This window comes from Notamacropus eugenii, chromosome 2 (assembly GCF_028372415.1).
Source record: "Notamacropus eugenii isolate mMacEug1 chromosome 2, mMacEug1.pri_v2, whole genome shotgun sequence".
Taxonomy (NCBI): domain Eukaryota; kingdom Metazoa; phylum Chordata; class Mammalia; order Diprotodontia; family Macropodidae; genus Notamacropus; species Notamacropus eugenii.
The window spans coordinates 243,541,789-243,603,234 of NC_092873.1; the positions used below are offsets into that span (position 1 = coordinate 243,541,789).

The 61,446-nt window shown below is 36.5% G+C and overlaps 1 protein-coding gene and 1 long non-coding RNA gene across 7 annotated transcripts; one reads left to right on the top strand and one right to left on the bottom strand.

The window, feature by feature from the left end:
• Positions 1-3,887: 3,887 nt before the first annotated feature.
• Positions 3,888-15,575, bottom strand: LOC140527060 (uncharacterized). Of its 4 annotated transcripts, XR_011974655.1 has the most exons (5): positions 15,406-15,549; positions 12,203-12,346; positions 9,705-9,982; positions 8,807-8,853; positions 3,888-3,998 (listed from the first exon to the last, which is right to left on the bottom strand). It is a non-coding gene; the product is annotated as an uncharacterized lncRNA (long non-coding RNA). The 4 variants fall into 4 exon arrangements; XR_011974657.1 differs by lacking the exon at positions 12,203-12,346 and having other exon boundaries at positions 9,705-9,871; positions 15,406-15,575; XR_011974654.1 differs by lacking the exon at positions 12,203-12,346 and having other exon boundaries at positions 15,406-15,561.
• Positions 15,576-15,772: 197 nt separating this feature from the next.
• Positions 15,773-38,715, top strand: LOC140527059 (damage-control phosphatase ARMT1-like). Of its 3 annotated transcripts, none has more exons than XM_072643709.1 (5): positions 15,773-15,912; positions 23,656-23,761; positions 29,831-30,075; positions 34,024-34,189; positions 36,433-38,715. In XM_072643709.1, the coding sequence occupies exons 1-5, from the start codon at positions 15,821-15,823 to the stop codon at positions 37,198-37,200; spliced, it is 1,377 nt and encodes a 458-aa protein (XP_072499810.1). In that variant the 5' UTR covers positions 15,773-15,820; the 3' UTR covers positions 37,201-38,715. The 3 variants fall into 3 exon arrangements, with proteins under 3 accessions (XP_072499810.1, XP_072499812.1, XP_072499811.1); XM_072643710.1 differs by lacking the exon at positions 15,773-15,912 and adding an exon at positions 18,690-18,780; XM_072643711.1 differs by lacking the exon at positions 23,656-23,761 and having other exon boundaries at positions 15,794-15,912.
• The last annotated feature ends 22,731 nt before the right edge of the window (positions 38,716-61,446 follow it).

Here is a 61,446-nt window from a genome sequence, read left to right on the forward strand (position 1 = left end):
TATAGTTAAGAGAATATAGTTTCTTTCTAAGATTAATCCCATACCTATCATTTAACATCAAATGATCTTCTTCCATTCTTCTACCCTATGGACTCCTAATAGAAGTTAGGACTTCTCTCTGCCTTTTCAGAGACTGTTGCTTCCTTATTACTACTTACACATTGTGAATGCAGAGCTGTTATTTAACATTGGCAAATAGCAGCTTCTAAAAGGTTAAACACATAAGGTCACAGGTATAATACGAGGATGTACAAAGAACAGACAAATAAAATGTTTGGTGGGAGTGAAGTACAAAAGGCTTTATTCAGAGTATGTGATAATGTTTGTAAAGCAATCAGTACTGTGACTAGCATATAGTAGGCACTTAATAAATTCTTTATCCCTTCTCTCACTTCCCCATTCAATGGGAGTGTCCTGTATTTAATATCTTTCTCCTTATGATCTTGTAGGAATGAGAAGGCCTGGGTAAAACTAGGACATGTAGGCTCTAATTTTTGGTGCTAAGTAGATTTGAGGAATGTATCCTGTATCTTCTATAGCTAATGTCTCATTTACTCTGTACCTGCAATGGACTAGTAGTTTGAAGGGTCATTTCAGAACAAAACATTAACATAACTAGTCAGTTATCAACAGAAAATAAAGAGATTCCCAAAGTTTAAGTCCTACCTTCACAGGATAATTAAATTTGAGAAATACTTCCTAAGTATTACTATATTCAAGGTGTTGTTAAAACAAAGATCAATATTAAAGTCCCTACTCTAAAGGAGTTTATATTTGCCTGGGGTAATACAAAATTAATACAGATAAGCATTAAACAGGAAAAGTTATGAGGGTGGCAAAGAAAAGATCCAGTTCAGTAGCCACCATTATTAGAACTAGATGAGATATTCATTGTCCACCTAACAGTTAAATAATGGAGATTTACTTTACCATAGCAGGCAAAAGTTAATCAACCAGATTATTTAGCAAGGATGCTGTGTTGATGCAGCTGAGATGACCATAGTGGTCTTGCCAACAGGAAGAAGCTGCACCTCTTCATGGCTTTTTGTACTCAGAAGACCAGGAATTAATGTCAATGGTCTGGACCTTTGGGCCCCTTAGTCAATTAAGTTTTGAGGATGGTTTCAATACTTTTTAAGAAAAAAGAATTAACCCAGCTCATATAGTGGGAGATGCTTGTAAATATACCTCTTATCAGATCCTTTAGTGGCAAGGTCCTAAATACTGGTACTGGAGGAGGAAAAAATAACCTTAAAGACAGCAAAAAGGAAACAAAAACCAAGAAGAAATGTGATGCACTCTTGAGTAACTAAGAAGTGACAGACTTGGTTCAATTCTCCCATTCAGAAGGAATTAGTCCTAGATTTAAACAAAATAGTCCAGGTCGTAGGTGATGCCAACATTTGCAATACATAGTGACCTAAAGAAATGACATTAAGAAGAAGCAGCAACATTCAGGGCTACAATGTAGAGGGTAACACCTGCTCAGTCATTGGTTCTCATGAGTTAGGGTCATCTGTTGTCATTGAGGCCTGGAGTCTATGAATTTAAAAAATTTTTTTGATAACTTTCAATATAATTGTTTTCCTTGTAAATCTATATACTTTATTTTATGCATTTAAAATATAATTCTGAAAATGAGTCCATGACACGTGAAAAAAGGTTAAGATTAAGAATCCCTGGTCTAAGGAATTCTTAATGATAGCAGCAAAGATTCATGATAAATATAATGCATATTTTCCTATTTTAATAACTTGCATGATAATCACAAAGTCACTGAACAGTCAGTTATCAAGAAATTGTACATGATCTTAGTACACATTTGAGAAAGTCCTTGTTAGTGGAGAGTCTTAAAGGCTATAATTTGCTTTATTGAGAGAAATGCCTTACCTTTTTTGTGATTAATTAACAAGAATTCAACACATCAGGGTTAGGTACTCATTATATCTTTTAGTGAGTTATATAACTTTAAAGATGTGCTCTGTTGTATAAAGCTGTCTGTGAAGACTGCCTCTTCACTTCTCATACTTTCATCAAATATGCCCTTGATATGTCTGAAAATCATTCTCTGAAAGCTTCATTATACTGTCTAGCTGAATTCTGAATTGACAGCTATAGCCACCTCTTAAAAGTGACCAGTAATTCCATTTAAAATCTTGACAAAACTCCACTTACTTTCTCAACATCTTAACTTAAAACTGCTTTTCCAAATATCTATAGCCAAGATAGAACAATACCTTTCACTCCATGTTATGGCTTTTCTATTATGTATTAGCAAAGCATAAGCACAGACAAGTTGTACCATATTGGAAAAACACAGGAAAAGCAGCAAGTTACAGCACTAAATCTAGTCTCCTATCTGAGGACCAGTCTAGTTAAGTACAGAGATGCAATATCATAAAGTTGATCACAAGGTAAGGAATTCTGGGGACTTGGAAAGCCATGATACAAACAAAAATTTAAAAATGATCCAAGTCTTTGTGTGGCTTTTTTCCACTTCCTATAATTATAGATCTAAGTGCTAGAAAAACTGACAAGACAAAAGGTTTAAAAAAATCACCCAGTTTTTTTAGAATGCCTATAAGGACGTAGGTTAAGAAACATTTCTTTAAAAAAATATGTACATAATAGTTCAAAGTTTCTTGTTCTTGATAATTAAGTTCCCCAAAATAAAGAAAATTTAAAGAGAACTTTTAAAATCTACGAATCACAATGAACTTTTATAACTAGAATTTTCATATATCTAAAAAATCTAAATAACTAGATCTATTTCCCCTCAAAAAATGAGGTGTTATTTTTTACCCACACTGAAATTATATTATTTTTTTGAGATTTCTCAATATGTTATATTATTTAAACATTTTCATTATCTTTGTTTTCATAACAACTGAACATTTCTGAAAGTATCTTTCTTCCTTAGCAACAAAGAATTAAAAAAAAGAAAAAGATAATCAACATCATCTGATTATAACATCAGATGTACTACTCCCCACTCACCATCTCTCATCTCTTTAAAGAAAGGGTTGTAGTGCATTTTGTCATCTCTTTTCCATGGCCAAATTTGGTCATTATAATTACACAGAATTCAGTTTTGAGATTGTTGCTGTCATTGTATATACATTGTTTTATGGGTTTTGATTACTTCATTCTGCATCAGTTTACAAATTTTTCCATGCTTCTCTGAAGTCTTCTTATTCATCTTTCCTTATGGTATACATTTCTTATATTCATATACCATAATTTGTTTAGCTGTCCCCCAATCAAGGGGGATCTACTTTGTTTGAAGTTCTTTTCTACCACAAAAAAGTGTTGCTATGAATACTTTTTTTTAACATGAATATTTCTCTATGTCTTTGACTTCAATGGAGCATATAAAAATCAGTGAGCTCTCTGGGTCAAAAAATTACCATATTATTTTATCCATATTAATTAACAAATGAGAATGCCATAGCACCATATTCTTACTAGCCACACATTCATGAAGATGCTTGAAAAATAAGAATAAAATAAAAGTAAATCATATTAGGACCCAGAAATAGTGATACCAAACAGGTCTAAAAGCCTGCCAAAGCTTTAAGTCATGGATGAGGAAATATAGAGAGTAAAGAAGTCTTTAAAGTTCTGACAGTTGTCTTTGGGCAGCTAGGTGGCGTAGCGGATAAAGCACAGGGCCTGTAAACAGGAAGACCCGAGTTCAAATATGATGTTAGATACTAAGTAGCTGTGTGAAGCTGGGTAAATCACTTAACCCTGTTTACTTCAGTTTCCTCATCTGTAAAATGGGCTGGACAAGGAAATGGCAAACCACTCCAGAATCTTTGCAAAGAAAACCCCAAATGGGGCACCATGAAGAGCCAGACGTGACTGAAATGAATGAACAACAATAATAACATAAGAATTAATTTATTTGTTGGTACCCTCAGTGTGAGATCCTTTTCCGACTACCAGCAAGTTCACACGTCACTAGGAGAACTGACCTGTCATAATTAACATTCTCACTGTAAACACAATCAAAAAACATGAGAAAGTTGTTAGTTTACAGATTCTCCTTGGAGTGCCAAGTAAAGGAGTTGGTTATCAAATGCCCAAAGGTAACAAGAAACATTTCACATTTCACATCTGATCATCTTACCTTGCAGAGCCTGTGATCAGTATAAGCAAAAAAAAAAAAAAGTACTGATGTGGATAGAAACAGTACCCTAAGAGTTAAAAAAATATAGATTGAATATAAAATAATATAGATTGACTTTGTAAAGACCTTGGTGCCCTAAAGTCTCCCCTTACCACAACTTCCCCTTATCCTGGACCATAAGACTCCCTGTCCCCTCATCCTGAGTAATGGGATTTCCTTATGTTGTGACATTCATGGTCCTCAACCTGTACCTTTATGTTGCAAGACTTCTTTATCTTGCAAGACTAACCCTAGATTTCCAACCCCCATAAGAAAACCTTAAAATCATCCTACATAAACCTCATTCCTTTCCTATACCTTTGCCTTTTGTTTGGCTTCTTGCTAAACCTCAGGTCCATGTGCTTTTGTGTCAATAAAGTTCCCTTCGGCTACAGAGAAGGTGTGGGTGAATTCATTCACATTTTGAACCAGCTCTCCCATCTCTCTCTCTTCAACAGTACCATGAAGGAAAAGTACCATAGCTGTTGGTGATACAGAGAAAATAGGTTACACTACAAAAACTCAGAAGTGGCCAATCATGGAAAGTATGAGTAGGTAGCTACTATGGGTTTTGAAGTGTTCTGAAGGTACGAACAACTTGGCATCCCTACCACAGAGGAAAAAGGGAGGAGATGGTAGAGATGAAAGAGTAAAGAAATATATACTGATAATCATTCCAACTAGGGGTAAGAGATGAATTCTACTCCTTAAATTTGACCCTCTGGTTTTTCTGGCAAGAATGGCATACTTTTTGCTTAAAGAATGGAAAATATTTTTTCTTTTTAAAATCATATGAGTACACAATAGTATTAGGCAATGTTAGAGTTAGAAGGAAGCAGTTCTACTTTTTGTGTACTAAAGATTGTGATGTAACACACCCTCTTTGCCACGTAACTTTTATTTACTACTTAATATTTCTTTAGATTGCACTTATTCTTTAGCATAGATGACATTAATCTATGAGTTCTTTGAGAGAAGTTACTGGTTTCTGCCTTTCTTTGTATCTCCAGTGTTTAACACAGTGCCTGGCTCATAGCAGATGCTTAATAAATGCTTGCAGATTTGACTTGAGCACTCTCAATGAGGAACAAGGTGATGTTGATTTGATTTGCAATCTGAAGAAAGGGGGTTGGAGGAAAGAGGGTGATGGTGGGGTGTGGTGACAAAGCAAGCACACAGCAATAGGGGCAGATGTCCAGTCCCTGGTCCTGACAGTTAAGCAAAATTTCTATCAAGGTGAAGAATGTTGGGGTACTCCCTCCCAGCCAGGCTAGCTCTGCCTCAGGACTTACTGCAGTGATGAGGGTATTATCTCACCAGAGAAGTTCTCATAAGTTAGGCTTTTAAAAATGTCTCATTCCATGAAAAGGCATTTCCCTCTTTGCTTTTTTGGGGGGACATGCAGGTAGAGTGTTGGATATGGGTATGTACAGAACACTGCAGATAATAGCAGATTTTTAAAATATTGGCTAGTACTGCTAAATTTTTCCCCCTTTTAAATTTATTTTTTATTATAAATACTATTTCTCTGTGAGAGGAGAGAGGGATAAACTGGGAAATGCAGGTGTTGTAAAATATCAATAAAAAGCAATGTAAAAATAACAACACGGGGTTGGGAAGCTAGCAAGTAAGGTGGATAGAGAACCCGTCCTGGAGTCAGGAAGATCTGAGTTCAACTGTGATCTCAGATACTTAATAGCTGTGTGACCCTTGGCAGGTAACAACTCCAATTGCCTCCAAAAAACAAAACAAAAACATCTCTAGTTTTATTTAAGTAGGATCTTTATCTTTGAACTCTTTTGTCTTTGTGTAGTATTCCTCTACAGTTTCATGTAAGCTTTTATTGTAAATTTTTTATGGTGATTGACTTTTGTTAAAAACTGAAAGCAGAGATTAGATATAAGGATAGCTATTATGCATCACTATCTTGATGCAAAATGGATGTACCAAAGTCATTAAGGAATGGTATCAGATAAGTCAGACAAGGTCTATCAATAATATTTTCTGCAAAAGGCAAATTCCACAAGATTTTCTGGCTAAAGAAAACATGCTCCAGTAGGTGGCAATAGACAGCTAAGGAAAAAGTACACTTTTTAAGTCTACAAGATTTTTTGGTATAATAGAAGCATTACCTAAATGAAAACATAAAACTCTAAGAAGCAATGTTCTATTGTTGGAGAAAATAGAGTGAAATGTACTTCATTCCCCCTTTATAAAAACATTACCAGGATTTATCCTTTATTTTCTGCAATATATCACTGAAAGCTTTTACTCATAGGTACCTTGATGCTATTTATTTCATTTGCAACCTTACTACTTACTGAACTCTAATTTTTCCTAGCATTTTGTGGTATTTTGAAAGCAGAGAAAAATATAAGGTTAAAAAGGATGATAAGACATATCCTACGTAGCATTCATTGCCTTCTCTTCTCCACCCCCTGGTTTCCATGAAGTCCCAGTTAAAATCCCACCTTCAACAGGAAGTCTTTCCCAATTCCCCAGAATTATAATGCCTTCCTTCTGTTGATTATTTCCAACGATTCTGTACATATATAGTTTGTTTGCACATAGTTATTAGCATGTGGTTTCCTCCATTGGACTGTGAGATCTTTATTATCACCAGAGCAGAAGCTGTCTTTTACCTTTTTTTTTTTTTAATTTTTAATTCCCAGTACAGTGCATGGCAAATAGCAGGCACAGTGTTTATTGACTGACCACTTTCACAATAATCTTGTTAATACAAAATACACAAAAGCCACCATAGCACAGAAAATCTTGTGCAAAGATTATTTGGCCCATTTATCCCTTTTTAAAACCTCCTGTGGCACTAATGATATTTGAATTAACATTGTGGGTTTTTTCCTTTACTTTCTTTTCAGGTACAATAAAGTCTGTTTCATCCCACATAAAATGCAGAATGGTCATAAAGGATTTGGAGTATTCTATAAACAATTGACAAACTCTTCCCCCACACCCTTTTCTGTGAGTGGTCTTTCCCTCAGGGATTTATATAGTACTCCAGATTCATTACACCAACAATTCTAAGTTGCTGTGCTCTAAAGAGCCAAATTAATAACAGCAAACAGGGTAAGCCTATAGTTCGATTCATAAGTCCACAAGTGTTTATCATGAATGAGAAGTTTAGGTGTCTGTCATATTGCAGACTCATAATGGGCTTGTACACCTACATCATCTTTTTCACTTGGCCTTTTCTTTCACTCTACCTCTGAAGAGATCTTAGATATCAGTGAAACCTAAGCTTTAAGTAAATCTGGCCTGGCAATGCCAGAGTTGTGATATAAGGAGGCAAAGAGTATCAGAAAAGAAATTGGAACCTACATTTCTCCAAACTGCCTATAATTTAAATTTCATCCTTCCCTTTCCCCCTCCTCCTGCCCCAAACCTCCGTCTAAGATTATCACTAATTTATCCTGTATACATCTTGTTTGTACATCATTGTTTGCATGTTATCTCCCCCCATTAGATTATAAGCTTGGTGAGAATCTGAGTGTTCTTATCTTTCTTTCTATCCTCAGCAGTTAGCATAATGCCCAGTACATTGCAGGTACTTGATAAATGCTTGCTGATTTGATTTCCCCTGAATTTTCTATTTCTGTTAATGACCCTAGCACCCTACCTATCACTCCAGGTTCAAAACTTCAGAATTTTCTTTGACTTTCCCCTCTTCCTCACCCCCTCCCCTTTTCCCCCATCCATAATGCCTGGCACAGAGTAGGTGCTTAATAAAAGTTTACTGACTTGTCTGACTAGCAGAGTGCCAAGTATCAGGTACTTAATGTTGGTTTAATTGGTTGAGCAGAGGTTAGTTTTTTAAGTTAGTTACTTTTAAGAAGGGGAAACAGTGGTCAAAATTTTGCAGAGAAGCAAAAAAATGTGGACTAGTAGTTGATAAAGATTACATATAGAATTCCATATCATTAGTGTGGGGTAATAAAAGAACACTGATCATGACATCATAAGGGCTGAAGTGCAAATCTAAACTTTTTTACATAGCAGCCCTGAGTGTGACTCAGCCTGTTTTCTCACATATAAAATGAAGATATACCCTGTTCCATCGACCTCACAAGTCTATGCAAATCAAATATTAAATGTATGAGACAGTGTTTTATAAGCTGTAAAGCACTATGCAATTTTAAGTTATTAATTCAGAACTTTAATTAATTTTATTTTTATTATTAAATTATTAATTAATGAACAACTATTAATGCAATCAATAACCTTTTATAAATTTTTCCTCTGATTACTTAGGTCACTTGTTAAACAACAACAAACAGCTTGATTCTGTGGTGTTTATCTCAGAATAAAGACCAGCAGAAAAGAATAATGTAAGGATAACTACTTCTATACCTGAAGAAAAGAAAATGGAATGGTTATAGGTACCCCCAAGCATTGGAAGGCCCAAGAACTGAAAAAATAAAGAATTAAAATAGAGCTCTTAATAAAAAATTCCAAAGGAGAGCTGAGAACCTGGAAAACCACAACAAAGAATAGATACCCTGGGGAAAAAAAATGGATAAAAAAAGAGCTCAACAATTTAGTGATACAATAAATAGTATTAAAAAATACAGCAAAATTTTTAATACTTGAAACATATTCAATAAGTAAAAAACTGACCTGGATAACAGAGCTTAGGGAAAATCTAAGAATCTTTCACTGGCCTCCTAGAAAAACAAAATGAAATACAAAAACCCTGAATATTATAATTCAAGAAATGAATGATCATCCTATCACTTTCCCATTTTATATCGCCAGATCTTCCTCCTACTTCATATGGGTAAGAGAACAGTTATCTTTATGCATGGGATACTAAAATATAAAATATATATTTTGACAGTGAAATTCTAAAGTTAGATGAGTTGTTTTCATAAACCTGTAGGCAGACTGGATTTTGTCATACAAATACTGTCTAATGAAGTCATTTCTCCAAAATGTGTTCTACCTGATGTTCTACCTGACCAAAATGGGCTCTATGAGAACATTCTGATGTTATTAAATATTTTTCTATCCAAAATATTAAATATGAAGTTATGAAAATATCAAAAATATTACATGTAACATTGTGTTAGTGGGTAAATGGTCTTCATTTCCTCTCTATTGTATCAGAATTTCTTTGAATTTTGCCCTTTATATCTCTGGAGGCATGGAATACACTTACACCAGGATCACTGACTTAAAAAACTGTAGATTGAGAGCTGGAAGGAACCTCAGAGGCCATCAATGAAGAGTTCTATCAGTATGTTTCAAGCCCTGAAGTGTACTATGGCTAATATCTAAGAAATTAAAATCATTTATCCATGTGTACTTATATTGTGTTCTTATCTATTATTATAACAACAGTTAAAACATTAGGAATTGATTTCCTTTAGGCATGTCAGAGGTCTTACTAATGAAAATCAGTTAAATCAGTTTAACTTGCTGATTCTCACATGAAGTTTTACTGTGTGACATTTACAGCTATCAAGAATGAATGATTATTATTAAATAGAGAATTTAGCAACAATATGAACTTTACCTCATTCACAGGAGAAAGTGGAAACCGGATGGCGGTTTGGTCTTAGATGCTTTTAGTGGTCGCTTGATGGTTGAACGAGTTTTCCAGTTGGTATCGATGAATAATGCCTCTTTACTATTTTCATAGGCCACTTACTATACCATATATTTAGTTTGTGATTCATTTTCCTGGAAGTACCAAAAGATTTCAGGGACAGAACATTCATATTTTCAATTCTGCAGTACGCAGCCTTCCACCAAGATATTAAGTTTGCAGCTGACATTTTCCAGTTGATATGTCTAGGAAATGAACATTTCAAACCACCAGCTGCTGTTTCAGAACAGTAAAAACTCAAGTTTCTATTTATTGTCAGGGTCCTGCATGTTGTCTTTTCAAATTCCTTTAGTGGTTTTAGCGTTGGACAAAGAACTCTAGTGAGACTTTGGCATTTTCATATTTTTGCTAAAATGCAGGGAGATTTGGCCAGGTCTCGGAAGGAATTTAACTTACATTACAGCACTCAAAACATTCAAATAAGAAAAAAATTTCAGAGTCTAACATTTAACAGTCAACAAGCATTTATTGATAATGAAAGGCAAAAATACTCTCCCTGCACTCCAGAAGCTCAAATTCTAGTGGGGAGACACTTAATAGGGATATACAGTGTAACAAGATCCAAAGGAAATGTTCTTTTTTGATGTGTAAAATTCTGAAGGCATAACAGAGCACTTAAGTGGAATCCAAAAGATACATCTCTGAGCTCAAATGTATCACTTTCAGTCAGTCAATCAATCAACATTTATCAAATGCTAACTAAAAGTCAGCTACTGTGATAGGAACTGAGGATTTTCAATGTCCATCACTTTGTGACTCCATTTGGAGTTTTCTTGTCAAAGATACTGGAATGATTTGCCATTTCCTTTCTAGCACATTTTAACTTAGGCAAATAGGGTTAAGTGACTTGCTCAACAGTTCCTGCCCTCAAGAAGTTATTTTCTATCTTCACTTAAGATTGTAGGTCAAGCCTCAGTTAGGCTCCAGGTAAAAATACAATAAAGATTTTTGGAACATAAAACACAATTAAAGTCAGCTTTTTAAAATTATAAATTAAAAAATATCAATTGAAAAGGGCAAGAGGACATTACTTGACCTCTCCTGAACAATCAACACGGCAAACAATTCTTGGAAAGCTTTCCCCTGAAGGGCAGTTAGAGAAGTACAGGGATCAGACAATGACGGGGGAGAGGGACTGTGACATATTTACAGGAGCCACTGGGGGCAGTCCCCGTTGGCAAGCAGGCCTTACAGAGGATGATGGCACAACTCCCATCTCAGTAACCCATTTTCACTGTCCATTTCATTAGTTTTAAGGCTCAGATGTCTCATCTTATACAACTGTCTAAAACATCGCCTAATGTAGTCCTCTGGAGAACTCTCCTCTTAGGCAAGCTAGAACGGGGAGGGCTTCAAAGCAGCTTCTAGTAGACTGGCTTCCGTGGTTCAGGTCATTTGCAGAGATCTCTTATTTTGTTAAAATTTCTTGTAAAATAAGTCTTAACAGAATTTTAAGTTTGCCTTGCCAATAACCAGGTCAATAACCAATAATCTTATAGCTTCTAATAAGAACAACAAATTAGGAACGTTTCAGTAACTTTACTTTTTTGGGTTAGCAAATTATCATGTTGATATATTTAAGACATTCAAATAACTGAAAAATTAGAAAATTCTGAATTCAATTTTTATATTTGTCATGTATAATTATATAATCTTATCTTTATTAGTATTTTTTGACAAAATTTTTACTTTTGCCACTTATTTCATTATTTATTCTAGTTATTTTCTTTTAGCTATTCACACATAATCCTCTGGCTTCTATGTTAACCTTTTCATAATATATAAACCTTAAAGTAACTTGAAAAAAAACTCCTACATTATGCTTTGACAGGGAACAAAACTACAAATTTGCCTCTAAGACAACGTTTCCAAACACAGTCCTCAAGGTATGTAGCCATCTCAAGAAAGTCACAACCATTCTCTGTGGTAGAGAAGCCTACCACATTATCTGAGCAGTTACTGACTTGTTCAGATATCCTGTTCAAGCAACTGGCTAGTTTTCTATAACTCCTCTTTTGATCTGCCTTTTTAGACTGTCATGAGTCACTCTCTTGCCCAATTTTCAGAACCTGCAGCAACTCTGTTGTATATGCAGGCATAGACAAAAATTTGAGAGCAAGAAAGGCCCTTAGAGATAATCTGAAAATTATATCTTACCAAGAGTTATAAAACATTCTTTGTTTTATCACGTCAGAATGTTTTCAGCAAAATTTAAATACACAAACTGAAAATGGCAAAATAAAAATTCTTATCTGACCATCTCTATTCCTGTCTTTATACCTTTTCCCTTTAGTGATCTCATTAACAAAGAATTCAAATGTCTCTATGTAGATGATCCGAGTATATCAATTATACACAGACACACATACACACACACACATCCAGTTCTATACTGTTTTACTCACTCATATGACCTTTTCTTTCTTGGACTAAGGAAGAACTCCTTTAGCTTCAAATTCTGTGATCCTAATCTCTTCATTTTGAATTCCAGTCTTGAATCTCCAACAGCTTGCTAGATACTTCACAGGATATCCCACTAACATATCCACCTACACAGTACAGTGGAAAGTGTGCTAAAGTATAGTGACCCGAGTGTGAATCTTGACTCTCCTAATTCCCAAGTGACCTCTGGCAAATCACTTTCAAGGGTGGGGAACCTATAGCCTCAAGACCACATGTGGCCCTCTGGGTCTTCAAGTGTGGCTCCTTGACTGAATCCAAACTTTACAGAACAAATCCCCTTAATAAAAGGCCTGAACGCAAGGATCTTGAAGGTCAATGGCTTTGAAACCATAGGTTCCCCATCCTTGATTTAAACTCTCTTGGACTGAATTTCCCTACTATACAATATAAGAATGAAGTAAATGATCTCTGAGGTCCCTTTCAGCTCTACATCTATGATCATGTCTAAAACTAAACTCATTATCTTTCTTCCTTAAACCCACATCCCTTCCAAATTTGGTCATTTCTGTGATGGCAACATTATCCTTCAATCCACTCAAGTTTGAAATCTGAATTTATCCTAGACATTCTCTTACACACCTCCTCACCCTAGCCCCACCATCCAATTAGTTGGCAAGCCTTGTTGATTTCATCCCTACATCTCTACAAAACCTTTATCATGTTCTCTGTGCATACCACTACCCTGAAGTCCCCCCTCATCACTTATAAATTACTGCAACATTTTCCTTATCTCTTCCCCCGATGGTATTCTAACCACTGCTCCTAGCTAGAACAGCAGGTACGCCCAGGATCTCAACCACACCATCCATCTAATCTCAGATGGGACCACAATAGCCAATCAGAAAACAGCCCACTAAAGCACAGAAGGGGCCTTCCCTAAGTAGGTGCAAAGAACTGTCCTTAGGTGACCTTTTGATATGGAGAGACTTATTATACATCATTACCATACATTAATCTTCCCCCCACCAGGCTTTTCTGTATGCATCATGGGTAGCCACATGTGTAGTTCCACCAAGGCTAGGTTTCTCCCCAAATTAGCAAACTCCTCCTCTATTTTAATATTCATACATTCTATAATGATGTATTTGCATCTTTTGTTCTGTAAAAATCTGTCTTGCCATGCTAAGTTGCTAACTCCTCTAAGGAGTCTAGCCCACTGCTGAGAAGCGTAATTCTCAATAAAATACCTTTGCTTGGGGTGAAGATGGTCTGAGTCTGTGAATTCTTTGGAGATGCACACACCCTGAAACCACAACACTTCTCTAATCTACTCTCTACACAGATGTTAAATTAATATCTTTAAAATATAGCTCTTACCCTATCAACAGCTAGAAAACCTCGGTGGCTATTTCTCCCTTTCGGATTAAGAAAAACCCAAATATTTCATGATGACATTTAAGTCTTCCACAGTCTAGATCTTACCTACTTTTCTAGATATATTTCACTTCACACCTTCATTCAGTGTGTGTTTCAGCCTTCTAGCAGAGCTGTTTCCTAGGCTCAACTTACCATCTATCCTTTCTGTGCATTTGCTTAAGCTGTCCTCTTATGCTGAAAGTGACCCCCTTCCTCACCTCTATCTCTTAGAATCTTAGCTTTCATCAACTTCATCTCTGGTGCCACCTTTTACAGTAATTCTTTCCTCTTGCTCCGCCCCCTTCAACCACTTGCGGTTTACTTATCTGTGCATGTTATAACCTATCCATCAGCAGAAACAGAAGCTTGTTGAGGGCAAGGATTATTTGATTTTTTTTCTTCCTATAGAGCTTTCACATAAACAATGTGTGAGGAGCTGAAATATTAGTGCACTTGCTTTAGAACATTATTTGTTAAAATAAATTTAATGGTCTTTTTGAGCACCAGAGGGGTCCTTTTATAGAAGATATTATAAGCTTCATTCTTTAAGGTGATGTCACTTGTGCCCAGACTTTCTTGTATTATAAGTATTTCTTCATGTTGGAAAGAGTGATGGATTTGGTATCATAAAAAGAGCGCAGCACTTGGAATGAGAACCTTTGAGTTCAAATCTGTGTTTTGCTACTTAACCTTACAATCTTTGGGTTGGTTCCTTGGCTTCTCTGGGTCTCAAGTTTCCCTATTTGTAAATGGGATGTCAGGCTAGGTGACTCACAAAGGAGGGTTTCGTTACTGTTGGTGGGTCCATGGACGATGTCAAAGGGCTTGTGAACTTCCATAAAAACAAATCTTTATTTTCACTAACCTTTAAATGAAACTGAACATTTCTTTCAATTATAAGTTTTTCAAAAACATTATTCTGAGAATAGGTCTGAAGCTTTCATGGCTGCCAAAGGGGGTCCCTTACATAACAACTTTGCATTTATATAGTGCTGTAAGTGTGCAAAATATTTTACAGATATTATCTCATTTTATCCTCACAACAACCTCTGAAGGTAGGTGCTATTATTATCCTCATTTTACAGATGAGGAAACTGAGGCAGAGAAATTAAGTGACTTGCTCAGGGTCATACACTCAAATATCTGGGACCAGCTTTGAACTCTGGATCCAGGGCTCTATCCAGTGGGACACCTAGGTGACTTTAACATAAAAAAGATGCTCCTATTCTAAGGTGAGGGGCAGCTAGGTAGAGAAGTACAGAGCTTGGAGTCAGGAAGACTCATCTTTCTGGGTACCAATCCGGCCTCAGACACTGTGTGTCTCTGGGAAAGTCCTTTCATCTCTGCCTCAGTTTCCCCACCTGTCAAACGAGCTGGAGAAGGCAAGGACAGATGCCTACAGCATCTCTGCCAAGAAAACCCCAAATGGGGTCCCGGGGAGCCGGACACGACTGAAAAGACTGACCAGCACTCTAAGGTGGGGGTCCTGCCACCCCAGTCTGAATCTACTGGAGGGCCCTGGACAAGTCCCTTCACTTCTCAGAACCTCGGTTCCGCCCGCGATGACCTTCCAGCTCTCCCCCGAGCCCCGTCTCTTACCTCCCCAGGCAGATCTATCGGATCTGCGAAGGGACGTTTTGGATCTGTCTCCGCCCGGGGCCTTCACCTAGGAGAAGCCGGCGGGTCAGCGGGGGGTGGGGGTGGGGGCCGGATGGAGAGGCGGCCACGCCCACCGAGCGGTCAGGGCCCCGGGGAAGGAAGGGGTAGGCCGGGCTCGGCGGTTACTGACCTGGTCTACAGGGAGAGGAGACGGCGAGGCCGGCGGCTACAAACGTCCCTCCTCTGCCAAGTGAGCGTTAACCCAGAACCTCCCACCCCCAAAACAGAGACGCCACCCAACCCTTCTCCGGGCTCAGACCGCCAGCCTTGAAGTAGGCGCACGCGCAAACGTTTAGTACTGATCACGTGACAGCTCCTCATTTTGCCCCCTCCGCGGTCTCTGATGGGTACCCGGAGCCTGAACCTTGCAGGTGTCTGACTGTCTAGAAGGAGTGGTAGAATAAAGTTTGTTTATTCAAAACAAAACTTGCTCCATATTTGGGGGCGGGGAGGGGGCGGGGTTTGAGGGCACGGCTGTGTGACGTATTTCCTAGTCCCTGACTTCTACTCCTCCCCTTTCCTTCGGGAGACTCCCCTTACTTCCTATGGCTGCGGGAGCGGTATTAGGAGCCGAGGTCGGATCACTAGGAATTGCGATGAAGGAGCTTCCGCCTCGGATGACGCCTTCAGAGGAAGGGTTCGTTTAGCTTTCCTCTCCCTTTACGCCCCCTCCTCTCCCCTCCACTATACTACATAGGGTCAGGGGCTTGGACCCGAAGCAGAGCCGGGCCCGTAACGGAGGGAAGGCGGCGCGCTGTGGAGCGGGGTCGGGGCTTGGTGAGGTGTGGAGGCCTGTCCCCTCTGGGAAGGGAAGGGAAGGGCGTGCTGGTTCCCTGCCCTTCCCCTCCCCTCCCTCGTGTTCGCGTCGTGTCGTGGGCGCTGCTCAATCGCCTCTGGAGAGTAACACCGGGACGTGTCCGCTCCACCCAGGGAGGAGACCCTGGTCGCGAGCGGGAGATGCTTTGGGAGCGTGGCTGGAATTTACCGTTGCTTAACGTCGTCCTCCTCTCCCCCTTCCTCAAATGATTTTTTTCACCCATCATGAAATAACTGTCAATGTACCGGTTAAGGGTGAATTAAGAAACCTTTTTTAAAATAACTTTTTAAAAAAAAGTTTTCATTTTTCCCTCTCCTTTCCCGTCCAAACCTCTCCGTCAGTATGCAGTTCTTAAGTCCCGGTGCACTTTACTCCAGACCTCTATCTTATTCTTTTTAGGAGGCTGCTTCTCTGAAGTCATTCACCCTAGATGACCATTTCACAGCTGATCATAAATGCCATGAACTAAAATTCAGGAGACCTAGTCCTATTTCTGACACTCCAGGAATATGCTGATAAATGTTTAACCGCTCGCTGGCTGAATAAAAGAAAAAAGTGCCCACGACAGGTTTTTAAATTTAATCTGCATGATTAATAGTTTTCCCTAAGTCTAGATAAGAAACAAAACATCAAACCAAGCCCTGATCTGTACCGTGCTCACCCTGAAAATTTATCCAAATTTAGCTGTTTTGAGCTGATTCCAACATGCCATTGTCTCACTTTTTGTGATTTTAGGCAAGTCACGACCTCTCTGGACCTCCATTTGAAGTGCCTTTTTTGAAAAGTTCTTTTCCTCCCCCTCTCCTCCCTAGAGTTCTTATGTTATACTGTTTTAGAACTCTTGTTATTTAGACCTCTTTTCTGAAGTTATTCCCCTTAGTAGAAATTTCTAAGTTTCCAAGGTAAAATTTAGAGGGAAAATTAGGAGACCTGGGTTCTAGTTCTGGCTCTACTGCTCACATAACTCTGTGACCTTGGGCAAGTCACAGCCTAATCAACCCAAGCTTGGATTGTTGCAATAATCTGCTGATGGGTCTGCCTTCTCAGGTTTCCCTGACTACGGTCCATTCTCCATACAGATGATGGAATCCTAATAAAGCCCTAATGTTCTAATTTCCTTCAGCAGGTTTGTCCATGAACTCCTATTTCCCACAGAAACAGCAGGTGTGTCCATTCACTCAACCAAAACCACATCCCTGTAATCTCAGACAGAACCGCAATAGCCAGTCAGTAAGAAAGCTGCACCACTAGGATTCCCGAGCAAGTTGCGCACCCCAAAATAATAGAAGGGACTTTCCCTGAGTAGCCACCTGCACGGTAATAGCAAAAGTTGCCTGTTTGATGAACTTAGGATATAGTTCTTAAATGACATTATCATATTAATGCTCCCCCATGAGTTTTTTTGTGTGCATTTTAGGTAATTGCATGTGCAGACCCTCTCTCCCATTACCTAATCCCTTAACAAACTCTCTCCTGCCGCTTTTAATATTCATAATTCTGTTGTGTAATCAGTGTCATTACACTATAAAATTGCTTGTCTTGTTTTACTCAATTTGTGGTTCCTCTTGGAACTCAGCCAGCTAGAGAGCATCACCATCCGTAAATGCCTTTGCTTGGATTGAAGGTGGTCTGAGTCTGAATTCTTTGAGATGACTCCACAACACACCATGAAACTGCAACACAGCCAAGAAAGTGCTTTTCTTAAATCACAGATCCAGCGTGTCACGCCATCCCTCTCCCCTTCCCCCCCCCCCACTCAACAAACTCCAGTGGTTCCTTATACTTGTGGGTTTAAATGTAAAACCCTGTTTGGCAGTGAAAGCCCTTTATAGCCTAGTACTTCCAGGCTTCCCAGTTTTCAGTCTAACAACAGAATACCTTTCTCTCAGGCATTGTTGTCTCTCTAGTCTGGATGTTTTCTCTGGCTGATCTCCATGCTAGAATGCCCTCTGCCATTACTGCCTATTGTTTTCTGTGGTTTTCCAAGAAAAATTCCATCTTCTATAGGAAACCTTTCTCACTCCTCTTAATTCTGGTACATTCCCTCTTGTAATTATTTCCTATTTAGCCTGTATATGTCTTGTTTGTACATGTTTGCTTGTTTGCTGTGTTCCTTCTTAGATTGTGAGCTTCAGTGCAAGAATGGTCTTTTGCCTCTTTTTTTATCCCCAGCACAATGCCTGGCACATAGTTGGTGCTTAATAAATTTTTATTGATTGACAACATCATTGGACCTCAGTTTGAAAATGATGAGATTAGGCTAAATAATTTATGAAGTTCCTTGTGGGTCCACAATTATGTCTCTCTAAAAATAATAATGTTGAACATTTATATAGTGTCTTAAGCTTTTGCAGAGCATTTAAAATCTATAATTTGATCCTGTTTTCTCCTAAAAGTTAGACCAATCATATGCACTTATTATATTCACAACTCCTGCCTTTAAAGAAAGTTTTCTTTTAAAATTAATTCAGAACTGTGAAAGAATGAAGATAATGTGATGGATATTTGTTTAAACTTAATGTCCAGAATTATCTCAAATTCATTTTCAAAATGGCAGTTATTTAAATAACTAATTTATTTATTTTTATTTAATGACCACCTGGAAGATGGTCATATACCTGAGAGCCAGGGTGGCTTCAGAAAGAGCCGAGGAACAACTCCAGGAGAAATGCCAGGTGCAGAACAGAGGTTTGTACACAACGTTTGTAGATCTGACCAAGGCCTTTGACACTGTTAGTTGTGAGGACTTGTGGAAAATTATGTCAAAATTTGGTTGCCCGGAGAAGTTCATCAATATTGTACGTCAGTTTCATGATGGCATGTTTGCCTGGGTTCTGAATAATGGACAATGCTCTCGTGACTTCCCAGTCACCAATGGAGTGAAACAGGGCTGTGTGATTGCTCCCATGCTTTTTAGCATGATGTTTCCAGCCATGTTGTCAAATGGTTTCAGTGAGGATGAACATGGCATCAAGATCAACTACTGTACTGATGGCAAATTCTTCAATTTGAAAAGGCTACAAGCCAAGACCAGAGTGGAGGGAGTATTGGTGCATGATTTTCTGTTTGTAGATGATTGTGCACTCAGTGTACCCTCTGAAGCTGAGATGCAACCAAGTATGAATAAATGCTCTGCTGTCTGTGCTAATTTTGGCCTAATAATCAACACCAAGAAAACATTAACCATCAACCACCACCACATCATCCATACATGGAACCATCAATTACAACAAATGGAGAAGTTTTGAATGCTGTGGATAAGTGCACGTACCTTGGTAGTGTGCTTTCCAGGGATGAACACATTGACAATGAGGTTGATGCACACATTGCCAGAGATAGCTCAGTGTTTGGGAGGCTCAGAAGAAAAGTTTGGGAGAGAAGAGGTATTAGACTAACAGACTGAAGGTCTACAGAACCGTTGTGCTGACCTCATTGTTATATGCTTGTGAAACATGGACAGGCTACCAGCGCCATGCCAGCAAACTGAATCACTTTCATTTGAACTGTCTTAGGAAGATCCTGGAGATCACCTATCAGGATAAGGTACCAGACACTGAAGTCCTTGCTCAAACTGAACTGCCAAGCATTCAAACTATGCTTCAGAGAATGCAACTCTGATGGGCTGGCAGTGTTGTTCAAATGCAAAATGTAAGCTTGCCAAAAAGACTATTTTATGGAGAACTTGCATGGGGCAAGTGATCACATGGTGACCAGAGGAAACGATGCAAGGACACTCTCAAGGTCTGTCTCAAGAACTTTGGAATTAACTGTGCAACATGGGAGACACTGGCATAGGACTGCTCAGCATGGCGTGCCCCCATGAGAAAAGGTGCTGTGCTCTTTGAGCCCAACCCGTGGAAGAGCATTTTGAGCTCGTATTGGTCTGATCAGCTGCAAACAGACACACTGAAATTTCACTTTATCATGGTGATGTCATTTTGGTCCTCTTCGAAGATGAAGGACACCAACCAACCAACTTTAGTTTCCCTAATTTATTCACAACATCCTTAGGAAGTATTATTGTAGTTATAGCCCTAGAGGGTGTCTCAGGGCATCTTGTAGGGGGCCATTATTATTATTTGTTCCAACCAGTGATTTATTTTACAGATGAAAAAAGTGAGGCATAGGGAGGTTTGGTGACATGACCAAGGTCTTAATAAATAGTTCTTGTCTTACTGTTCCTCTCATTTTATAGATGAAGAAATTAAAATTAAAAGAGCTTAAAGAAAGTGACTTGCTGAAGGTTAAGTGGTTGAGTCTTCAGAATCTTCATCCACTGTTCTTCATTGTACTTCATTTTTCTTTTCTCCAGTGTGGCCCCAGAAACAAACACAAATAGATGTTCTTGAAGAAATGACTTTATTCTAGAAATGTGGCTCCATTGGAGAAACTATAGTAAGCAGTAGTCACAGTCACATCTCACAGAATTGTCTTTTATGTTAAGATGTTTTATTATCAAAAATTTCATCAGAGATTACTGTCTTAATTCTGAAACTATTTCACCCTGTCAAAAAACACAAAAGTCTATGATCTAATCTATTCAGTACTATTACTAGTGAATATTCCTTAATATTTAAGAATAATTCATATATGCATAGCTCTTTAAGGTCAACAAAACACGTTCTGTAGGAAAACCCTGTAAGGTAGTACATGTAATTATTCCATTTTTATGCAGTCTCAGGTTATTAGTCACAAGCTAGCAATTATCATCAGATCCTAGATTTGAACCCAGGTTTCTTGACTCCACATTTCATCCTTTTTACACCATATCCCACTACATCTTCTGTGTAGTTTTCCTATATATATGCTCTTAGAAGACATTCAGAATCACCAAGGAATCTCTTTTCCTTAACCAGTACCATTTGAGAATACTTACAAGACAAAATTTTAAAAATGCAATATATATTTTAAAGAGTCATTTGATTCAAGCAGTGTTAGACTTGGAGATATATTTGAGAAAAAGTGGTTTATTGTCCTTATCCATCCAAATTATCTTTGTAGCTTTCTGTTTTTTCCCATTATTTTGTTATGAATTACTTTTATTGAAAGTTTATATCAAAAGAATAATCATTTATTAAGGGCCTGCTGTACATTAGGAATTTTGAGAGGCATTGTGGTTACAAAGACAAATATCCAATAGTCCTTGCCTATAGCTTCCATTTTCTCTAGGGGAAAGAGTGTATAAACTCTTAAGATCAAATATAAATTTCTGATTGATACTTGAAGCCCATCACAACCTAGCGCCAATCCAACCACAGTCTTAGGTTACTCTTTATATACACCTCATGTTTCAAGCAGACTGGCCTCTTTGTTGTTCCTCTCACATGATACTCCACCTCCCATGCCTTTGCATGTGTGGAATACAGTTTCTCCCCACCTCAACTTAGAAAATATTTTCCTTCAACAATCAGTTCAAGCACCACCTTCTTCATGAAGCCTTGCTTGATTGCTCTCTGTTACCCTGTAGTTATTTTGTCATGTAAGCCCCTTGAAGGCAGTAATTTTCAGTTTTGTCTAGATCCCCACCATTTAGCACAGAGCCTTGTCTTTAGTAAATGCCTGTTGATTGATTGAAGTTACAACTACAAATGAATTAACATATACTGTGATACTTGGAGATTTTAATGCAAAAGGAAGAAACTTGTACTTGGGGAGAAATATATGGGAAAGCATGGTTCAGGAAGGAGGAATGAAAGAGGCCAAAAATTTGTAGATCACCCAGCCTCAGTCTCATGACTTTCTTTGATAAAAGAAGTGGTAGGTACTGGAAATGGTGGTCCACAAATGACACTATTAAGAACATATATATAAACAGCAAAAGAATAAATGATTTGGAAAAATTTCACAGTAAACTCTCTGTCCAATCAGTTCTTTAACTTCTCAGACCCAAGTTCAGAATTAGTAAAGAACAAGATGAAAATATAATGAGAATATGTAATTGAAACAGCCCCAAACCATTTAAATGAGTCCTTGGAAAAAAAATGGGAAAGGGATAACATAAAGACTGTAAGTCAGATGCCAAAGTTTCAGAGAAAGAGAAGAGGGTCTCCAAGGTAGGTAAATGAGTGGTACACCAGGAAGAATAATATAGCCAGAATAAATTTCTCCCTAAGAGAGATTCATTGAATCTAGTATTGTTGAATGACTTGAGTGAGGGTTAAAGAACAAAGGTTTAGAATTTGCAGTGGGAGTAATTAGGGTGAGGGATGGAGAGGTAGAAGATGGAGCAGTCAGCATTAGAGAAGAATATCAGAGATCCAAAATCCTTGGGAAACCAGACTAGTTAATGCAAGGAAATGGAAGGAATTTTAAAGGAAGAGATTAAGCGTAAAGGGGAGTTTTACAGTGGAATGGGTGAGCCAAAGGGTATAAAGGAAAGAGCAAGCAGGGAAAAATAGGATGTGTTGGCTTTTGGGGTAGGGCATTATGGCTAATTAAATAGGAATGAAAACACTGGAGACCAGTACATATGTAGAAGAATGAATTTATTTTTACATCAGTATCTCTGGGTGACAAAGATTAAGTGTGGGAGATATACACGCTAGCCATAAAGAAATGGAAGTACCAAGCAGACAGGTCATTTGAAATTGACTTCTTTATACTGACACAATTAGCTAAAATATTAAAGAGAAAATGATCCTTTTAGATCAGAGGCTCCGAAACTTATTTGGCCTCTTGCACTCTTAAAAAAATTAGTCTGTACTCCCCTGGAAATTACTTTCTTTAACCCTTTAATGGTTTTTGAAATTTTCATCATTTATAATATCAATATTTTTTAATATAAAATATTTTTTAAAAGATGATGCATCTTAAATTTAATAATTTATTGTAAATTTGTTTTTTTCTTCCATTGCAATTTTGACGATGCAGTATTGCATCATGTAATCATAGTATCATGCTGTACACAAGTTGTTACATGCGCGTATTCCTGCTGATGCATGCTGGGCTGCCAGACAATGCAGCGTGCTGGGCTGCCAGACAATGCAGCGTGCTGGGCTGCCAGACAATGCAGCGCACTGGCCTGCCAACACTTGCTTGTTAAGGCTTGTCCGAGGGCTTGGCCACTGATCAATTATGACTTGCATTTTGTGTGTTTATTTGGAAAACAATGTAATCTCTATGACTTTGACTTTGTTATACAACAGGTGAAACAGGTTTTTCAAAATTTACTTCTCTTTTTTTTCTTGTACTTCCACTGCCCTCTTATTTTTATTCAATGCTTCCCAGTTGTACCAGAGGCTACTATTGCCCTCCCACCCCCATTATTCCAGCACCCTTGAGGGGACAGTATTGCCCACTTTGGGAACCTTTGTCTAGATTCTGAACTCTTAAAGCAGGGACATTTGGTAAATGTTTACCAGAATAAATTGAATAGTATTCCAGTATAGATCTTATATTTTACCACTATATCTCAGAATAGTGTACATTGACATACTAATAATGAGAAGGCAAAAATATGTGAAAAAATGTATTTTGTAAGTGAAGGGATACCAGGTCTATTACTGTTAACATTTTATTATCACTAAATAACATACTAGTATGTATTACCTCTCTCTTTTTTAGATCTTTTCAGTATCTTAGAATTAAAGACCAAACACCACCGATCCTAACTAAGGCTATCGATGCATTGCATCGACATAAAAGTGAGTTCTTTGAGAAGCATGGAGAGGTAAGGGTTGTATGTTTAATAATTATCTTTTGATTAGTCATTAAATAGGAACCTGGTAATTGTTACTAAATAAGTTTTTTGACTTCAGTCTTCTGTTTTAGTAACAGTTGGATATAATGATACTGATGTGTTTTTATTAAAATCTTATAGGTGATGGTTAGTTTCTAAGATTGTGCCACAAAAACCTATTTATCCTATAATTTAGCCATATGATACCTCTTAGTATTAACCTGAGTTCTGGGTAGTGGGAACATCCTTCTACCTCCTATTTAATATCTTCTCATTTCCCAGTATCTCTCTTCTCAGGCTCCAACTGCTTTCATGATTCACTAAATATTCTAAGGGTCATTGAGTTAGAACTGGAAGGAGTCTTAGAGGCCTCTAGTTCAACACCCCAATTTTTCAGATGAGAAAAGTCTCTGAGAGGTTAAAAACTTTCCCGAGATCACACAGATTTTAGGAGATTCTTAGGGGATCATCTTCCTACCCCTTCTAATATACTCAGTGGAAATCCTAAGTTGGAACTCTGAACACAATTTTTTCCCCATAGAAACTACTAGTTTTTTGTGATAAGTTATTGTATAGTACCATCAGTATAGTTATAATAACTATATAATGAGTCTTTCCCATGGTTTTGTCCTGGGTCCTCTTCTCTTCTCCCTTAGTATGCTTGGTAATGTCATCCACTCCCATGAGTTTAATTATCATCTCTATGTGGATGACTCCCAAATCTAAAAATCCAACCCCAGTCTCTCTTCAAGCTTCAGTTCAGGTTCCCTAATTGCCATTTCAAACTCAGAGGCCTCTTAAATTCCACATATCTAAAACCTGAACTCATCTTTCTACCTAAAAGCTCCCTCTTCCAGATTTCTTATTTCTATCAAAAGTATTACCATCCTTCTAGTGTTTCAGACTTGTAAACTTAGCATCATCCTATTCCTGTACTCCTCCCTCCACATGCCCACTCAGTTTCCAAATTTTGCTTTTTTTTCCTAAGCAACAACTCAATGTATCCAACTCTCTGCACTTACTTGGCTGTCACCTTAGTTCTAATCACCTCTCACGTAGAATATTTAAACAGCTTCCTCATTGGTTTTCTTGCCTTGAGTCTCTCTGCACTCCATCATACACATTGCTTGCCAAAGTAATTTTCCTTTTCTGAAGTAATATATGATCAAAGGATAGGTACAGTAGTTTTCAAAGGAAGAAAGCCACGAAATGAACAATCTTGACTATTGTTAGTTGGTTCATAGGGTTTTGTCTTTTTTTTCTTTACATTCTCGTTTCATTTTGAGATTTCTTTCAGAAGATTGGTGGATTTTTTTTTTCCTATTTTCACTTTGCCTTCTTGATCTAATAGTTTTAGGCAGTTTCCTTTTATGATTTCTTGAAATGCAGTATCCTGGCTTTTTTTTTGATCATGTTTTTCAGGTCCTTCCTGGATTCTTAAATGATCTCTCCTTATGTTTTCCATATCAGTTTTTTTAGGAGATATCTTACATTTTCTTTCATTTTTTTCAATCTTTTAAACTTTTTAAAACTTTTTCCAGCTTTTAAAAAATATTTTGTCTCATGGAGGCATTAACTTAATGTTTGGCCCATTCTAATTTTCAAGGAGACTCTTAATTGGTAAGGTTTTGTAACCCTTATGCTAAGCTATTAATTTTCTTTCTGAGCTTCTCTAAAGTTATCATTTCTTTTCCAGTTCTTTCCTCTAAGCACTTTCATTTCATTCATTATATCACTTTTAAACTTTTGCTTCATTTCTTCTAAGAATTATTGTTGTTCACTTGTTTCAATTATGTCTAACACTTTGTGACCTTATTTGGGTATTTCTAGTCAAAAGATATTAGAGTGGTTTGCTATTTATTCTCCAGCTCATTTTACAGGTGAGAAAAATGAGGCAAACAGTTAAATGACTTGCTTAGGGTCACACAGCTAGTAAGTGTCAGAGGCTGTATTGAACTTAGATCTTCCTGACTCTAGGCCATGTACCATGAGTTGCCATGAATAATAATTGATCTTGTGCTGCTTGTAGGTGTTTTGGAGTTATTCCTTTCTGATTTTGCGTCTTGGGTGTCTGTAATGCCAAAATACTCTTTATTGTGGCAGTTTTTAAAAATTCATTTTTACTTACTTCCCAGATTGAAACATGGTTAAAGCCAGGTTTTATGCGCTTCTGAGAGGACAATTAATGGCCTTGTTTGTCCCTACTCTTTGTTATCTGAGGACATACTCCTTTTCTGGAAATTGAATGCTCTGTTCTTCAGGGATTACAGGGGTAGCTTGGTATGGGGATGGCTAATTTTTTTTGAGGGGTTAACAGTCTCCTTTAATCAAGCACATATATCATTCACCAATAGAGAAAAATACAAGAAAAGAAATAAAGACCAATAGACAGGCTTCCAATTGTCTGAGCATTACATGCATATATAGTTACCAGAGAAGGAAGCACCATCATGTGGGTTTTCACATGGGGAGGGGGGTGCTGCTTAGCTCTTCTCAGATTCTCATCTAGCACACAGACCTTCTTCTAAAATTAAGCCCCAAAGAAAAACCTTACCCTCAGAGTATTTATACACTTTTCAGAGCCAGAGGGTACAACCCTGTGACACAGTGCCTCATTAGAAAATTAACAAAAGGTGTGGGCCTTTCTACAAATCTTCCCTAATCAAACTCCCATTAGTAGGCTGGCCCATTAATGGGTAGGGAAGATCTTCCCATTAAGAAGCAAAATTATATTAACAATAAGCAGAAATGCATTATCTATGTGTTTGCCCCCTATTAATTCTAATTTCTAATTCATAATCTTAAAAACAAACCCTAAACTAGTGACTTAAAAGTCTATATAACAAACTTAACACGTTCTTTTTTTACTCTAATTTTTAATGTTTTGGTTTTTTACAAACACATGCAAAAACATTTAACATTCATTTTTAAAAATTTTGAATTCCAAATTCCCTCCATCCCTTCTCTCTCCCCTTATTGAGAACGCAAGCAATTTGGTATAGATTATACATGTACAGTCATGCAAACCATGTTTCCATATTAATTATCATGTGAAATGAAACGAAGACCAAAAAAAAAATTTAAGAAAAATAAAGTTTTAAAAAAGTATGATTGATCTGCATCCAGTTCTTTCTCTGGAGGTGGATAGTATTTTCTATCATAAGTCTTTTGGAATTGTCATAGATCGTTGTATTGCCAAGAATAGCTAAAGCATTCACAGTTGATCATCGTACAATATTGCTGTTACTGTGTTCTCTTGGTTGTGCTCACTTAACTTTGCATCAGTTCATGTAAGTCTTTCCAGGTTTTTCTGAAATCCTGCTTTTACATTTGTCCAATTCGACTTTTTTAAGAAGTTGTCTTTATTGGATTTTTATGCCTTTTTTTCTTAATCATTTGGCCTATTGTTTTTAAAGGTGTTTTCTTTTTTTGTGCCTTCCTTACCAAAGTGTTGACTCTTTTTTCATGATTTTTTTTCATCATTATCATTTCTTTTCCCAATTTTTCCTCTCTTTTATTTAGTGCTTAAAACCCCTTTTGAGCGCTTCCAGGAATTCCTTTTGGGTCTGAGACCAATTCATATTTTTCTTTGAGTCTTTGGATGTAGCAGTTTTAATTTTGTTGTCTTCTTCTGAGATTGTGTTTTCATCTTCTATCACCGTAGTAACTTTCTGTGATTAGGCTCTTTTTTTTATTTGCTCATTGTCCCAGCCTGTTTCTTGAATTTTAACTTTATTTTAAGTTGAACTTCTACAGTGGAGGGACACCGTCCTAAGCTTCAGGTTTTTCTATTGCTATTTTCAGAGCTAGCTTTGTGATTCTGTAAATTTTCTTCTTACTTTCTTACTTACTTCTTCCAGAGTAGAATGATCTAAGGGGAGGTGTGGTCATTGTTCTCTTGGCCTGTGCTCTGGTCTGTGAGCTACCACAAGTACACTTTTCCACCCTGGAATTGTGACAAGGATCCCTGCTCCCCTGCGGCCATATGTTCTAGTATACTAGCTTTTCTTCTTGCTCTGGGACTGTGATCTAGTACTGATTATGGAAAATGCACTGAGGCCTGCATCTAGTGCCAGCAAAGGATCCCCTGTAATCTTCTGACCAGTTGTCTGATCCTCTTACCATCTATAGCCTAAGAACTCTGGAAGCCTCTGCTGATTCAGTGGTCCTCAAAGGCTGCTGCTGGCTTGCTAGGGGCATAGCCCGTAATGGACTGTGTTACACTTTCACTCTAGTGAGACAGACCTTTCTCACTGACCTGAGTTGTCTTAGATTAGAATATTGTTTTAACCTCATCCTTTTTTTGGTTCTACTGCTCCCGAATTCCTTTTGAGGCATTATTTTAAAGTTGCTTGGGGGGGAATTTGGGAGAGCTCAGGCAAGTCTCTACCTTTACTCCACCATTTTGATTCTTTGCCTGAAACTTAACACAATTTTAAAGCATTTTAGTGTTTATTCATCCTTTATTCCTTACTTGCATATAGTTCTAGTTTAATTTGAAGTTTTAGTTACTTGGTCAGGTTATATGTCACATACCTTCTTCCTCCAGTTCTATATTTCTCATCAGGAACAAATAGACTTTAAAAATTTTTGTTAATGAACCATTTTTTTTAATGACAGAATATGCTTCTTTTTGATGCATAGACAATTTTGGGGCATGGGTCGGTTTTCCTGCTCTTTGTTAGTATTTTATATTCCATTTTAGTCTGTTATTCCTTGTCTTTATTGAATAGTCTTTCAACGTTTAAATTTATTTTTGCTAATAATGTAAATGGCTTCTTTACAGATATTTATGAATTCTCTCTTTGACAGGCTAGCTCTAGAATTCATCAGCTCCATTTCTAAGTTAGAGTTCTATACTTTTTTTTCCCTGGAGGCTCCCTCAGTGTGTACTCTCCCTTACGTTTCTACTACGTCTGAGAAATTTTCTTGGGCTATTTCCTAGAATATAAAGCCTCTGATTCTTTGTTTTTTTGTGTTTTTTGTTTTGTTTATCTGGGAGAACAGTAATCCTTTGATTTTCTTGCTAAGCTCTGTGCTCTGGTTTTGTTGCTTTGGTTTTATAAAGATCTTTCCTCAGTTTTACCATTAAAAATTTTTTATTCTTATTCCATCTCTGAATTTTTTGTTCTGTTTGAACCACTCTGCTCCTCAGTGAATCAACAACTTCTTTGAGATCTCCACTGTTCTTTCAACACTATCAATTCTTATTTTCATATTCTTGAAATCTTCCTTTAGTAACATAACTTCATGTAGTCTTAGACCTATCAGATCTTTCTTTATATCACTTGGAGACAACATAGCATAGTGGACAATGTTGGCCTTGGTGTCAGGAGAGGCTAGGTTCAAATCCTGTCTCAGGCAGGCCACTTAATGACTATAGAATCATCTGTAGAATGTGGATAATACCTGTATTTCCTGCTTCCTCAAGTTGTTTTGAAGCTAAAATGAGATAATTTATATAAAATGTTTAGTAGACTTTTAAAGTTCTATATAAAGTCCAATATAAATGGGAGTTATTATTGTGACTTTTAATCTCCCTGGAAGTTTCTGCCACATTTCATCCTCTCTTCCAGGGTTATAGTTGCTGATGGTATAGTTTTTATTTTCTTACAGACTTTTCTCCTTGTGTTCTTTTATGCCATAGTGCCCGTTGGATTTGGTCCTCTTTCTGCTTATTTGTATAATCTTTCTGTTAATCTTCTAGTGATTTATTTCCTTTGGTTGTTCTCTTATTTTACTTGTCACATATATCATTATTTTGAGGTGGGGTAGGGGGACTGGGTTTTGTCCCAAACACACAATTCACCATTGGTTACCACCATCTGGTGTTGGGTTTTCCTGAAATGTATTTATGTATATTTATATGAGACCTGCATGGATAGGAAGTGATTTGGAACTTTGGAATTCTAGATTGGAACAGGGTTCATTCTAAACAGCTTTTGGCAGGTGTAATATCCAAGACTCGAAAAGCAATTTTGTTTTTTGAGCTTTAGATGCCTAAAAATATAATTTGTGATGAATACAATTTGTGAAAGTACTTTTTATCCTCTTTTCCAGGAAGGCACTGAAGCAGAAAAGAAAGCTATCTCTCTTCTTTCTAAGTTACGAAATGAGCTACAAACTGATAAGCCATTTTTGCCTTTGACTGATAACTCTGCTGATACTGATATATGGAACCAATACCTGGAATATCACCATAGTCTTTTAAATGAAAATAATACAAAAACAAGTTGGTTTCAGTCTCCTTGGTTGTATGTAGAATGTTACATGTACCGTAGAATTCATGAAGCATTAACGCTAAGGTAAGTTAATATTTTGTCAAATTCTGTTACTTAATGTATTTTAAGACATTCTATGTTTTTTGTTAAAAGGTAAAGTAGTGTAGTAGAAAGAGAACTAACCTTGAAGCCAGGGAGTCCTGGATTCAAATCCTGCCTCTTAACACATTGTCTGTGTGACCCTGAGCAACTTAACTTCTTAGTATTCTCAGTAAATCTCTAAGACTTAACCTGCACTGGTAGAAGAAGAATTTCCTCATCATAGCACTGAAATCGTAGGTCTAGTCCCAAACCTCATTTCTTATGCTTTTAAAAACTGCTTAGAGCTATAAAAGCTAGCTAGCTAAGTTGTATTAATGGGAATATAAATGAGTTTCAGAAAGTTTTCAGATGCACATTTCCTGAAAGTTATAAGTATGTTACAATTGTGCTAGGTTTTACTGAAGTACATTTGCTTCTTTTTGATTGTACCTGACATTCCATTTTAAAATTCTTTTAAAAATTTATTACTTTGCTTATCTTATATTAAAGGTTTATTTTCCCACAAAGTCCAAATTCATAGCTTTTGGCTAGTTTTTGTTGCAAGACTTAGCATCTAGACACAATTTGGCCCTTAATTTAAAAATTTAAAAACAAAACAGTAAATTTCCTAACAGTAAAAAATAGGTAACATTTTAGCATTTGTTTCATAAGACAAAACATCAGACTAGTACGTCACCAGATCATTTTCATTACATTGTCTAAAATCCAGTCAGCCTCCTTGCATAATGCTAAAAGTCATGACATCTTTCACATTTATTCATTTTTCTTATTCTCAGCAACCTGGTTCAGACCCTCCTCCTGCATCCGTTGTCTTTATCCTTCTAATTCATGTATGTACAGTTCCAGAAAAATGTCTCGTGGAGTTTCTGGCCAGTCATTCCTTTGGTTACATGTCTTTAGTGAATCCTGTTGCTTTCTGAATGAAATTCTTTTGCTTATACTTCGTGTTTCTTCCCACAACCTACCAGTGTAGTCAAACTGGATACCTTGATGAGCTCTCCTCTGTGCCTTTGCCTCAAGCTGCTGCTGTGATTTGGAATGTCCTTCTTCCTCAATATTATCTGCTCCCCATAGTGTAAAGAGCAACTTGGTTTTGATTTCCTTTACTCTCATAATTAATTAACATTGTATGTTGTTTCATAATTATTGTGCATGTCATATTGTTTATTTTAGCTATGTTGGTGTATTGTCCCTCTGTTAGAATACAAGTTACTGGAAAGCAGGGAATGTAAATTACTTGTATGTTGTGTCTCCTCCACTGCCAGGCATGGTACTCTGTACATAGTAGGCCCACAATAAGTAAACAGATACAGCATTTATGTAATACTTCAAGGTTTATAGACTGCTCTATATATTCTTTGCTTCTCATAACAACTATGAGGTAATTTTTTACAGATGAGGAAATTGAGGCAGAATTTGAACTCAGTCCTTCCTGGTTCTAAGCCCAGCACTATCTACTATACCATCTTTTTTACTTCAGTGATACTCAGGTCTCTTATCTAACTTTTTTTTCCATACAGCTAATTCTGATTCCTGCCTTTGATATATCTTTTTTTTCTCTTGCTAAAGTGCTTTTATCCATAGATTTCAAAGAATGCAGACGTTGTTGGAGTCTACCCTTTCTCCTCCATTATTGAATTTTGTTGGCTACAATTCATTAGTTCTTTCGTTTACAATGTTATTCATCAAACTATTCCATAAATGATAATATAATTAGATCCATGTGTTTATAATTGACATGATAATCTACAATGCCAAGTGAACAAGTAAAAAAAATTAAGAAATCTTGTGTCATTGATTCAGAGCTCTTTGAAGGGATAGAACTGAAGGACCTATCTTTGTATTTCAGCATGGAGTTTTGGTAATTACATAAATATTGTCAAATGGCTCGTTGGTTTCTCTTTTCTTTTTTTTTAAACTTTATTTTATTTGTTTTCAGTGTTATACTATCACTTCCATATATCTTAGATGTTTCTCTTTTTTCCAAGTTGGGTTCAAGCTAAGAAATTTTGTAGGAAAAAGCCACAGGGATAGTTATTAGGGAGACTAAATATTAATTTATAGCAGTTGCTTTAATTTCCATTAGCAACACAAAGCGATTAATCTTATTGTAAAAGAAACTGTAACATACCCTATGGTACTGAATACCTTTCTGTGATGGTTAGGGGCATGAGTTCCAAAGGAACTATTTCTTTGGAGACAATATAGTTAGTGAAGATGTATGTAGGCGGTGAGGGGTCTTAGAGTAGACTTATTTCTATTTTGACCCAAGATCATTTGGAGGATAAGAGCACTGTCTTTTTAAATGTTCCTGCCAGTCCTAATGACCTGTTAATTATATGTTACTTATCTGTAAGTCAGAAGTAAGAATTAAATATTTCTTCATTTGTGACTTTTAGTGTAAGAATTGTGCTTTTCAGACACTGAAAACTGACAGTAGAGTGAAGTTATTTTGAATTACATAGGAATTATAATGGTTGTTGATTTATTCATTTTTGTATAAAAATAATGAAACTCAAGCTTATTCTTAATATGAGGTATGACTATAAACTAAGGAGACTGATTTTTAAATGGAGGAGAAGTTAAGCATGCAAATGGATGTTTTTCTTCAGTCACATTGGGGATTAATATACTTATTCCAATCATACTGTTGTCACCAAAAACATTGTGAAATTCCTCTTTTGGAATTGCCTTCAGAACAGCTTATGAGCCATACAAGAAAAGTCTCACTATGTTATGGTCATACCTCATTTTTGAATCAAGATGATATTACTTAGTTCGATCCAACCACCTTATTTACCAGACTTGGATCCAAAGGACTTTGGCTGTTTCCAAAAATTAAATCTATCATCAAAAGATGAAGATTTGCCACCACTGACAATATTTAAAAAGCTGTTTCATGGGCTCTGAAGAAAATCCCAAACAAGGAAGTCCAAAAATATTTTGAGCAATGATAACACCGTTGGAATAAGTGTAGTTTCTCTTAATTTGACTCCTTTGAAGGGGAAAATACTCATTTGGATGTACAAATTCTGGTAGGTGTGTTTTTAAAAATCAGTGATGTTATTTCCTTGTCACAGCTTGTTAACCATAAACTTTCAGTTTTTCACATGAATGTAAGGGCAGGGTGTGGGTATGGAATAGAAGGTAAGCTCCAGATCTTTGGTGCTTGACTTTGAAACGTGTCATCATGTTTTTTCTTCAAATTAGCTTTCTGTTCTGCGGTTAACATTATTTTTATTTCTCCATATTCTGTTAATATGTGTTGGCCAGGGAACAGAATGAGATAGTCTAGGAAAATAATTGATGTCAAATATGAAGACGAGGAGATGGGAATTTTGCACATAGATAATTAGAATTTGACTATATAAGGAAGTCAAGGCAGCTACTGGCCAAGTAGATAAGAGTGCTGCATTTGGACTCAGGAATACCAGGATTTGAATACTGCTGGAAGACTTACTAGTTCTCTGACCCTGGGCAAGTCTTTCTGCTCAAGATTCCTTATTTGTAAATCATACCTACTTCACTGGGTTATTGTGAGGATAAATGGAAAAACAAATATAAAGTGTTTTGGAAACCTTTAAAAGTGCTGTATAAATGATTGTTGTTATTTTCTTAAGACAGTAGCTTTTCCTACTTCCTTTTGCTTCCTGACTTTTGAAGTTTTCATCAGAAAGAGAACTTGGCAAATAGGAGAAAATACCAAATTAGTCAATGTTGTAAAATATTGTATATTGGGAAAGGGCTGTGATTTGTCAGAGTAAGTGTTTAGAATTATAGGAGAGTTCAGTTTTCAAGAAGCTTTATGCTTCTCAACCTTTGCCTCAGTTTGAGATTTGATTATTTAATTGTTAAGGTGATATTAGCAACTATTTAAAATATAGCATCATGATTATTTTTATGCCTCTTGTTTCTTTTGTCCCATTTTAGTTCACCAATAAGTTATTTTGATGTATTTAAAGAATCAAAAGACAAGAATTTCTTTGAATCACAGGAAGCTATTAAGTCTTTATGTAATTATCTACAAGAATTACAACAAAGGATTGAAAATATAGATGAAAATCAACTGAAAGATGAGTTTTTTAAACTCTTGCAGGTAAATGTTAAAGTATTCTTTCTTCTTTATCTCTGTCTTTGTGTGTATATGTGTGTGTGTGTGTGTGTGTGTGTGTGTGTGAGATATATTTATAGAAAGTTAATGGATTTTTACATATATTTCTTAAATTTGCCAAGTCATTTAAGGCTAATCTTATATATTTGCAGTGGATTTTTTTATAATAACATTATTTGAGGAATAAAATTAATTTTAATGCTTGGAAATGAATTTTTAGGTCAATTTAGTTTTTTTTCCCCTATAGCTAGAGATCTTTTCTAGTAGCACAGTAACCTTCTGCCTTAATACTTTAAATATAAGCACATCTTGAGCTGTCATCCAAATCATTAGATGTTTCCTTGACTCTGTGAAGCACTATACCTTTTTTTACATTTCTTTGCTTATCCTCTTTTCCCTTGTCTCACTTAAAATACTTGTAAATATTAGTAGCGTTATTCTTCAGAGAACTTCTTGGAACTGTGTTCTGGTCCATTTGGCTAGAGAATGGGTTCAGGGGTCAAAGAGTCAAAAAATTGAAAGAACAGAATATTTGAAGGAAGAACCAGGTAATCAAGAGGCAAAATGTAAAAGGTATGAATAGGAATTTTTAAGTCAAAATGTTTTGAGACTCCTTCTTGTCCAAGCCATTGAAGTAGACATTCTGAGGAGATACACAGTACTATTAGACTTATCTCAATCTTATTTCCTCATCTTAAGGAGCTTATCTAGTTTGTGAAAAAAGACATTAACATGTGAAAAAGTAAAATAAGAGATTAAAGTAACAGTTCAAGATGACAATAGGAAACATTTTAAGGTATTAATATTGATAAATGAATTTTGTAGGCATTAACTGACTGAAGAATATCAGTCTTATATCCAAAAAAAAAAGGGAAAAAGACCTATTTGTACAAAAATATTTATGGCACCTCTTTTTGTGGTAGCTAAGAATTCTACATTGAAGGAATGCCCATCAATTGGGGAATGACTAAACAAGCTGTGATATGTGATTGTAATGGAATGTTATTGTGCTATAAGAAGGGAAAAGCAGGATGATTTCAGAAAAACCTGGAAAGGCTTACGTGAACTGATGCAAAGTGAAGTGAGCAGAACCAGGAGAACGTTGTACACAGTAACAGCAATATTTTTCGACGCTGAACTGTGAAGAACTTAGCTGTTCTCAGAAATACAGTGATCCAGAAAGACAGTCCTAAAGGACTAATGATAAAGCATACTATGCTCCTGATGTTGTTTGAGAAAGAACTGATGTTGTTTGAATAGAGACTGAAGCATGCTATTTTTCACTTTGATTTTTTTTATTTGAGTTTTCCTGTACCAAATGACTAATATGGAAATGTTTTATGTGATTGAACATGTATAACCTCTATCTGATTGCTTATTGTCTAGGGTGGGAGGAAGGGAGGGAGGAATAGAATGTGGAACTCAAAACTTTATAAGAAAAACAAATGTTAAAAAATTGTTGTAGGGGCAGCTAGATGGCGCAGTGGATAGAGCACTGGCCCTGGAGTCAGGAGGACCTGAGTTCAAAGCCGGCCTCACACAGTTGATGCTTACTAGCTGTGTGACCCTGGGCAAGTCATTCAATGCTAATTGTCTTGCCCTCTCCCCTCCCCCCTTAAAATTGTTTTAACATGTTATTGGAGGAAAAAATAAAATATATATTAAAAAAAGATTATCAGTCTTGGTAAAACACTTTTTAAATTTATCATGGAGTTCATTTTCCATTTCTACCTTTTCAGATTAATGTGCATGTATACATACGTGAATGTATATAAATACACAATTTCTTTATTAGATCTGTGATCTCATCAGCGTGGGTATTTTTTCCATCAGTCCATATTTGACCTAAGTATATATTGTTATCACATATTATTTTTACTTATATCTTCCCATAAATCCTCTGTAGAGGAAGCTTCTGCCCCTTTTCTTATCCTTTAGTATAGTACTTGGACTTGTTCTTTTATCCCTCACTTTTGTTCTGTGACTTTCTGAGTCATTTCTTTTTTCCAGTTTCAAAAAAATTGGTTCAAAAGTGAAAAATTCCATCAAACTGAAATATTATGGGATAGCAAAATGATTTTTCATGTAAAGCTTATTTAATATCACTGAGTGTAAAGGGAAATAGTTTTAAATGGAAATTACATATGACTTTTGCCACTAAAGGTGTAGCCTTTGGAGTATTTCATTTGTTTACAAACAAACAATGATTATTTTGTACTTTCTTTCAGATTGTGTTATGGGGGAATAAGTGTGATCTGGCACTTTCACCTGATCAAAGCATCCCTCAGACAAGTAGTCCACTAGCCGCTTTGGAAGACCTGAAACCTTTCATTTTAGTGAATAATATGGACCACCTTTGGTCATTACTTATAAACAGAAAGAAAATGAAGCAGGAGGCATTTCCTGCTACTAGAGTGGATTTTATCATGGATAATGCAGGGTTTGAACTTGTTGCGGATTTGGTAATGGCAGACTTCCTGTTAGCATCTAAGTTGGCTACTGAGATCCACTTCCATGGAAAAAGCATTCCCTGGTTTGTTTCAGATACCAATAAAAAGGACATAGATTGGGTGATTGAACAGTTAAAAGCTTCTAATACCAAGTGCATGTCCGAGTGTGGGATCAACTGGGAACACTATCTTAAGCATACATGGATTTACCAAGATCATATGTTTTGGACTCTGCCTCATGAGTATTGTGCTATGTCTCAGGTTGCTCCTGACTTGTATGCTGAATTGCAGAAGTCAAATTTAATTCTTTTCAAAGGTGATTTGAACTATAGAAAATTAGTAGGAGACAGAAAATGGGAACTTACAGTTCCATTTCATGAGGCTTTGAATGGCTTCCATCCTGCACCTCTCTGCAGCATAAGAACAGTAAAAACCGAAGCTCTAGTTGGTCTGGAGCCTGGGCAAGGGGAACAGGTTGCAGTTATTGATCCTCAGTGGAGGACCAGTGGAAGATTTGGTATATTTCAGTCTGATGGGGCACTTTGATTTGGCTTAGAGGCTTTTAAAATCTTTAAAGAAAAGCTCTAACAGCTCATTTCCTACACAGAAAAGTAATTTTGAAATTTAATTTAATTACTTTGAGGGTTATCTTTTGAAAGCTTACCCTTTCATTATCAGTACTGATGTTGCTGATTAAGCATCTTTAGGTTCAGCTGATTTGGGAGTCTTAGAAACGTCATTTCTTATTATTCATTGAAGTTTAATGTCTGTCATCCAACATTTCAAGTGGCTCAAAGTTACTGAGATAAATGTAAAAAGTGTATTTACAATTAATTATACTTATATTCCTATTTAATTTTTGCCATTTAAAAGTATAGTAAGCTACATGAAATAGAATATTTTGGGAAGTAATAAAATTAATTTAATTTTGTACTGCAGCAACACAAGTCTTAAGGTGGTATAAATTCTAATTTATCTACTGTTAATATGAATTTCTGAAAACTGTGATGTTTGAACCATAGGGAAGTAGAAAATTAATTTGATAGTGTTAATAATTCAGAAATTGCCTTTTGCACTTGAATTTCTTAATTATAGTAGCCTGCATTCATAGGCATTCTGCATTCCTGTATACATGCATTTACTTTTTTGAATGGTTAAATTGCAAAAAACAAAAAATAAACAGACTGGAAGGATGCATTTTATTGAAGAATGAGTTATCTTTTTCATGCTTATGAATTCTGTCCATAGAAAATAAAACATAGTCTGATCAAATTGTCTTTAGAAATGAACAAATTATTTTCTGGAATTTTAAGTACTACTTGTTTGAGAGAATTTAAGTTATAATAGACTTAGTCCTTGAGTGAAAAGCAATTATTTTCATACTTTGAATTTGGAAGGATGTCTTTCTACCATGAATCAGTTTTGAACCTGAGTTGTTTTAGAAAGTATAATTACTTTGCCACCTTAGTTTGAAAGAAATATATAACTGAATATGTTTTCTGCGACTTTGCTAATAAAATAAAGCACATTAAAATTCCATTTGGTTTTGTTTTCCATGCCAGAGTTAAAAATAGACAATTAAAAGACCAGTCTGTACAATTAACTAATGCATCAGTAACACAAAAGCAATTTACAGATGAGATTGTTTTAGCTTCTTCCTACTTAGCTTAAAAAAAGTTTGGTCGTGACAATGTATATGTAAAATATCATCTAATTTATTTACTTATGTATACATATATATATACATACATATGATTCTTTTCAAAGATAAATTATTCTGCTATCAAAACAAATACACTGTTATTCACAGCACAGTTTAATGGGATAGAATTTGCATATGTATGGACTGCTCAAGTATAGTGCAGCCCCTTGTGTAGATAGTACATTTTGTTAGAGAATAAACGATTAACAGTTCTGTTAAACGAAGTATACAACACCCACAAAGAACTTGAAAACTGTGAAGTTATTTTTCACTTCACAAACTTTTCAAGTTTTCTAAGTTTCCCAGTCTTTAAATAATATGTGGTTAAATTGCTGTAATAAAATTTGCATTTGAAAATATTTTGAGTACTTTTTTGTTTTGTTCCAAATTATGTAGTATGTGATTCTTGGTTCTTTTTAAAAAATATTTCATTGATGCTCTTTTATTTTTTCACAACACTATCTTTTCCCATTATTTCTTCTACTCTGCTTCAGTTGGTATCTGCTTTTGTCAATATGGTCTACCAAAACAAATCAATACATTGGATATACCTGAATATGTATACCTTATTCTGCACCTCTGTTTTTTGATCAGAGGCATGCTTCACCATCAGTCTTCTGAAGTCATGAATTGACACTTGTTTTAAAAATGTTTTAAAACTTGACAAATGGATTTTTACATTAAAAAAATAAAAAGGATTGTGTATGAATTTGTGACTCTATTAATACAGTTTTGGGTTGTATCAACACTACCTTGTCTGTTTCCCTTCTGAATTTCTTGCTTCTGTGTGTATATTTTATTGACAGTCTTTCATATCACTATCACCAACCTCCATATTCTCTCTGAAACACCCTCTTCTTCTCCCCCCCCCCAAAAAAACCTCTTATAACAAATAAGTTTAATGAAGCAAAACAAATGTATACTTTGGCCAGGTCTGAAATTTGATATTTTATTCTATTATGTCTATATTTGGCCAGGCCTCTTACCACTTACTGTTCCAAAGAGCAGAACTCATCCCAAGAGGATGTCTGATGGAGTCAGGAGGTGATCTAGGGTGGAGTGATTAGTGAGGCTACCCTGAGGGATCTGACACCCATCCATAATAGGAAAGGTTGGGGTTTGCACAGCAGAGAAAGGGATATTGTAGGGGAATAGTATGGGAGATAATATCAGTGAGTTAGGGGAGGTTGGTTATGGGACCTGTCTTCTCAAAATCTAACTGGCTGGTCATATCTCTTGGGATTGGGATGAGGCAACCCTAACTTTGGAGTAGCTCATTACTGAGTAGGGTTCATCTAATTTGTCACTTCTCTCCCAAGAAGTGGTAAGCATACCTCATTAGTCCTCTGAAGTTAATTGTAATTGTATTAAACAGAATTTGTTTTTTAAAGTTACTTTCCTTTATAGTATTGTCATTGTCTAGATTGGTCTGGTTCTGCTCACTTCACTTTGCATCAGTTCATATAAATCTCAGGGTTTTTTGAAATTATTCCTATCATTTTTATGGTATTAGAATATTCTTTTATTTTAATATACCATAATTTGTAAAGCCATTCCCGAATCAATGAGCAATTCTTCTGTTATAACAAAAGTATTGCCTTTTGTATGTGTGGATCATTTCTGTCTTTGATCTCTTTGAGTTATGAGCTAATAGTGGGATTGATGGGTCAATGGGTAATACATATATTTAGCAACTTTTGGGGTACATTTCCAAATTACGTTTTGGAGTGGCTGAATCAATTCGCTGTTCCACCAATAGTACATTAGTATGCCTATCTTCCTGTAGCTTCTATAAGAATTGTCATTTATGCTTTTTATCATCTTGTCCAATTTGATTCATGTGGGGTAGAGCTTGCCTCATAACTTCACTGAAAAAGTTGAGAATATTCCCCCTTCACCCCTCATTTCACACCCTTTAGACATCTTCCTTTATCCTTCACTCCTGTCTTAGATGAGGGGTTGGTTTTTCTTCTAACCAAGGCAATGCCCTCTACAAGTACCCTCCTGACTTCTCCAGCAAATTTCCCTCTCTATCAACCATGCTCTAATCATCAATCTTTATTTACTGGCTCTTTCCTTCCTATCTGCAAGGATGCCTGTGTATTCTCTTTTCTTAAATACCTTCCTATATCTCCTCCCCTTTGTGGTTAAACTTGAAAATGCTACCTATACTCAGTGCCTCCACTTCCTCTCCTCTCCTAAACCCTTTTCAGTCTAGTTTCTTATCCCATCATTCAGCTGAAACTGCTTTCTCTTAAGTTGCCAACCGCTATTCTATACTATCTCACTTGATCTCATCAGTTCTTATTCAATTATGAAGATGATTCCTAAACCTCTGCTTCTAGGCCTAGTCTCTCTCCAGAGCTCTAGTCCTGCATCATCTTGTGGATTTCTCAAACCAAGTATCCCACAGAGATCTCAAATTTAACATATCCAAATCAGAGCAGTGGCAGAGGTGGCACTAGTAAATCCCCACACCCTGATTGTAAGCAGCCATCTCTAGGCCTGGAGAGGTGAGCCCACCTCACCAGACCCCTTAGCCTGTAGACTGGGCCACCATTGCCACCTGAGGAGCACCACAGAACCTGAGACTCTTGGGTGGAGTAACATGTTAGAAATAGTGGCAACAGCAACAGCTCCTTGGTAGTCTCACCCTTATTCTATTAGGAATATAACAACATGGGAAAACATGGGAAACATGGGAAACAGATCATGGGAACATGGGAAAAGATCAATCTGAATGGAACAGTTTAAAGGGTTCATAATGTAACAGCCCTCCTTATTTAGATTCTCCAAAATAGTAACGGAACTTTGGAAATAGATCCCCAAAACATTTAAGAAAAGAACAGCTCAATCTGAACAGACAGGCTGTGGAGAAGAAACTGGTAAGATTCTGGGCACAAAAATATCTCTCTGCTCCCAGACCAGTGTACATGCTTGATTGTGCCACTTTGGAGGAACTGAGATCTTACAGATTCCCAGAGTATACCCTGCTCTTGACAAAGGACCCAAAAGTCAAGTAACTGGTTGGGAAAATGCCCAAAAAAAGGGGAAAAAAAATAAGACTATAGAAGGTTACTTTCTTGGTGAACAGATGTCTTCTTCCATCCTTTCAGATGAGGAAGAACAATGCTTACCATCAAGGAAAGACATAAAAGTCAAGGCTTCTGTATCCCAAACATCCAAAATAAATATTCAGTGGTCTCAGGCCATGGAAGAGCTCAAAAAGAATTTTGAAAATCAAGTAAGAGAGGTGGAGGAAAAATTGGGAAGAGAAATGAGATGCAAGAAAATCATGAAAAGCAGGCTAAAGGAGACCCAAAGAAATTCTGAAGAAAATAACACCTTGAAAAATAGGCTAACTCAATTGACAAAAGAGGTTCAAAAAGCCAATGAGGAGGAGAATGCTTTAAAAAGCAGAATTAGCCAAATGGAAAAGGAGGTTCAAAAGCTCACTGAAGAAAATAGTTCTTTAAAAATTAGAATGGAACAGATGGAGGCTAATGACTATGAGAAACCAAGAAATCACAAAACAAAATCAAAAGAATGAAAAAATGGAAGATAATGTGAAATATCTCATTGGAAAAACAACTGACCTGGAAAATAGATCCAGGAGAGATAATTTAAAAATTATGGGACTACCTGAAAGCCATGATCAAAAAAAGAGCCTAGACATCATCTTTCATGAAATTATCAAGGAAAACTGCCCTGATATTCTAGAACCAGGGGGCAAAATAAATATTGAAAGAATCCACCAATCACCTCCTGAAAGAGATCCAAAAAGAGAAACTCCTAGGAACATTTTGGCCAAATTCCAGAGTTCCCAGGTCAAGGAGAAAATATTGCAAGCAGTTAGAAAGAAACAGTTCAAGTATTGTGGAAATGCAATCAGGATAACACAAGATCTAGCAGCTTCTACATTAAGGGATAGAAGGGTGTGGACTATGATATTCCAGAAGTCAAAGGAATTAGAACTAAAACCAAGAATCACCTACCCAGCAAAACTGAGTATAATACTTCAGGGGAAAAAATGATCTTTCAATGAAATAGAGGACTTTCAAGCATTCTTGATGAAAAGACCAGAGCTGAAAAGAAAATTTGACTTTCAAACACAAGAATCAAGAGAAGCATGAAAAGGTAAACAGGAAAGAAAAATCATAAGAGACTTTCTAAAGTTGAACTGTTTACATTCCTACAGGGAAAGACAATATTTGTAACTCTTGAAACTTTTTTCAGTATCTGGGTAGTTGGTGGGATTACAGACACACACACACACACACACACACACACACACACAGAGTACAGGGTGAATTGAATAGGATGGGAACATATCTTAAAAAAATGAAATTAAAGGGTGAGAGAGAAATATATTGGGAGGGGAAAGGGAGAAATGGAATGGGGCAAATTATCTCTCATAAAAGAGGCAAGTTAAAGACTTTTCAGTGGAAGGAAAAAGAGGGGAGGTGAGAGAAAAAACATGAAGCTTACTCTCAATCTGAACAGACTATGTGGAAAGACAGAAGGGGGAAAGCGTCTTGAAAAACTGACCCGATCTAGGACTGATCAAGAAGGTCTGAAAACAGCCTCCCCACCCCAAAGGAGTTTCTTCTTAAACACTCAAAATGTTCAGCTAACCGCAGAGAAATATGTATCATGAAAAAGGAGGGCCTTTTCTCCACTGAGTTTTTGAAATTTTTTTCCTCATCCTTGTTGCCATTTTATTTCAACATTGGTTGGGCATTTATGTTGGAAGATGTCTCACCACCTCCACCAGCAACTTCTAGGGAAGCAGGACTGAGAATCTCACCAAATATCAGACTGTGTACAACAATTACTGGAGGAAGGTCCTGGATCTCCTGATGTCCCATATGACTTGTATTCATTTGTCATGTAAATGCTGTGTTCCTAGTCCAGTAGAATAGAAGTATAGACACCTGTATTCATAACCTGAGGATTAGCTTAGGGCATATCAGAATGGTTCACATATTCTCTCTGGCTTTAGCACAGTGCCTAGCACTTAGTAGGTCTTAATATATTGATTGATGACCAATATGCCTACCTCTTTCCTACCCTAATCATGTGGCTTCCTGGACTTCAATGAAATTTTTTTTAAAAAGTCTGGATTTCCCTAAACAATGGCCTCTATTTTGAATAATATCAAGTGGTTTTGGGAATAAAATGAGATAAATTCCTGAAGTGATTTGCAAACCTAAAAGTGCTATATAAATGCTAGCAATTATTATTAATAATTGCTGATCAGATAGTTATCAATATTAAGTAATGGTCTTCAACTGGTAGTTGATTCTTTCCTTCTACGTGTGGCCCAGATAGCTTCCAATAAGTGTTGGAGATTGTGCTTGTGTTAGGCCCCCCACCAAGACCATGGACTTGGGGATCAAATTGGCCCAGTCTCTTGTTGCGGAATGGTCTTAGGCTTGTAATGGAATGCATAGGTGGTGTGAGTGCTGCTTTTCACCTTTGGTGTCTACTTGCCACCCTATTCTCACCTGTAGTTCCAAGAAGCTGTCACAAGTATAGTGACCACACCCTTGTAAACCATTTTAGCAGACAGGCTAAACCAAGTGAAAGGTAACTGAAGGGCCTCAAATCTGTCGGTGAGTTAGGGGAACATCAAAGACTTCCCTGGTGATGTAGGCAGATATGAACAATTTATTCCAACAGACCATGAAGATGGTGGAAGCAGGTTCTGTGGAGTGCTTAAAGCTTGGTTAGAAAGAAGTGACAGATTTTATTTGTTAAATTCTTATCATAACATTTAGGCATATAGGAAGAGAAAATGCTTTAGGAGAAACCTATTTGATAAATATCTAAAACTAAAATGAGTGCTGTATGATGCTAATTACTAGGTCTAGAGCTGAAAAGAATGTTAGGGGTCATCTAGTCACCTTCACTTTACAAATGAGGAAACTGAGGCCCAGTCAAGTTAAATGACTCATGCCACATAAGAAGTAGTAAGTAGCAGAATAAGATTTGTACCCAAGTTCTTTGACTCTAAATCTAGTATACTTTCTATCATGCTATGCTGTCTCTCTCAGTTGTGACAGAAGAATAAACAAAAGTTATACCTTGAATTTAGAACCTCTGGATTACTTTTCATTTTAATTTTATAAATTTTTATTCTAGCCTTCTAGTCAGTACCTACTGAAATATATATTTGGACATGGTTAATTTTTGTTGTTAGTCATTTTCAACTCTTTGTGACCCCATTTGGGGTTTTCTTGGTAAAGATACTGGAGTGGTTTGCTATTTCTTTCTCCAGCTTATTGTACAGATGAGGAAACTGAGGCAAACAGGGTTAAGTGACTTGCATCCAGCAAGTTAGGTCATACAGCTAGTAAGTGTCGGGCTTTATTTGAATTCAGGTTTTCCTGATTCCAGACCTGGCACTCTATCCACTGTGCCACCCAATTGCCTTGCATATTTATTTCTGATTTTAGTTTTCTTCTTAATTGTGACTTTATAAGTCCCTTTTCCTCATTTTACTGGAAATCAGAAAGTTATTTCTGACATTCTTGAAAACTATTTGATCCCTGGTCTTGAAAACCCTTGGGAGGCTGGGTTTGTTCCAAAAAGCATTTGACATTCCAGGATCCCCTAGGGGATACCAGAATATCTTAGTATTTAGCCAAATTGTTTAATGGTGGGAAAATATTGAGCTGTTTATATAGGTCTGTCTAGGAATGTGGATTTGAACTGAATAAGCTTAGGGAAACTGTTCTGGTCTGAATCTAATCTGAGTTTTTCCCAGAGAGATGTTCAAAGAGCTACATAAGATCCAAAATGAACTGTGTAAGACCTCTTCTTGAAGTAAAGAAGTTTTGGGGAAGAACTCATACTATTGATTCAGTCTCCTTTTAGGTCTCTTTTTACTGGGATCTTTGATCAGGTTCTCTGTCTCTGTTTTGGAATGATACTCCTAGATCCCAAATTGTTTTAGATATTACACTTTCTAGAAGTGTAATAGAAGACTCCAAAGCTTTCTGTGATTTGAGGGAAATGTAATCTACTGCTACCAGTGACTATTCCTACCCAACTGAAAGTAGACCATCACCCATTGCATTTTCCATTTAGTTTGGCCATCTGGAAAAAAAAATGGAGCAGTTTTATCAGTGGGTTCTCATCATCATCATCATCATCATCATCATCATCATCATCATCATCATATGTCTGTATTCCTCTGAGTTGTTGAGATTGCCCTTTTTGGTTGATTTAATATTGCTTCATCCTATTTTCAGGCACTTGGGGAAACAGCAAAAAAGAAAAAGTTGTTGATATGAGAGAAATGTGTGCAGATTTGTATCCTATTATCTGTAATGTTACTTTTTATTTTATATGTTTAAGGCATTATTCTGACTTCACAGAATATCTAGGGAAGAGTAGATAGTGAATTAGAAAATGGTGCTAAAGAATACTGTAAATTTTTTATTATTTATGTTGAATTTTGTGTTTACAGAGCCCTTAACAATTAGAGATTTCCCATGAGAGTAATGACCTCCAAAATGGCCCATCATGAGTCTTGTTTTCAATACAACCACATCTAACCTTTCCCATTACTGCTAGTATCCCTCATTTCTACAACTCAGTCTTTAAGCCTTCTGCTCTGGGTGTTGTTCCTTGAGGGCAGTTATAACCTATCTCTGACCTGGATACCCTTAGCAGCTGTTAAATATATATGCCCAATTTGGACCCACTCCCCCCAGATCACCCTTTGGCTTGAGCAGGTTCCCCTGAGAGAGTGAGCTCTACTCCAAGAAGGTAGTGGTGAGTAAGAATCTCACATCTCCCTCTTCATTTTGGATGGGACAGAATGAATCACATAGGATGAGCAGGTTTTGATGACTTGCAATTTGCATCAAAGATACTACATTCTCTTTTCCCCCCAAACCCACCCCTTTTCCAAACTTCCTTATTTTTGTCAAGGATGCCATCATCCTTCCAGTCACCCAGCTTTACAACCCTCTGTGTCATTCTAGACTCCTCAGTTTGGCTCATTCCAGAGATCTAAGCAGTTCCCAAATCATGTCATTTCTCTCTCTACCAAATTTGTTGCATACATCCTAGTCTTTACACAAAACCACTTTGAACCTGAAACACTGGTTCAGGCCCTCATCAAGACTTGCCCGGACTACTGCAATGATCTACTAATGACATGTGTTGAAAATCTATGCTCACTGACTCTCATGACCTATAATTTGATTGTTGTATCGTGCCTCTTTCAATGCAAAAAGTATCTAAAATAGGAAATTTACCTGCTTGGCTAGGTACATTGCTCAAATTAACTGAATGATTGTTAATAATTATTACCAGCAAGTTCATATATCTCCCAGGATATACAATTGAATTTTTCTCATCTAACGAAGCATATTCAGTACATTGATCTTGAAAGCAAAAAGATTTTTTGTACCATTGCAAAATTAAAATTGCTAATTTCTTCTTTATTTTATCCTTTGAATTTTTCTTTTATAATGTATATAATAGAGTAGCATAATTCTCTATATATACTTAATTTATAAATAAACAATATATTGGTGGTAAAAGTAGCTTAACTTTTTTATTGGTAAGTTTGCATGATTAAAAACAAATTTGAGGCCACTGAAATAGATTAGCATAAGTTAGTAGCATTTTAAATTTGAAATTAGAAAAGTAGTCTAAGTAGCTGGGCTGAAATCACAAGTCTTTTAGACCTAAGGCTTATTACATATTTAGGTAAGAGGTTCAACTTTTCAGATACTGATGATAATTCTAATAAAGAATAGAGACTTTGCTAGTCTAAAGTTGCATGGGTTATCATTTATGTATCACAGTCATTGAATTTCCAGACTTAAGGGCCCAATTCTCTCACAAGTACTGGGGATATAGACTTTCTCTTTTTGTCTTTTTCCTCTTCACCTTTAGGTCCCATAAAACCAAACCAAACAGTTCATTGTTTTGTTTTTGCTTTGAGAAAGGAAATATTACATCTAGAGCGTCATCTTTGGGCAGTGATGAGTTTGGGGCTCAGGAGAGAAAGATTGGCTGTAGAGAAACCCGTTACGTGATTACAGTAATTCAGGCACGATGGTTAAGGGCTGGAACTAGGATGGTCACAGTAGGAATAAGAAGGATGGAGGAGATGTATCGTGATATTGATAAAGAAAACTGGAACTCAATTGAAAAGATGATAAAGATGAAAGTGTATTTAAATCAAATTGTAGATGCTAGATTCCTAAGTTATGAGTAGAGACTAAGGTTGTTTGGGAGTATATTCGTGAGATTTAAAAATTGTTGTCCAATAAGACATTAGGCAGTGAAATGTGGCTTGAATGAATGGAATGAATGAATGAATGGAGACGAATGAGGGAGTAAATAAATGAATGAATAAAAATAGCTATACCTTTCCACACAATGATTATTGGATCTATTGTCAAAAACTGAATATTGGCTTGGGTAGACTACAGGTCTGACCTAAGATGGCAGTTTCCTTGTTTAATCCTTGAGGTTCTGTCCTTAAAAATTCTATTTAGTATTTACCTCCTCTAAGACATTTTCCGTGACTAATCCTATTTGACTTCAATCTCTGTCCATTCTACTAATCATTTTGTGATTTGTGTATTTTATGTTGTGGTTCCTATGTTCATTTATATTTATCTAATTTTCTTCCATTAATTGTAAGCCTTTTGAGGATAAAAACGATGTCTTTTGCCATTGATTGGTAACAAGCATAATTTGAGCAAAAACCCTTCCCAAATTTTCCATATCCAAAAATGTGTGTCTCGTTGTGTACCTTGAATCCATCACTTCTCTGTCAAGAGGTAGGGAGTACACTTATTCTTTAGTCTTCTGGAGTTGTGTTTACCTTCCATCCTTTTTCATTCAGAGATATAGAATGATGGAGCTTAGAAGAGACTTAGAAGTAATGTAATTCACCTCCTTATTTTACATTTGGAGGAACTGAGGCACAGAGAAGTTAAATGACCTGTCCAAGGTCACACAAGATTGGGGCTTTTGATTCCCATTCCAGCTTTCTCTTGGTGCCCCTTATAGCACTTTGCTAACAAAAGTGCGTATAAAATAGTTATAAAACCAACCTACAAAGCTAATTTATTATTCATTGTACCATTTCAAAACTTTCAGGAAGGATATTCTGAAACACAGTTTTCACAAGGGAAAGAATGAGCTATTGGTTGCTCTGCCTTCTATTTATTCCCTCCTTTGGGAAAAAAAATGGTGGAGAGAGGGGAAAGAGGGAAACTGTCACTGAACTGTTGTTTTTTTTTTTTTGACCATTAATGCAGGCTTATAAACAGTTTATTTTAGTTGAGGCCAAATTTGTGAATCACCAGAAGATAAAAATCTCTTTCCCAAAAAACCTAATGAGATGAATTTATTTTTATGATGTTGCTACAAGAATTAGATGGGGATCATTCCTTATATAGTGTTGGATGCACCTCAATTTGTAATAAAACTTAGCCTGGTCTGAATTTGAAAAATCATCAAAAGTGTTCTAATGTTCCCCTTGCCCCAAGCCTCAGCAAGATGTCACAATCAACATTAAGATGTCAGAGCAATACATAGAAGGAGCAATGACTTTTTCCTCAACACCTCTTTTAATTTTTTATTAACAAGAATTATTGCTGCTATTTGAAAGGAAGTTGGCATGCCTTTAAAAGAAGCCCAAAGCATGTCTTTGGGTCAGGCAAATCCCACACTCCCCACTCATCCTTCCCTACCCCCCTCCTTCAACCCTGAAGGATTAAAAATAAATTAAGAGAATAATATCTATTCATTTAAGTGGAGTGGGTTTCCTCCTTATTTTAAAAACAGAAATTGCTTTTTGAACATGACAGTAAATTATAATTTTCCAATGAAGATTTTGGCAAATTGTCCCATGTTTTTTGAGAAGTTTTAGCATTGGTCCCTCAGGACCTGGGACAAAAGTACTGATGAAATAGTCTGGAAGCAGCATTAATTTCTTACAGCTGTTCTTAAATTTAAACCTGCTTTGCATTGGGGTGTTTGAGAAATTGACCTTTTCCATTTCTCTACTTTCTTCTTTTCCTAGTTCTTCCTTCTGAAATTTTCTTTTGAATTGTTAAAGAAATAAATGGCTTCCTTTTTTTAGTAATTTAAAATTGAGGAGATGCCTTTAATATTTTCAATTTCAGGGCAATTTAAAGATAAAAACAAAAATGAAGTTAGCTTTTCCAGTACCTTTGTCAAGAATATCACTTGATCCTTTGTACTCAGTTTTGTCAATATATTTTCTTTAATTTATATGTAAAGAATACACTTATAAAAACTTGATAATAGGTGTGAGTAAACAACTTGACCACAAGAAGTTCTTCAATCAAAATGACGCTTGTATACAAATATGTATACACACATGTATATATACATACATACATATGTGTATATACACACACCTTTACTGTAGCTCTTGTAGTGGCAAAGAAATAAAAATTAAGGGGATGCCCATCAATTGGGGAGTGGCTAAACAAACTATGGTTTATAAATGCAATGGAATACTACTTTGTTGTAAGAAATGATGAAAGAGATGGTTTCAGAAAATCCTGGGAAATTTTTAAAGAAGTGATAAAGAGTCCAATTAGCAGAACCAGAAGGACAATTTAAATGGTAAAATATTGTAAAGACAAACAATTGAAATGCTGAAGAACTCTGATTAATGTACGTACAATCATGCTTCCAAAGGACTGATGATGAACCCACTTCCTGACAAAGAAGTGATGATTCATGATGCAGAATGAGATATACATTTGTGGACATGACCAATGTAAGAATTTTTTGTTTGATTATGCGTTTTTGTTACAATGGCTTTTTTTTCTTTTTAATTAATGGAGGGGAGGGAAAGAGGAAAAAAATACTTGCAACTGAAAAATAAAAGGGAAAAAAGCGATAAGAAGAAATCAATTCCTCATCAACATAATTAAAATATAGGGCCTTGGCCATTAGGTGAAGTCAGCTGAAGAACATAGAGAACCTTCAATGATTAACTGTGAACATGTCACATTCTTTGTGGCTTAGAGAAAAAGCAAGTTTACCCTATTATAAGGTGAGCTCTAAGGAAATATTTCATTCTTCATCTTTTCCCTTGTATCCATTGGAGAGTGTAGTCACGAAGGGAAGGAGTTCTTCCTTCATTCTCCTTCCCCCATCCCTCCCCCAATCTTACAACAGGCCACGCTTGTTAGCATCTAGCAGCGGGGAGTCCAGCTGTGCTGTTGAATCAAGGTGACTAGAGGAGTTAAGAGTGGGATTCTTTTCAGTAGATGGTAGACCCTAGAACAGAGATTCCTGTGGCTCCCAGGATATAAGCTCAAATGCTTTTCGTAAGTGTTTAGCAACTACCTAAGATAGGATGTCAGCTGAGCCCCAAACTAGAGACAAGTGATGGATATAGTGAGTGATGACAATAAGCAGGGAGGCAGACACTGGCAGTGACTAGTTGAGCAGGATGTGGCTCAAGAGACCAAGGTCAGTGGGAGCTGTGAAAGGACTTCGGTGCCCACCTGTGCTGCAGCATTGGAAGCATGTGCTTCCTTCTCCTCTTACTCACCTTGGAAGCATGTGTTCATTATATGTGTACTTTTCCACTTTGAACTACTCTTCTCACAGTTTCTGTTTTTATGGAAAAATGGACCTCAAGTTTATCAGGAAGATGTTCTTTGCTTCTGTTTTTACAATGCTGTTTCAGAAAGTAAAACAGCCGTGAAAATTGAAATGTAAATTAAAAATTTAGAAATTTTCAAATGAAAATTGTTTTGAGCAAATTATATCCTTTAAGATACCAGTGGGGACTTATGACTACAGTTTTATATGTTTAACCTTAAAACCAGACTAATCTTCCCCCAGGTGGTTCAACCAGTATATGTTATTGTGGGCGAGGTTAACCTGGAAGGGGTTCTACCTATAATAGTTTCAGGGGGAAGAATTACAGAATATTATAACAGAGCCATATCTGTGAGCTTTCCTTATTTGAAATATGTATGTGTGTGTGTGTTTGTGTGTGTGTGTGTGTGTTTGTGTGTGTGTGTGTTTGTGTGTGTGTGTGTGTGTGTGTGCAAGAGCTCCCACGCAGGAATATATTAAGTATTTTTCCCCCTTTTCTATACATATTACCCAAAGTATGTAACCTGTGGAGGTCAGTTTAGATATGGGGTACTCCCTTTTAGGAAAGTGAATACTTTACTTCACCCACTCGGAGATGTATTCTCTTCCTCTTTTATAGAGAGTGAAGTTGAGAAAATTGAAAGGACCTTTGCTTCAAATTGGTCTCTTAGCTGGGAGATAAAAAGATTAACTCAGCCTGGGCAAGGATCCCAGCTCTTTGTGTTTGTTATTTTTTCCACAGTTAGAAAACTTTAAAATATAGATTATTAATAGAGATAATTAATAAAGTTCTGAGACCCTAGTTATTTTTTTTAATCACTAAGCTGAGAGGGAGATTTCCCAGCCAGTTGAATTTGTTGTAATTAATTATCTATAAATTTTGCCTCAATCCTGTGACAAAACAAACAACTCCTCTCCCCCAACTCAGGATGCATTAAAAATTATTATTTTTTTAATTAAATAATTGAAAATTATTCATCAAGATTGTCTGAAAGTCTTCTATTTCTCTAACTATCCATTTCCTTTCCCTGTAAGATTATAGTCAGTTTTGCTGAGTAGAGTATTCTTGATGGTTATCTTAGCTTTTTTGCTTTCCAGAAGATTATATTCCAAGTTCTCTGCTCCTTTAAAGTAGTAGATGTTCAAATCTTTGGTGAAACTGACTGTGGCTCAACAGAACTGATGCATTTGTTCTCTCTTCTCTCCCCACCATCCTGAAAGCAAGGTCTTGTAAGCTTTTATGAGGACATCACCCATGAGCTCAGCAAAGTCTTTTCCTTTGAGGGAAACCTCTTCTTGAAGTGTTCCCTACCACTATATCTGACATTTTCTGTATGACCCTGACTAAGTAGCTTCTGAGCCCCAGTAGAACAGGTGAACTTATGGGGGGGACATTGATAAGAGTTACCTAGAACAGACAGGTATGGACAGGTTGGGATCTGCTTCTTTCAAAGGAATGCTCACATATATGAGATCATAGCTCCTTTGAAGAATGAGTATTAAATACTCAAAAAGTTAAAAAAAAATTCTCAGCATTGCATGAAACAAAATAAAGCTATGTCCATTTATAATCTGTATGAAACAGTCTAGTTGGAGGCAATTAGACGGTGCAGTGAACAAAGCACTGGGCCTGGAGTCAGGAAGATCTGAATTAACATCTGGCCTGAGACAGTTACTAGCTGTATGACCCTGGACAAGCCACTTAACCCTGTCTGCCTTAATCCACTGAAGAAGCAAATGACAAACCACTCATAAAGAAGGGGACACAAGTGAACAAGTGAACAACAACATGAGACAGTCCTCAGAAAGTGGAACAGAGGATATTCCATTGAATATTCCATTGTGTTATATTAGTTGACATTTATTAGTCAAATCAATCAGACTTTCCCTTATCCCCCAAAAGAAGGACAAATAAATCAGGTTGTTAGTTCATCAAATCCAATGCTATTCTTTTCCTTAAACCAGATTTTCCATCCTTCCAGTCACTTCCTGGTAGTAAGAAATATTTTCTTGGGCCACACTTCCCAACAAGTGGCATCTGAATGATCTGAAAGAATTAAATGTATTTTTTTTGAGAATTTGTTGTGGTGCCAGGTAGAATTGTCCTTGCTACGTTTACATTGTAGGTTGGAGAGTTAGTCCAAGGGATTTTTTTTTTTACTTCACAGAAAGTAACAGATCAATGCTGAAAGTGTTATTATCATAATACATCATTTGTAGCTTTACAATATCATATTCTTTCTACCCCACTTACCAAAATAGGGAGAAGAGTTGGAATCAACAATTCTTTTTCCACCCAAAAAGACCACGTAAACAGACCTTTTCTGCATTTTGATGTGAAAGGATGAATGTTTAAGTAACTCACTACAAATTCATAATTCCAGGCTGGGGCACTGGAGAATGTTCTTTTGACATACTGTGCTTGATGACAAAGGGACTTAGACAACTGAGGATGGTATATTAAAATGACTCAGAGCATTGGGGACTATATTATTGCTCCAAGAAATTTACTAGGTTAGTCCAGTCACTGACAGAGTTGAAGGGGTTTCCCTAAGGGTTGCCATCTTGATCAATTAGGCCCCAGAAAGATGATTTCTGCTATGTATATAGCTTACTGATTGAGAGAATAGAACCTGACCCAATATTCCTTGTTGATTTTGGTCCTGTATATAGATAATGTAAAAAAAGGATCAATAAAGTTACTACATTGGGATTTGGGTGTATCCACCCCCAGCCTCTGGAGGTATCCCAGGAGCCAGCTGATTGGTGGGATTTTTACCTTCCTTGAGGGTTGATGGGGGTAGGGGCATGGCAGCAATAGGGAGAACTGGCAGGGCAGGTGTGGCAGGCTCCAATTTATTGGCAGCAGTGGGGACAGAGGACTCTAGGGGTGATGAAGTACCAAACCTGGCTTTGACCATGAATTTCTTCTCATCTGCTCATCAAAAGGGAAACTATCTTTGAGTCAGTTTTCTCCTTTAGTACCTGCCCAAACTCTCTGGGCTCCATATAGATCTGAAATATTTGTTATAATGTTTTCAAGGTTGTAATAACCACTGTGGTTATTGGGCTGCAACAATCTATTCTTTAATCCTTCCAACATGGTGGTCCAGGAGAATAGATACATGGGAACAGGCAACTCAGACTGCTGTCTTAGTGCCTTCAGTCATCTACTTCCACATTTTTAGAACTTAGTCTTAAAGAGCTGAGGTTAAGTGACATGTGGTCCCACAGCTACTCTGTGCCAGTGGCAGATCTTGAGCTTATGTCTTCCTGACTTCAAGAGTAGCTCTCTATCTACCACATCCATGTTATAGGGGTAGGAACTCAGCTTATTATTATTTCACTGCTGTAGGGATCTTCTACCAATGCACCTATTTTCTCTGTAACTTATAGTCTTAGAGAGTTGACTTGAGTACTGGGAGAGCAAGTGACTTGCCTCAGGTCACATAGCTGGTACATAGTAGAGATGGCACTTAAACTCAGGTCTTCCCAACTTCAGGGCCAACTAATCTATTATCATATAGAAAGCAAAAATTGAATCATGACTCCAACATAGTGGTGAGATACTATGTCAGCTCACCACTTGGTAGGTTGGGTACCAGAATGGGAACCAGAAACACTCATGACTGATGGGTAGGTCAAAAAGTTACTTTTCTGTTTTAATCAATTCCCTGACTTACAGTAACATCTTATCAGGAGATTTTTAGTGTTCAGGGACCAAATTCTAACTGCTTTAATTTTAAGAGCAATTTCCAAAGGAATAGAAGATTTTTTAGCTAGGTAGTGCAGTGGATAGAGTGCCAGGCCTGGAATCAAGAAGACTCATCTTTATGAGTTCAAATCTGGCCCCACACACTTACTAGTTGTATGACCATGGACAAGTCACCCAACTCTGCCTGCCTCAGTTTCTCATCTGTAAAATGAGAATGAAATGGCAAAGCACTTCAATATCTTTGCTTAGAAAACCCCAAATAGAGACATGAAGAGTTGGACATGACTGAAAACAACTGAACAACAAAAAACAGAAGATACAGCCTTTCTCTTAAGTCAAGGGTGTTGCCTTATCTATATTTAAGGGTCTTCCTAACATTTTTCCTCGAAAATGTTCTTGCTACATTGTCTATTTTTGAAACTCTGTTTATTTGATTTCAGACTGAACAATGCAGATAAAAGTAATAAATCTAATACAGAGTTCTATGTCTTCAGATGATATAAACAACAGCTGTTTGGTCACTGAGGTCCTTTCAAAGTTCAAAACTGTTTATATGACTAAAGTGCACTGTCATTAGTACTTGTTATTTAAAGCACTGCCATCCATTTTTATTAGTTAAATGCTATTTGGATAATAAATTAGAAAGTACTCTAGCAAAAATAATCTTACAGTCATACTGAAAAATTTATATTTTAAGGTTGAAATGATTTCCTTTAATTCCTGCCAATGCGTAGGAACTAATTCATATGGCTCCAAATACAATAGTTTAATGTAGTTTCATAATCTGATGAACATTTAGGCCTATAAATTAATTGGTTTCATAGGTGGCATGAGAGAAAAGAAGCCAGAGACAGGATGTGGCTGTCACAGTGTAATGAAGGAAGGAGAGGAGCCCTATGGAAGCAGAGCAAGTCTTGAGAAGATGTAGTAACAGATACAGTTTTGGGTTATCTTAGAGGGCATTTGGAAAATTTCTAGTACCTTTGAAAGAGTAAATATTGTTATTCACTCAGCTCTTTTTACATGGAGGCACCACAGCCTTTATAATCTTCTACACCCCACCTCAAACCATCCCTGTCCCCATTATTTTTTTGATGAGTCCTACCACCATACTAGTATAGAGAAATCCATAACAAGGAAGCTACCAATACATCTGTAATTTGCATGTGATTTATGGCCCTAGAGCAGTGGTTCTCAAAGTGTAGGTAGGGGACTCCTGGTAGATCCCCAAGAGACCATTTCAGGAGGTCTTCAAAGCCAAAACTGTTTTCCTAATGATACTAAGATGATTTAATTTCTAATACGGCGAATACTGATAGATATAAACAAGTGTGTGCTGGTAAAAGTTTAACAAGACCTTTCTGAAAAAAAAATGTGCATCCTGCTTACTTTTAAGTTTAACTTGTATTATTAATATTTTTCTTCGTCATTTTTAAAAGTCTAGAAATCAACAAAACAACAAACTAAGCCCTGATTTGTGATTTGCCCACTTTGGAGGTATAAATGCTCATATTGAAATTGAACAGCTAGTTAGTAAGCATGTTTAAGTTGGCTCCAATATACTACTGGATATAATCTATATAAATAAAAACCTGTTTGGAGGGAGGAGTCCTCAATTGTTTGAGTACAAAAAGGTCCTGACACTCAAAAGTTGAAAATGTTTTAGAGAGTTTCTTAGTAGGAATCAGACATTAAGTGTTCAGAGTTACATAGGACAGGTTGTTGGCTCAATGTAGGGCCTGAAGCCAGGAAAGCCTTACTTCAAATCCAGTCTCAGATACTTATTAGCTGTGTAACCCTGGGCAAGTCATTTAACTTCTGCCTGCCTCAGTTTCTTCATTTGTAAAATGGGGGTAATAATAGCATTTACCTTGCAAAATTATTGTGAGGATCAAATGAGATAATAATTGTAAACTGCTTAGCACTGCCTGGCACATAGTAAGCTCTAAATAAATATTAACTTTTATTATTATAATCAGCACGTGTCAGAGACAAAGCTTTAACCTACATCTTCCTAGCTTTGAGGGCTTCCCCCAACCAATCAGTCCAAGCTGTCTTTTAACTATATCCTTATTTATTTTTTATCTTTGGGTATTTCAAAAGCTTATAAAGACAACTATTTCAGACAAGCCCCTAGTCATACTTCCCTTCACTCCCTTTCTCTGGTCATCTTCTCTATATATAACCTTGTCAACTACCTTGCAACCACTTGACTATAACTTCCCTTCACACCCATCCTCTTGTTCTACAGGTCTTGTACTTTGTATCAAATTAACTCTGCCATTTTTTTAGAATAAGTGTGTCAGTCTATTCCCTTATAACCCCACTCACTGGCTCCATACCTTTCAAGAACAAAGTATCCTTTCCTGACTAACATTCCTTATGTGTGTTATTTCCCCTATGAAAATGTAGCTCCTTGAAGGTAAAGATTGCCTCTGATTTTGTATTTCTCTCCAAAAAAGTGAGATTTGTTTACTGATTTTTAGGGTTAGAGGTAGCTTTTTATCTAGCTAATTTTGTGCCCCTCCCCCAAATTTATGTTCTCATACTTGGTAATTGTTTGGTCTCTGATTGGCTCAGAATGGATGTAAATAGTAATTGTTTCTGTTTTGACCAGAAGCCCCGAGAGTCTTCTCCTCCCAGATCATTTTTTTTTTTTGACTAGGTAAAGAGGCCATTCTCTGCCTCATTTCTTATTGAACCTTAATCACCGAATGGGCATTGCCTCAGTTAAACTGAGACCTATTAAAGACCTTAGCTCAAAAGGCCAAGGTCCCCATTGCATCCTGGGCCATCTCCAGTTGTCCTGATGTATATCTGGCCACTGGACCCAGATGACTCCAGAGGAGAAAGTGAGGCTGGTGACTTTGCACAGCCCTGCCTCACTTAAGTCCAATTCACTTACAAGTCATGGCATCACCTCCCTGATGTCATGGTCCTCTTTGAGAATGAAGGACAAGCAACGATAACAACAATATTCTCCTACCAATGGCCTGGCATGCCTTGGATAAGTGTATTCTTATCTTTTAATTTATTATTGATCTAAAAGATATAACATAGTAAAGAACATTGTTTTGGGGAAGCTAGGTGGCATAGTGGATATTGTGCCAGACCTGAAGTAAGGAAGACCTGAGTTCAAATCTTGCCTCAGATACCTTCTAGCTGTGTGACTTTGACAAATCATTTAACCCTGTTTGCCTCATTTTCCTCATCTGTAAAAAGAGCTGGAGAAGGAAATGGCAAACCGCTCAAGGATCTTTGCCAAGAAAATCCCAAATGGGGTCACAAAAGAACAGCTGAACTAGAACAGAATGTGGATTAGTTTGGCTTATAAAACCATATTGCCTAGCTTACTGTCACTGAGTCTGTTTCACTTCAGACCTATGCTTCTGTTATTTTTACTTACTTTGTCTTTGGTATGGCAGAATCCAAATAGGCAGATTTTTTTTTTTATCATGAAGAGTCACTTGATAAAGGTGGTTGTTGGTCCTCAACTGAAAAATATTAACCAATATAGAAAAACATTAATACTGACTATAAATACCACTAAAATAATTTCCTAAAGAATGAAGCCATTTAAAAATCATGATTCTATAACTGAATTAGATTATTTAAGGAAGGAGTGAGAGATAATTGTCTTGGTATGTTCACTGACACATTCTAACTGTATATTTTATATGACACCTTGTTACAGTAATTAGTTTATTTTAAGCCTAGGAACACTATAACATACATGTGTTTCCCTTCCCCTTTTCCCTTCCCCCCATTGTGGCTTTAGGGAGTTTATTTTAGATGAAAAGATTTAAGTTCAAGCACAATTGTTGAGCCTCTAATTTGAAAAGCTCCTAATATATGCCTTTATTTACAGTTATATGTAACCCCAGTTAACCCCTGGCTTCTTTGTAGTTGGGGCAAAATTTAGGTCTGGATACATTTAGTTAAGAAGATAGTAGAAGGGGGATAGTAGTGGGGGAGTCTTTTTTTCTTGAGATTTTCTTTAGTCCTTGAGTAGCTGAGTTTTCTATTCTGAGATATCTGTAGAACTGATGGCCCTCCTCAATATTTCCCTTCTCTGCCACAACTCAATCTCACTTTCTCTTTCTCCTTTCACTGGTTATTCTAGATTTGCTGGTTCTTGATTTAGTTCTCAATGATGCCCCCACATGTCTCCCTATATTCTTCTTACTTCCAGTCTGCAAAATCTCTATATGGTTCCAAGATAACTCCTTTCTTTTTTATTTAGAGTGTTGTACTTTGTCAAAGGCTTTTTCTGCATCTGTTGAGATAATCATGTGATTTTTGGATGTTTAGGTTTTTAATATGATTAATTATGTTGGTTGTTTTCCTAAAATTGAACCATCCTTCCATCCCTGGCCTTAATCCCATTTGGTCATAATGCATGATTTCTTGGATAAACTGTTGTAGTCTGTTTGACAATATTTTGTTTAAAATGAGTCAATACTCATCAATGATATTGGCTTATAATTTTCCTTCTGTGTTTTATCTTCCCCTGATTTAGATATTAGGACTATATTTGTCTCATGAAAGAATTCTAATAGGTTATTTTCTTTCTCATTTTTGAGAATAATTTGTGAAGTATGGGAACCATTTGTTCTCTAAAAGTTTGATAGAATTTTCTAGTGACTCAGGATCAGTAGTTTTATTTCCTATGTTAGTTCCTTTATAGCTAGACCTATTTACTTTTCTGAGATTGGGTTATGTAAGATACGGTCTTCTGGTAAATTGGGTATTTTGTATTTTTGAATATATTCTTCTCTCTTTGTGTTCTCTGATTTATTAGCATATAACTGTACATAATATGTGTTCTGATCGTTATTTTTCTTCTGGTTTGTTGTGATTTCACCTGCTATTTATTGATTTGGTTTTATGTCCTCTTCTTTTTAATCAGACTAGCTAAAGGTTTATCCACTTTTATTAGTCATTTCAAAGAAACAGTTTTTAGTTTTAGTTATAATTTCTATTTTTTGTTTTTAATTTATCTATTTTTCTTCTGTGCTTCTTTTCAGATTGTTTATTTGTTGGCTTTCTAATTTTTTAAATGCTTAGTTTTCTATTTTGCTAATGTAGGTTTGTAAGAATCTGATTTTCTTCCCTGCTTCAGCTGCATCCCAGAAGTTTTGGCATGTTGTTTTACCATTACTATTTTCTTTCATATACTCATTAGTCATTTCCATGATTTGCTCTTTGACCTACTTGTTATTTATGATTTTATTTTAAAAATCTCCATTTCAGTAGATGTTTTTTCTTTGTGGACCCTGAACCAATGACTATTTTTTTTTGCAAAGGCAATTGGGGTTAAATGACTTGCCCAGGTTACCAATGACTATTTTTTTAATTGAATTATTGTTTATAAAGGCTATATTAAATATTTCTGCTCTTTACATTTGTTTGGAATATCTCTGTGCCCTAATATATGGTCAGTTTTTTATGGTCCTGAGATATTTATATATTTTTTGCTGTCTCATTTAAAAGATGTCATGTCTTTTAACTGTAGTTTTCTCTACCAATTTGTTCAGTTCCACACTTTCCTTTTTAATTTTTCTGTTAGACTTGTCCAAAACTGAGACAGATATTGAAGTCTCTTGTTACTGTTGTTACTGTCTATGTCTTCTTATAACTCAATTAATGTTTCCTTTATGAATTTAGATGCTAAGGGACATTTATTACTAATATTAGCTTGTTGCCCATGGTTCCTTTTAGCATAATGGGTTTTTTCAAGTTATAATCCCCTCTCCCTATCTCCCTAGAGTACTATATTCCTTTAGTTCCTTTAGCTTAATTTTTTTAAGGTGGCCCCATTCCCTTTACCTGTCTTCCCCTCCCTCATGCCACCTCTCATTTGTTACTCCTTTCCCTTTGGGGTTTTGCGTATTAGTTGCCTTTCCTTTTCTGCTTTTGTCTGGTTATTTGCCAGCCTCTTCACTCTTATTTTTGCTGAAATTCCTCCTTCGTTCCTGTTACTTGTGTCCATTTAAGAAAAAGTATCTCACTCATTTTTCTTTTGTCACTATATTGCTGTTGCTTTCCTTAGTTGCTGAATAAATGTAGCATTTACTCACCCGTCCTGCATTTCTGTTGTCTGGGGTATTTGAGAAATAAATAATCTTTTTAGGTCTAGTTTTACTTCTAACAATATTTCAGACACTTCTTATTGCTTGTTTATTTTTTTTCCTTTATGTCTCAGCTCATATTTTCAGGTAGGTCATACTAAGCTCCATTGCTCTTCAAAACATATTATTTCATTTCCTCCTGCATTTTCTGATAGGTGCAGAATAATCTTATGTTATTTGAATTACCTTTCCTTTGTATTTGAAAGTCTTTCTCCTGATCATCTGTAGAACTTGTTTCTGAATTGAATAGTTATATATTTAACAATTATGTTTCTTGGAGTTTACAGCCTTGGATTTTTCTCTGGAAGTGATCTACAAATTCTTTCAATTGGTATTTCATTTCCTGTATTCAAAAGTTCTGGACTGGAAAAGAGACTTGAGGCAGAAAGACCAAATAGGAAACTGTCATAATTGACCAGGTGAAAGGTAATGAGGATCTGAACTTGATTATATATCACTAGTAGTAAGAAAAATGCAAGTCAAAACAACTGTGAAATTTTATTTTATGTACAGAAAATTGGCAGAGATGACAAGATATGGGAATAGTTAATTGTGGAAAGACTATAGTAAGATAGATATGCTAATGCACTATTGGTAGAGCTACAGATTAGTATGAC

Bases quoted from the DNA above. Each gene is read 5' to 3' on its own strand.
- LOC140527059 (XM_072643709.1), top strand. From the start codon at position 15,821: ATGGCTGCGGGAGCGGTATTAGGAGCCGAGGTCGGATCACTAGGAATT. The intron at 30,076-34,023 runs GTAAGTTAATAT...GTCCCATTTTAG, and splicing joins CATGAAGCATTAACGCTAAG to TTCACCAATAAGTTATTTTG. The intron at 34,190-36,432 runs GTAAATGTTAAA...ACTTTCTTTCAG, and splicing joins AGTTTTTTAAACTCTTGCAG to ATTGTGTTATGGGGGAATAA.